At 42.1% G+C, this 72089-nt stretch overlaps 1 protein-coding gene and 1 pseudogene across 3 annotated transcripts; one reads left to right on the forward strand and one right to left on the reverse strand.

Annotated features, from left to right (window-relative positions):
- Positions 1–3204: 3204 nt before the first annotated feature.
- GNL3L (G protein nucleolar 3 like) lies at positions 3205–41010 on the forward strand. 3 transcript variants are annotated; one of them, XM_054565733.1, is made up of 16 exons: positions 3205–3308; positions 5381–5446; positions 14998–15038; positions 15995–16090; positions 16794–16910; positions 17716–17799; positions 24896–25031; positions 26153–26256; positions 27996–28140; positions 30437–30524; positions 31040–31214; positions 31301–31443; positions 31664–31800; positions 33600–33727; positions 38947–39157; positions 40699–41010. In XM_054565733.1, the coding sequence occupies exons 2-16, from the start codon at positions 5428–5430 to the stop codon at positions 40779–40781; spliced, it is 1707 nt and encodes a 568-aa protein (XP_054421708.1). In that variant the 5' UTR covers positions 3205–3308; positions 5381–5427; the 3' UTR covers positions 40782–41010. The 3 variants fall into 3 exon arrangements, with proteins under 3 accessions (XP_054421708.1, XP_054421707.1, XP_054421709.1); XM_054565732.1 differs by having other exon boundaries at positions 3205–3284; XM_054565734.1 differs by lacking the exons at positions 3205–3308; positions 5381–5446; positions 14998–15038 and adding an exon at positions 14852–14958.
- Positions 19252–24396, reverse strand: LOC129064568 (DNA (cytosine-5)-methyltransferase 3B-like; annotated as a pseudogene).
- Positions 41011–72089: the final 31079 nt, after the last annotated feature.

A 72089-nucleotide genomic window follows, 5' to 3' on the forward strand; every position in this document is an offset into this window, starting at 1 on the left:
CTGGAATTTATCCTACAGAAATATGTCTTGTATGAAATGTCTAATGCATCCAAGCATTCATCAATAGTGGACCTCAGTCATCAAATAAAATATTGTATATCCACATAATGTAACATTTTGAGGAAGTACTCCATCTACTTCCTTACAATGACTTTCTATATGTACTGGAAGCTCTCTAATGTTCTGATGTGCAAAGACCTCCAGGAAGTATTATTAAGTGAAAAAAACAACACATATAACAGTATGTGAAGTATGTCACCATTTGTGTAAAAACATGAGGGAAATAAAGAGTGAAAAGTAGCGTTGAAAGTGAATTTAACAAATAGAATAAAAGCTCCCTAAAGTTATAGATATTCATTCGATATGTGAAAACACAGAAAAGCACAATGAAAACAACCTTAAACTTACTGTCATTCTCATTTTGTCAGTAATTCTCAAAATGTGACACCTGGACTAGCAGCAGCAGCTTCATCACCGTCATCATCACTTGGGAATGTTAGAAATGCAAATTCCTGGGCCCTATACCAAGATTTACGTGTGGGGCCCAGCAAGTGGTATCTAAAATAAAAAAAAATTTTATCCTCACCTGAGGACATTTTTTCATTTCTTTTAGAGAGAGAAAAACATTGATGTGAGAGAGAACATCAATCAGTTGCTTCCCATGAGTGCCAGGACTAGGGATCACATGTTCCCAAATAGGGAATCAAACCCACAACCTTTCCATTGCAGGATGGTGCTCCAATCAAGCCACACCGCCAGGGCAAGCAACTGTTTTTTTTTGTTGTTGTTCTTTGTTTTTTTAAACAAGCCCTTCCAGTGATTCTGCTGCTGACCCAAGTTTGAGAACCAGTGATCTACATTTAGCCACCATTAATTTCGTTGTAGATCCTTGTAGTCTTCCTAAAAAAATCATAAAATCTTTTAGACATGCAAATACGTATACAGAATAACACATACCCATGTACCTACTACCCAGATAAATGATTAGACAAACAGTTCAAGTCCCCTCTGTATCTTTCTCTAATTCTCCTCCTTTGTTTTCTTCCCCAGAACTAATCACCATTCTTCCTTCGGTATTTGACACTTCCTTTGTTTTAAAAATGTTTATATATTCATATAATCTATAAACAAATTTGTGCAATTTTCTAGGCTTTAAAAATCTGAGTAAATGGTTTAATACTGCATGTATCCTTTTACAACTTGTATTTTATCTCAGTATTGTGATTTTTAAGTTTATCTGTATTGATACATGCAACTCTGGCTCATTTTTTTCACTGCTGCACAGTATTCCCTCATGGGGCTATACCACTATTTATTTATTCATTCTCCTATTGAACTTTTAGATTGTTCAGATTTTTTTCTCTATTACGAACAGTTCTGCAATTAATATTCTTGCACATGCTTCTTTGTGAATGTATATAAGAATTTCTCTAGGACTTAAAGTCTAGGGCATGGACACACACACACACACACACACACACACACACACACCCCCCCCACACCCCACACCCCCCCCCCACACACACCCCAGTAGAATCACTGGGTCCCAGGGCTATCTTCAGTTATTCTGGATACTTCTTGTTTTCCGAAGTAATAAAACCAATTCTCACTTCTATCAAAGATTTCATTACAATTTTTTTCCTGATATTTTGTGCATTTGAGTTTGTTTAAAAATCCATACCTGTCCTAGGTTACAGAAATATACTCAACCCTCTTATATGAAAATAAGTAGGGATCCAGTTTTATTTTTCTCCTTATGGTGAGCCAAGCTTCCCAATGCTATCCACCGAAATTTCCATTTTCCCATTGGTTTGTGGTGTACGCCTATAATTTCACCCATTTAACAAATATTTGCTTAAGTCTGCCTTGTACCAGTCTTGTGCTGGGTCTTGCTGAGGGTTCGAAGATACATAGCCCATAGTCTTAAGGATTTCACTCTGTTAAGATACAGCTATGTGAATGGTTCCAGTATTAAGTGATTAAGTGCGACAAAGTGCCTTGGCTTTCTAAGTCTGTTGGGAAAATTCTTATAAGTGACAAGGGTAAAGAAACAGAAGGATTTGTTATCGTAGGGGGAAAGGTGAAGGTGACCAGGGCTGGTTTGGGGTCCAGAGTTGTTTTTTATGTTTCTAGAGTGAGAGATTAGAAGTCTTCCATCGATGATGGGGCAGTAAATCCTATGTATATAAGGCATAGAACTAGGCAGAGGGTGTCATTTTCTGCCTGGATTTGGTGGAGGTGGAGGAACATACCCTCGGTGTAGAGTGGCTTGGCCCCACCCCGAAGTTTAGGCTAGGGGAAAAGGAGGAGCTGGAATTAAATGGTCAGAAAGACATTTTCACCATTATATTCAGTTTTTAGGGGGAGGCTTCATTTTCCAGCCAGGTGAGGAGCTCCTCGAGATAGTTTGTGAAGAAACCCGTACGTGCCCCTACTCCAGAGATATAAATTCATTCCTTTCTGCATGCACTGCTCCGGGGCCTGAGGGAAGAAGCGAGGAGGAGGGGAAGAGGGCAAACAGGTGGGAGAGGCTTCCAGGTGTTCGGCTCCAGGGCCTGGCCACGGATCTTAGACACTGCAGAAGAAACAGGGAGTGGCTGCCTCCTGGTTTGTCTGCGGCCCTACAAGCCGGGAGGGTTGCTGGGAACAGCTAACCAACTCACTTCAGGTGAGGAATACATGGCAAGACATGTGACTCAGGCGGCCATTTTCTTAGACCCTTGCCCGTCGCCATCTTCCAATGTAGACAAAGGCACTGACCCCCACTCTTGTCTGATGCGGTCATGGTTGTCGCCCGGTGTTGGAAACACGCATATTTAGGCCTAAGCAGAGGACTGAAGAGAAGATTTTGGCTTACGATAGATTATGCGGCCAAATCAGTTTAAACGCCTCTACCTCTCCCCACATCCCCACCTCTCTCCTCCCTCCTCGCCTATTTCCTTACCTTACGGGCCAGCCGGGAAGGCGGGGTTATCGCGGCTGCGGGGAAGGGACGGGCGAGCACAAGCTGTCAATCTGAAGCCCCACCTCCCGTAGCGCGAGGCGGGCGGAGCTGGAGCCTGGAGGCTGGGATCCGGAAGTCGGAACCCAGCGGCGCAAGCTCTGCTTCCGGGCCAAGTGTGGTGTCTCGCTGTTCTCTCCGCTCAGATCCCCGCCGGAAGTGGAGGTAAGAGACGACTTTTTTTTTTTTTTTTTTTCGGGTGAGCGCTCAGCTAGCCGGCCGCGCGGTGAGGGTCGTCCATTGAAGGCGAAACAAGAGGCGCACTCCACTCAGGAATAGAGAGGTAAAGAGCCAGCTCCCTTCCAAGGTAAAGGGCACATATGAAGGGCAGGGATCGTTGCGCACGTGGATGTGCGCCCAAATGCACTCTTGCGGGGTAGAGGGGCATGGCCCCCCCCATTTAGGCAGCTGTAAGACCCTGTACACACTGTAGAGTCAGAGACCGCGGTCGTGTGGAGAAGCGTCGGGTGACCTCCTCCCTTCATGATAGTGAGACTCCATTCCGCACTCTCCGGGTGTAGACAGGCGTCGTCCCCGTTCTCCCCGTCTGAATGTGTGGCGATGTTGACCCCACTCGTATAGAGATCTGGGCTCATCTTCAGAAGACGGACAGGCGCAGATATCTACGGGCGCTAAGGTGCGCACAAATCCGCCTTGATGCACCTCTTCTCTTAGGACAAGAGGCTTTGATGTATTTTCTCCCTCCGCAACCCACCGCCCCCTTTGCCGACCACCAGCATAGTGGAGCTCAATAATTTAATATACAGAGGGAGGAAACGGAAGATCCTTCCTTTATTGTCAAGATCTAGATACCTCCTAGCCTCGCTCCGGCGTAACTAATGGACGGAAGTCCCACCCCCGCTCCAGCAGAGATGGTTATCACCCCTCCCCCAGTGATTGGAGGCACGAGCCTCAGCCTGCCGAGAACCGTGCAGATTTACCCCTCCTCCTAGGCTAAGAGTGAGTACCCATTGTGGAAAATAAGACCACTCCTTAAGGACGTGCTGGTTTACTGAATTTGTAAGGGCTCGACCCCCAAAATACCCTACAGCAAATTGCAATAGACCAAAACCAACAACGAGACTGTCAGATCTGCCTTGTGGGACTCCCAGGGTAGAGGGATTTAGATTTGTTCTCCTCCTTTGACTTAGAGATCATCACCCCCTCTCCCACCCTCCGCAAGGATTTAGAATAATCAACTGTAGCAGAGACTCCAAGGGAAAAAGAGAGCTTCCTCTCTCCGCGGTGTTGAGAGGCAGTGACATAAGTGATCACCCACAGTTCAAGCATATGGGCTCCCTACTTACTCAGGGTAGGGAGCTTAGTTCTCTTTCTCAACATCTAGGGTAAAGACACAGGACCCCTCCCCCACCCTCAAGTGTAAGAACCAGTCTATTGAATTTATAGCTGGGTTGTGCCCCCCTCCACCCCCAATGCAGAGAAGCAGAGATCCTATTCCCTTCAGTGTTAGTACACTGTTGAGTTCAACTGGTGTAAAAGATAAATAGATCTTCCCCATCCCACCTCCCATGGAAGGATCTAGAATAGCCCACAGCAGGCAAGGTGCAGACCTTACTTACACAAAACTGTTAAGTCCTCCCTTTGTTAGTGTGGCACTGATGTTACCTTGTAGTAAAGACAGGCATATCAATTCCACCCCACAGACCGCCCCAGAGTAAAGGGTCCCCAGGACCATTTCTGTACAACCTAGAGAAGTACAGACCCACCCTTCTCCCTCATGCAGCAGAGATGCACACAACCACTGTACCAGTGTCCCCGTTCCTCTGCATCCCAGAGTAGAGGGACAGAAGGCATTCTGTACCCCTCCAGTCACCAAGGAACAGACTCAAACACACATGCAAGCACAGATTTTCTCCCCTCCCCCAAGATTTTGCACTGACCTCAGTCCACATAGACACAGAATAAAAACAAACCAACCTCATTCTGATGTCCCCTTTCCTGGGATTTGTCTTTACTCCCTTTTAGGGGAGATGAGACACAGAAGCCCCTACGTGGGAAAAGAAGTACTGTAGAAATAGATTGTCCTTGCATACTCCCTCCCCTCAGTGTAGAGAGGTTTAGTGCTATTCTCTTACCTACAGGGTGGAGAATTGAGGACCAAGGACCCTATATGATGTATGGTGGCATTGACTCCACCCAGGAAGAAAGGTTTAGACCTAGCCTCCCTTTGAGTAGTGTGACACTGCCTTCCCTGTGTACCCCAGCTTCAGTATAACTCCTCCCAGTTCCTCTAATTGTTAGGGCCTCCTGATCATGTTATTTAACATTTTATTTTGCCTTTTGGGGGTTTAGAGAAGGCTTATGTCATTGTGGTTCCCCACTCCTGTGTTTAAATTGGTGGTTTTTCCATTTCAACAGGAAGAAAACCTACAGATTTGAACCGGTATCCTTTTAAGCTGGTCATCATGATGAAACTTAGACACAGTGAGTTTCTTTGACCACCCTCTCCCAATTTTAAGCTTTAATGAATATTTATAGTATTTCACTGCAACTTTTAAAAATTGTCCATAATGTACCAGGTCCCTCTGTCTGTGTTCTATATATGGTATCATTGTTGTCTTCCCAATTTCTTGTGAGGTAATGCTCCCCGTTCCCCCCATTCTCACTTTACAAATGAGAAATTGAGGCTTAGCAAGGTTAAGTGACTCGATCTGAGGTGAATAGCAGTAAGTACTATATCACACTGCCTGGAACCCTGACACATCCTAACATTTTTCTTTTGGTACCTCAAATTGTACCAGTGGCTAAGAGAATGGACTCTGGAGCCAGAATGAGTTTGAATGTTAGGTCTTCCACTTACTAGCTGTGTGGTCTTGTGCAAGTTACTTAATTTCAGTCCTTTTATTTACAAAATGGGGTAATAATAGTACTTCTCTAATAGCATAATAGTATCTGCTTAATAGTGTTGTTATGAGGATTTAATGAGTTAAAATCGGTAAGATACTTAGAACAGTGCCTGACACTGTGGATGACACACTGGATAGACTGGATGGGAATTATACAACCCTAGTAGTCCTGTATTCTGTATGAATGGTGGCACTGCCTATGTAGGGCTTGATGAAAAAAAAATTCAATACATTTACTTTATATAATCATAAAAAATATCATCATGAATCAGACTTTGGTATGTTAATACCAAAAGCCAATAGTCATTTTTTTGGGGTAATGCAAGAAAAATTAACAAAATCAACTAGAAGAACATCTAATACCTGATGGTAATGAAATTATTGATAGTGATAAAGAAGACTATAATTAGTAGGTTAAATAGAGTATGTGCATACAAAAGAACCCTGGTAGTTTAAAATAATGAGGGAGTATTATGTGGGAATATTATATGGAAAGGCTGTACTGTATGGAAACACCATTAGATGGAAAGATCTCCTGAATTTGTTAAGTGAAAAAAACAAGTTGCTAATAGCAATACATAGAATGTTACCTTTAGCAGGAGAAAATAGGGGGAAATAAGAGTATATATTTGTATTTGCATAAAGAAACTGAATGATGCACGATAAATTAATAAGTGGTTTCTTTTTAAGAAATTTTATTTATTGATTTTAGAGAGAGAGAGAAACATCGATTTGTTGTTCCACTTATTTATGCATTAATTGATTAACTTTTGTAAGTGCCCTGACCAGGGATTGAACCTGCTGCAACCATGGCACATTGGATTGATGCTCCAACCAACTGAGCTACCCAGCCAGGGCATAAAGCGATTTCTTATTGTGGTGAGGGGACTACCATGGCTAGGGACAGTTTGGGAAGGGAGACTTTTTAAAGTACATCTTTTATTTTGGAACCCTATGACCTGTGATAGAGCCATCGTACATGTTTACATTAGTGGTGAAAATGGTGGCAAACGTTAAATTGAATAGAAAAACTTTACATGTGCACACAAAACAAAGGTTTTCACTGGTGAATTCCAACTAGATATGTAATGAGTAACTATAATGATTACAGTGGTAGATGGGGGCAATGCTGTGTGATACAACTAGAGATACCTTGGACCTACATGGTAATGATAGTGATTAAATCTGGGAATGTTCTTGAGGAGCCCTACAAAGAGTGTTCAAATGTAATTTCAACTGTTGTACATTTTTTTGTTTTTGTGTTTGTTTTATTTCTATTGTACATTTTTGAATGGCTAATAAAAACGAGGGTGTGTTTTATCACTTAAGAGATCGACACCCATCAGTGATTGGTGGCACAGGTAGTGGCAGACTGTGAATGTAAGCTGCGCAGGGAGGAAAGGGGATGGCTGGTGAATAAGGAACAGAATGGAGGCTTCAGTGTTTTGGAAGTTTCTAGGAGGTTAAACAAATGAGGGGTGTCTGAGATTGCTTTCGGAAGTACAAGGAGTTAGAGATGATGATCATAGATGGTCACCATAGCGGTGGGTGGGCAGGTGGCTGCATGGCGTAGGGGGTTCCTGGAGGTGATGATGTTGAGGAAGTGGGAAAGCGGAGTGTTGGGAGGGGCTCAGAGATCACTGTAGTTATCCAGGTTGATGGTGGCAGGAGTTGGGTTGAAAGTAACCCTCTGAGTTAGGTGCTTCCATAAATGAGGAAAAGCGACTCATAGGTGACAGGCACAGAAGTGGTCTCAAAAAGAGCGGGATTTTCCTCCCTCTTTATCTTTCTTTTTTTCTTTTATTTTTTAAATTATATTTTATTGTTTATGCTATTACAGTTGTCCCAGTTTTTTCCCCTTTACCATCCTCTACCAAGTCCCCCCCCCCCAAACTCCCTCAGGCAATCCCCATACTGTTGACGCATGGGTCATGCATATGTGTTCTCTGGCTACTCTGTTTCCTATACTGTACTTTATATCCCCATGACTATTCTGTAACTACCAATTTGTACTCCTTTTTTTTTGACTATAAAACTTGTTTGTTTTATTTGTTGCTATTTACTAAGTTTTGTCATTGCCTGGAACATGTAGGTTCTCTCTCTTTTTTAAAATAAATTAATTTATTTTTTCAAATACATTTGTCTCTGCCTTCCCCCCACCACTTTCCCTTGCCCCCTCCCTCCCTCCCTCCCTGCCTCAACTCTTCCCTTTTGGTTTTGTCCATGAGTCCTTGCTATATGTTCCTTGACTTTCCCCTTCCCTTCCTTTTCCCCCCGCCCCCCCCTTCCCTCTTGTCTCTGTTCGTTTCTTTTCCTTTCTTTCCCTTTCTTTTTTGCCCATCCCTCTGAGCCCCCTCACATCTGGCAGCCATCAGACATTCTCTATCTGTGATTCTCTTTGTGTTCTGCTTGTTTGTTTATTTTGTTTTTAGGTTCAGTTGTTGATATGTATTTGTTGCCATAATATGTTCATATTTTTGATCTTCTTAAAGAAGATCCTTTAACATTTCATATAATAATGGTTTGGTGGTGATGAACTCCTTTAGCTTTTTCTTGTCTGGGAAACTCTTTATCGGTGCTTCAATTCTAAATGATAGCTTCCCTCTCTCCCAATTTTAAGCTTTAATGAATATTCATAGTATTCATTAGATAAAAGGTAATCTTAGTTGTAGGTGCTTGCTTTTCATCACTTTGAATATTTCTTGCCAATTCCTTCTAGCCTGCAAAGTTTCTTCTGAGAAATCAGCTGACAGTCTTATGGGAGCTCCCTGGTAGGGAGGTAACTGCTTTTCTCATGCTGCTTTTAAGATTCTTTATCTTTAACCTCTGGCATTTTAATTATGATGTGTTTTGGTGTGGGCCTCTTTGGGTTCATTTTGATTGAGACTCTGCTTCCTGGACTTTTATGTCTATTTCCTTCACCAAATCAGGGAAGTTTTTTTTCATTTTTTTAAAAATAGATTTCCAATTTCTTGCTCTCTCTCCTTCTGGCATCCCCATGATGTGAATGTTGGTATGCTTGAAGGCGTCCCAGAGGCTCCTTACACAATCTTCACTTTTTGGATTCTTTTTTCTTCTTGCTGTACTGACTGGTTGTTGTTTGCTTCCTTCTATTCCAAATCACCTGTTTGATTCTTGGCTTCATCTACTCTGCTGCTGATTTTCTGTATTTCAATTAATGTATCCTTCATTTCTGACTGGTTCTTTTTTATGGTTTCCATGTTCTTTTTTTATGCTGTTGCTAAGTTCTCTGTGAGTTCACCTGCTTTTCCTCTAAGTTCTTTGAGTCGCCTTATAACCTGTTTTGAACTCTGCATCTAGTAGATTGCTTGTCTCCATTTTGTTTAGACCTTTTTCTGGAGTTGTATTCTGTCCTTTTCTTTGGGCCATGTTTCTTTGTCTCCTCATTTTGGCAGCCTCCCTGTGTTTGTTTCTACTTGTTAGGTAGAGCTGCTACCACCCTTTGGCTTAGTAGAGTGGCCTAATGTAGTAGGTGTCCTGTAGGGGCCAGTGGCACCTCCTCCACTATCACCCAAGCTGGGAATTCAAGATGCACCCACTGTGTGGGCTGTGTACACCCTCCTCTTGTAGTTGAACCTTGATTGCTGTTGGCAGGTCAGTGGGAGGGTTTTATCCTGGCCAATCAGCTGCTAGGACAGGCTATGACCAGTGACCACCAGCTTCTGACCATGGTGGAGGATCAGCTGTGCGGGGACCCACTCCACATAACAGCGCTTACCTCAGCAGGGCTCTAGTACCTGCTGAATCCATCCCTTGAGTGTGTTGCTTGTGGAGGTGGTTGGGTAGTGGTGCTCAACATGGTTGGTAGCTATCTACTGAGTGTGCAGGCTTGGGACTTGCTGGGAGGTGCAGGCCAAGGTCAGCCACCACTTGTGTTCTGTCCAGGGCCACCTGGCATAAGATACAAAGCGATCTGCAGATGGCTGCTACTTGTGCTGGACTTGGAGGTGCCCATGAGAGGCCAAGCTGTGAACCAAGGCTAGCTGCTGCTAGTGCCAGGCCTGGGGCTACTTAGCAAGAGGTATGGGGCTTCCTGAGGCCAGATGCTGCTTGTTTGAGAGGATTTAGGCAAATCTGAATCACGTTCCAATATAAGGCATTTGTATGGAAAAATTGCTGGTAACAGCTTGGGTGGGCCTGGGCCTCAGGGAATCACCAGGGTGGGGCAAACAGTGTGAGCCAGGTTGATAGAGTCTCAGATATGGCGCCTGCCTGCCTGCCTGCTGGGTCTGTGGGGTTAGGGGCTCAGAAAAGGAATAGCGGCCTTTGCCAGCTTTCTGTCTGGGAGAAAGTGGCCCTCAGCTCTCGCCCTGATGCCAGATACTTCAGTTCCTCTTTGTATACCTCTGGTGCCTTTCAAGCTGCTGCCCCCACCCTGGAGCTCAGAGAGAATGAGTCCAAGTAAGTCTGTGTGTGGATTCTTTAAGAAGAACTGCTTGGGAATCCAGCAGTTTCTGTTTTTCATAGCCTTATTTCCCACTAATTTTCACAGCCAGAAGTTATGGGGACTAACCTTCCTGGCACTGGAACCCTTGGCTGGGGGGCCTGGTGTGGGGCTGGGACTCCTTGCTCCTGAGATATCCCTCCCAATTTTCATCTGCCACATGTGGATGTGGGACCAGCCCGTTCTGCATCTCCGCCCCTCCTACCAGTCTCCATGTGGTTTTTCTTTAACTCCATAGTTGTAGGACTTTCATTCAGCTCGATTTCTGGCGGTTCTGAATAATGGTTTTCTGTAGTTTAATTGTAATTTTCATGTGGTTGTGTGAGGAGGTGAGCCGTGTTTACCTATGGTGCCATCTTGGCTTTCTCCTATTTTACTTTTTTAACAAGAGGGAGAAATAGTCTTGGTTTGACAATGGTGAATCAGAAGGTATAGTGGGAAATTTCAAGCAGAGGCAGAAGGAGGATGTTGGCGGTGGAGTCAGTTCCAGGCTGAGTGTACTGTGATGGGGCAAGAGTATGGGAGATGACAGGTGAATGGGGACCTGTGTCTTTGAGTATTGATTGATGTCAGAGTTGGTAGATGGAGACACTGAAACTCAGAGATTTGAGAAAATTCTTCCAGATCATATAGCTAGGCAGTTACTATGCTAGAATAGGAATCTAGGTGTGGCTTGCTACAAAATGGTAGCTGTTTTCTGTCTGAGCTGTTAAAAAATGCAGATTGCCCTGACTGCTTTGGCTCAGTTGGTTGGGCGTCATCCCACAAAGAGAAAGGTCGTGGGTTTGATTCCCGGTCAGGGCACGTGCCTGGGTTGTGGGTACAGTCCCTGGTCAGGGGCGCGTATGAGAGGCAACCAGGGAATCTTTTTCCTCTCACATTGATGTTTCTCTCCATCTTTTCTCCCTCCTTTCCCCTCTCTCTAAAAATAAATAAAATCTTTAAAAAACCCCACAAATTAACAGTGGCTCCTGGGTGCTGCAATGCTGTGAGTGAGGACTGCACCCTTCTCCTCTTTTCTTCTTCCCCTTCTCTCCCTACTCTTCTGAAGCAGATGTTTTCTTTATGTAATGTATTGGGTTGGTCAAAAAGTTTGTTACATCTGTATTAGTGCTTAGTTGTCTTTACCTTCATTCAAAACAATTTTGTTAGGTTGTATTGTGACAGCTGTCATATCAGTGTGCATTTAAAAAGAAACTTATCAAAATTGGTGAATTTTTGTGCAGTCATTTTAATATTGAAGATGGAAGAACATAAGCAACATTTGTTGGCATGTTATGCATTATTATTTCAAGAAAGGTGAAAATGCAACTGAAATGAAAAGAAAAGATTTGTGCAGTGTATGGAGAAGATGCTGTGACTGATCTAATGTATCACAAGTGGTTTGTGAAGTTTTTTGGTACTATTGACATTTATGCCAAAAAAGTCTTTGCTATGGGGATAATGGCAGTGGAAGATGTAGCAGCACCCCTGGCCTCTACCCACTAGAAGCCAATAGCAGGAGATAGCCAACATACTCAAAATATCCAAATCAATAAAGTTATTGATGAAAATGAAAAATGTATCTTTTGTTTTATGGAGAAAATGTAATGGACTTTTTGGCCAACTCATTATTTTCTTTCATTGTGTGTCTGTATCCAGCACAAGTTCTCAGTTTCTGCGGAAGTTAGGCAGATGGAAATTGTTGAGTAAAATGGCCAGACCTGGTTCATTCCAAACCTCACATTCTTTTCATTGCAACGTGAATACTTTGGAAGAAAGGGAGACTTGGTGGTCTTTTTTCTTTTTCTTTTTCTTTTTTTGTTACAGGGAAATTTGAACCACTCACTTTCATTATGATGTGTTTGGTCCAGTTTCTACCACCTTATTTTTTATATATTTTTTGTTTCTTCTTATTCCCTTATTTACTTTTAAAAAATTGATCAAGTTTTAAAAAATCCTCCACCAGTAATTACAGTTATGTTGGTTATTATTGCATTTATATTAATAGCAAACTTAATTAAGCTTAAATTTCTCTACCAATTTACCTAGTTAAATAATAATTATTTTTATCTTACTCTTTCAAAGTGAAACTTTTAGCATGCTTTTGTGCTTTGGCTTTTCCAACCCCTATTGTTTGATTCCTGGATTTTGTTGAAATAATTTGGCATTTTAGTTCTGAGCTATTTTCTTACACTATGCTTCCTGGATTTTAAAAATCCTTTCTTAATATGTATCATAGTTCTTAGTTACATTACTGGCATTTTTTAAAGATTTAATGATAAACTTTATAGATTTTCTCCCTACCATTATTTATTTCCTTTAGCTTGAGATGCTTTTTCTGATTTAATTTTTATTTTTGCTAGTATACTTCCTCAAGTAGTTTTACCACAAAGGGAATAGAGGTGGTAATCTTCACACATCTGAAAATGTCTTTTAAACTTCACTATTGGTCAGATGATCTATTGGTCAGGTATAGGAATTTAGCTTGGAACATAGTCTCTTGTCTCAGAACTTGTAATGGCTGTTCTTCTGTCTTCAGTGTTCCAGAGATGTAGATTTGAGAAGGCTGTTCACTTTTCTTGACTTTGCTGGAAATTTGTTCTGTTTGGAAGTTTATAAGTTTTTCTCTTTATCCTTGGAGTTCAGAAATTTAAATTAGGCTCTCTTCTGGAGCACGCCCATGCCTTTCTTCCTTCTCAGGCGTGCATCTTTACTTTTCTCTCCTTGCAATCAGGTGAGCAGCAGGCAGTGGTAGCTCGTCCTGGGCTTACCCCCAAAATTGTCTCAAAGGCCCCCTTTCCTCTGACTCTTCAGTAAGATGACGGCAGCCCTACCTTGGCTTACTTCTTTTGCTGTAACTTTTACTTCTCAGTGAGTCCATGGCAGCCCATCATGGCTCACTCCTTTCCTATAATGTTCCTAGAGATCCAAAGCAGAACACTTCCTAGGCTCTCTCCTGTTACTTTCTCTCTCCTAAACCCTTCCTTTTTTTCCCCACTGTCACCAGCTTTTAATAAATGTAGTCTCAAAATAAATAAAAAAAATTTCACCAGAATATGCCTAGGATATGTCTTTTGTGCTAATCTTGGTGCTACATGAGCATGGAACTTTTATCTATTATTTTTGAAAAATGCGTCTCCATTTGTACCTTTTTCTCTTTTAGGAATTTCTGTTATTTATATAACAGCTCTCCTGCGTCTCTTCTTCATTTTCAAAATTTACTCATAATATGCATTTTTTGGATATTTTTCTATTTTAAGCAAGCACTTCCCTTGGTTTTCCAGCTTATTAATTTTATTGTTAGTGGTGTTCTGTTTTTACTACATCTGTTGGATTTTTATTCAACACCAGGTTTTGGGAATCTTTTTCTCACGTAGTTTCTTTGCAGTATCTTGAATCTCCTTAAGAATTTACAATTCAGTAGTCCTCTCTTATCCGCGGTTTCTCTTTCTGCAGTTTCAGTTACTTGCAGTCAGCTGCAGTCTGAAAATAATAATGGAAAATTCCAGAAATAAACAATTCACAAGTTTTAAATTGCACACCATTCTGAGTAGCATGGTGAAATCTTGTGCCATCCTGTTTTGTCCCACCTGAGACATGAGTCATTCTTTTGTCCAGAGTATTCACACTGTAGACGCTCCCCTCCCATTTGTCACTTAGTAGCTGTCTCTGTTATCAGATAACTGTCCTGGTATCACACTGCTTGTGTTTAAGTAACCGTTATTTTACTTAATAATTACCCCAAAAGTGATTGCTTTAAGTGAAAAGGTATGTATATATAGGAAAAAACATAGTATAATATACAGGGTTTGGTACTATTTGTGGTACTATTTGTGGGGACTCTTGGAATGAATATCTTGCAGATAAGGGGGAGCTACTGTAGTATTTAAATTGCCTTGTTTCCTACATTAACTCTGGTGTGAACCACGCGATGTAACTGAGGAGCCTGTTCTGGCAATCTCAGGCTACTCCTGTATCTGTTTATACCCTGAACTTCCAGAATCTCCCCCTCTAGGAATTCCTTTAGCCCCCTTGCAAGTAGTTAGAATTCAGGAAAGCCATTCTTCCCTAGACGCCAACTGTGAAGGGGATGACAGATGGGACTTCTCATCGAAGGTGGAGAGGCCTCTTAAAGTTCTAGGCTTTGTTAAGGTGTGACTAGGGAAAGTGACTTCTCTCTTTCTTATATCCAAGGGAGGCCACAGTTTAGCTGAATGGGGCAAGTCCCTTTGGAGGCAATGGACTGAGTAGGGTTGGCAGGAAGGGGCAGTTTTCTCCCCGTCTGCTGAGGGCATCTAACCTGGTGTAGCCAGCTGGGATTCCACAGATCCCCTTCCCATGCTGCCAGCACCCCCCCCCCACCTCAGCCTGGTACTGAATTGTCAAGTTGCCTTTTGCCAGAAGTTGAGGGATAGAGAAGAGTCATAAGCAGATGTTTAGGTCACACTCATCACAGAATTACTTGAGAATTATTTCAGTTAGCATTGAAATGATGCCCCAAGCATTATAACTAGTATTTCCTCTAACAGTATTGGTGCTGTGTCCCTGCTGATCTTCTCCTGTGCCTAGAAGATACGGTGTCAGGTGTCCGTAGGCCCTAGTGTGGCCTGGCCTTGATTAAAGTGTCAACAAATGTTGGGTAGGTAAGTGATGGCTCACTGTTTTTTTTTTTTTTTTAATAGAAAATAAAAAGTCTGGTAAAGGTTCCAAAGGCTGCAAGAAGGTAAGTTGGCGTCACTTTCAGGTAAGGTGTGTCCATTGTTGGGGTAAGCCAGGAACACGTTGCCTGACCTAGAAGAGGTCCACAGGTGTTGGGTGACTCTAGACAGTATCACATGGGGCTCAGAGGATCTGGCTTTTCTTCCCTCTCTGGGTGACTGCAGCAGAGAATCAGCAGCATTTATTAAGTTTATACCACAAGCCACATACTACTTTGTGCTTGATTTACCTTAGTAGGGATTGTCACTGTCCCATGTGTTAGATGAAGAAACTGAGCTCTAATGAGACAGTTCCTAGGTTCAGCGTAGTGCAACTGGGACTTGAGTCTGTCTGATTAAGTCCCTGTCACTCGTGGAGAGGAGAAAGGCCAAAACATAATCTTTGGCCCTAGCTCCTGGATCTCCTGGTCCTGCTAGGAAAGGTATAGGCAAGTAAGACTGGAGCCAGAGCAGTGGTCCTCAAATTTTAGCATGGTTAAAGTTCGTACTTTAACCAGCCCTCCAGAATTACCTGGAGGGCTGGTTAAAACACAGATTGCTGGGCCCTACGTTTAGGTTTCTGATTTAGTGGGTTTGTTGTGGCATCCAAGAATTTGTATTTCCAACAAATTCCCAGGTGTTGCTGCTGGTTCTGGTCCAAGGACCACACTTTAAGAACTACTTAGCTTTTCCCTTGGTCTTTACTTGGGAAACCTTCCCCCTTGCACCTCCCTGCCGATTTCTTGGGATTCTTCAGTCAGTCCCTGCCTGGCTAGGGGAGGGATTGGTGTCTCTAGCCAGATAGGCATACCTCTGGGGCAGAGTCCTTCTTTTTACTTGCTCTTTTCCTTCCTTTCCCCCAACAACTACACTTCTGAGAAAGCTTTAACCTCCCCTGGGAAAGGTGATTTCCATGGGTTCATTAACTCTGTTTGATTTTTTTTTTTTTTTGCTATTGTGTGGTGACCATCCTGCAAAGCAGAATGGGAAGAAAACAGCCTCCAAGTTGGCCTCTGTTCCCCAGCTTGTTCACTCCAATGATCATGCCATCCGGGAGGCTGGATTAAAGAAGAAGAGGGTAAGCCCTTTACCATGGGAGAGAGAGAGGGCTTGGTTGACTGCCAGATCCACAGGAGGGATAAATGGAAGAGCAAAGGCCAGAATGGTTAGGATTGTAGGGGCTGTCGTGGAAGGGGGAAGGGAGGGTGCTTTGATACTGATTTAGTGTCTGCGTTTGCTCACGTCTCAGGCCGTTGCTGTCTGGCTTATGTTCCCATGGCTCCTCTGAAATGCCTCCCACGTCCAGTCTCGTCAGAACATTCTCTGCCATCAGACTTGTGGATAGTTTTCACCTCATCTGATCTGAATTCTCTGCATTTGAGATATGCTTTCCTTGAAACACTCTCACTTTGACTTCCTTGTCATCTCACTCTCCTAGATGACCTCCTTCCTCTTTTCCAGTCTCTCCATGCTCTCTAAATGGTGGGGCATCCCACAACTTTGCTATCTTTCCCCTCTGGTCTTTAGGGATTCCCTCTACCAGGAATACATTCTTGCTTAGCTTCCCATGCTCCTCTTTCCCTTCCTGCATCTCTTTGTCTTTTTCTTTTTCTGAAACCCTTTATCTCCTGCTGTCATATTTGTTTTGTCCCAGTATCCTTGCACCTCCCTCCTGTGCCATGTCACATTGTTTCCCCCTTCTGTCACCTGCTGTTACTCTCGGTTTCCCCACCCTCCCTTAGGCTGTAGACCTAGTCAGCTGCTGTGTGTTTGCTTGTTAGGTTGAAGAGATGAGGGAGAAGCAGCAGGCTGCGCGGGAGCAGGAGAGATACAGACGCAGGACCATTGAGAGCTACTGTCAAGATGTCCTGCGTCGCCAGGAGGAATTTGAGAGCAAGGTAAGAGAGCAGTCTTTGCCCCTAGGCAGGACTGGTATGGGTTTGCTCAAGATCATCTTTTGCCATTGCTCTGTGAAAAGGAAGGAGAAAGGGTGTGAGATGTTTGGAGGGGAAGTAGGGAATCAGTGCAGAGAGGATGGAAAACAGTGAGAACGGAGGGAGGAAGGGAGAATGAGAGGGAGGTAAAGGCCATTCTGAGCCTTTTTTGTGACTGAACAACCCTGGATAGGTCCTCTCTCCCAAGCTGGATCCCAAAGATGGGCGGGGAAGGGGGCATTTGCGAATGGGGGTTGGGAGATGTAGGACTAGGGGAAGGAGGAGAGAGGGACTGAGTATGACTGGAGGGTTGAGAGAGGAGTGTATACATGAGGGAGATGTCCTCTCTTTCTAGGGCAGCCTGTTGCCTTTTTGGCACACATTCTGGTCTCATAGAATATGCACTTTCCAACTCATAGTCCCTTTTCTAACATAAAGTACATATTTTTCCTTCCCCATTCCGTGTCCACCATAGCTTGTTTTTCTCACACCTTCCTCTCACATTCCCCCCAACACACCCATGTGAATACTCAAGCCTCTATCTGGTGCTGAAACACATACTTACGCATAGGCACCACGTGGGTCTGTTTCTTCTCCTAGTTCCCAGCTTCGTTGACTGGTTAAAGCTACTCTTCAGTAAGCTATGACTCACATGGCTCCCCCAGCCTCACTTGTTTCCAAAGCCCTGGTTCTCACTCTCTATTCCCACCCCCATCACCCCCTCACCCCCGACCCCCCGACCATTCTCTCTCTTTTTTTTCCCCTTTAGGAGCAAGTTTTGCAGGAATTAAATATGTTTCCTCAGCTGGATGATGAGTCCACAAGGAAGGCTTATTACAAGGAGTTCCGTAAGGTATGGGGACCCATTTTTTGGAAGAGAAATACTGATTTTAATTTGTTTAAAGATTTTATTTATTTATTTTTAGAGAGAGGGGAAGGGAGGGAGAAAGAGTGGGAGAGAAACATCAATGTGTGGTTGCCTCTTGCATGTCCCCTGCTGGGGACCTGGACCACAACCCAGGCATGTGCCCTGACTGGGAATCGAACCAGTGACCCTTTGGTTTGCAGGCCCGTGCTCAGTACACTGGACCACGCCAGCCAGGGCTGATTTTAATTTAACATAAAGTAAACTCTAGGCATCTTTCAGCCTAAAAATGAGGAAAACTATTGAAACAAGGCACAATTTTTCCCATTCTTGTTATGTGGCTCCAGTTACAAAAAAAAATTTTTTTTTTATGAAAACGGTAAAACAAAAATAGAAGTCAGATTTTTTTAAAAGTGTATTAAAAAATTCCCACAAGACCTGTCAAAACTGTGCTTTATTCTACAAAATAATACCAGTAAGACGGTCAAAAGGTATTAAAAACCATTACAATGGCATTTCTGAAATACAGCTTGTTTGACCTCCTGCTATCTGTAAAAACGATTTATCATGGAATTAAAAAAAAGACTTTAAAATCTCTGGAGGGAGGGTCAAGCTTTTATGGCTATTTCCCCCCTGCAATCTCCTAGATGAGGGGAAGGTGCGAGGAATATGCTTCTGCCCCTGGCTGTCACTGCTTCTGAGTTTAGAGGAAGGCTGAGGAAGTAGGGTCATACTTCTAATCTGGGGGACTGTGTCTGCAGAAGTTTGGAGGGTGCATTTGGTGAGAGGGTCCTTACCTAAAACCTCCCTTTGGTCCCCTCACATGGGGAAGAGATAGCAAGAAGCCATACCTGCATACATAATATATGTCAGCTTATAACCCAACCCATCCCCCTTCCTGAGCTTCCAGGAGGGTTCTTTTGCAGTCACTGGGAGAGATTTAGCTAAGGTTGGCCCTGCCTTTGGGTCTGTGGGAAGAAATAGCCCTGAATGTGAGGATAAGGTCATCCCTGCTGAAATCATCAATAGTGTGGAAAATATTCTCAATGGGCCCCCAACAGTGAATCCCAGCCCTTTATACTGGGGCCAGGAGAACATGCTGGGTAAAATTTAAGTACGACAGAGACATCATTTCCTCTTCTGCTCTAGATAAAAAGCATCCTGGCTCCTTAAAATGTCCCTTAGCTACATGTCTACCACTGCACACTCGTGGAAACAAGTTGCGACAGATGTTTAAAAAAAAAAAAAAAGTCTTCCAGTAACTGTCTTGGGTGACTTTCAGCCTTAACCTGAGCATTGGAGAGCTGTCTGCACTGTGGTTTTGGTATATTAGCCATCGTTACTGACCGGTAAACCCAGAAGTAGGGAAAAAACCATCTTTACTAACTACTTCAAGTTTAAACGTTTTAGAAGACAAAATAAGCACTGTGTTTGGCCATTTCAAGCAGCAAAGGTGTGCAAGAATTGTGCGCAAGAAGGTGGCAACTTGGGCTCCCCCTGCCACCCTGCCAGGAGGGTGTCAGGTGGTTCTGGTGAGGTACATGGTGTTACCCCACACAGCTGAGCTGAGGAACGGCAGAACCTGGGATGCATCTCCTGGCTTCTGGCTCTGCTCCACACACCCAGGTGCTCCACATTGCCTGCAGCACACTGTTCACAGGCAAAGTAGTCCTTTAGAGGGGTGAAGAGGTGTCAGATGACAGGCACACCCTGGGACCTCCGGAGCAGCTTCTGGCGGGCACCACGGCCCATGTTGGACATGTCTGTGTAGTGTACAGAGAAGCTAAAGATTCTTTCTAACTGTGCGCCACGGAACATCTTCTTTGCCATTCATGACAACGGGGAAAAGTTGTTTTTTCCCCTGTCTGATCGAGTTTGACTTGGTTATTGCCTGTACTTCCCTTAGCTTTGCTGTCCTATTGAACTCCAAGCGGTCCTGCAGCTTGAGTTTATCATTCTTGGATGCTATCATGGGCCTGTTCATCCCAGGCAGGTTGTCTCAGAAGTATCAGGCCCAGTGAGCAGCAGACACTTTGATGACATCAATCATCACTGGATTACACTCCAGGAACTGAGAGATGTCCCTCTTGTTGCCAGCCTTTATGGCTACCACATTCTCAAACATCCAGAAAAGGTGCCAGTCATCACCCTCCTTGGTGCATGAGTAATTCAGCAGGTGATAGAACTTGAAGAAAAGTCAGCCTGTGCCCTCATACAGGCCTTTCCTGGCAGGGTTCACATTTGAGAGATCATTACATAGGCTTCCACCAATCACCAAATCAAAGGGGCTCCATTCTTCAATATTTTTCTTTGTGATGTTCCTGACATCATTCACATATTTGATACTGCCCTTGTGCTTAACAGCGCCAATGGCGGACTCTTCACGCGTTTCAGAGCTTACGTACTTCTCTACTTTGATGCCCAGTTCTCTGAGCACTAAGTACCCGATGGCAGTTCCATCAGACAGGGACAAGATTCGAATGGGCTGCCTTCGGGCTGCATGAATCACAGGGTATAACTTGGGGCTTTGTATTTGAGACCTATGTTGCTGGTGAAGAAGGACTGCAGGTACACATTCCTGTCCTCCTAGCACTGCAAGACCCTGTGACAGCACTGAGGAGGGCACATGTAGCAACTCAGGGCTCCTGAAACTTAGCATCTGCTGCTGTGCCTGTGTCCCAGAGCACCTCCAGGCACTACAAACAGAAGCACTGGCAGCAGCTCAGGTTGCTCACAAAGGAGCAGCTTGCGGCCCTCACAACACAAAGTGCAGTAAGTACTACTGATAGCCAGTGTTGTCATACATGTAGAACAGCTCGAGGAACCAGTCCTGGCATGTCTGGCAGAGCCCACCCTGAAAGAGAGGATGGAAGGACACAGGAGTTTTTTGTTCTTTTTTTTTTTACCACAGGACAAACAACTGTCTTCCAGACTATTCTTATTGTTGGCAACATCCAAAGCCATTTGCTCTCAACTCTGGTCCTCCTTTCCTCGGTCTTTGCCATTCCTTTTTTAAAAAAATTGTGTTTATTCTATTACAATTGTCTGTTTTTCCCCCTTTGCCCTCCTCTACCCATCCCACCCCACCCCCCACTCCCACAGTCAATTTCCACTCTTTTGTCCATGTCCCTGGGTCATTCATACGTGTTGTTCGTCTAATCCCTTCTCCTTCCCACCATTGTCCTCCTTCCCCATCCCCTCTGGTCACTTTCAGTCTGCTCCATGCTTCAATGCCTGTGGTATTTTGTTCATTCGTTTATTTTGTTGAATAGATTCCACTTATAGGTGAGATCATATGGTATTTGTCTTTCATCAGCTGGCTTATTTCACTTAGCATAATATTCTCCAGTTCCATCCGTGTTGCCCCAAAAGGTAGGAGTTCTTCTTTCTTTCTTTTTTTTAAACACAGATTTTATTTATTTATGTATTTATTTTAAATGTCAAAACCCATTATAAAATGTTAAAAAATTTAAACCCATCATAAAGTCTCAGCAATTAAACCAACATGACACCAGCACAGAAATAATCAAGTAGATCAATGAAATAAAATGAGTATACTAGAAACAAACGTATATACCTCTCTAACAGTGTAATATATGATTAAATTGATATTTCAAATCAATGGGGAAAATAAGGCTTATTCAACAAATAAGGTGTATAAGCAATAGATGGACCACTATTACTTAAAACAAATATAGAGCCCTATTTCACACATTGTACAATATATTTTTTAAAAATATTTAAAAATATGTAAAATCTAAGGAGTTTTAGGAGAAAATACACAAAAATGTTTTTCTTACCCTGAAGTAAATATTCAAACCCAGAAGATATAAAATAAGATATTGACAATATGACTACATTAAACATTGGAGACTATACAGTAATATACTGATAAAGGACAAGTAATAGAATAGGAAAGTATTTGCAACACATCTGAAAAAGGGTTAATAGTTTGTTTTTTGTTTTGTTTTTTGGGAAAAGATTCTACAAACCTTTAATCAAAAAATGGATAAAGGGTACCAAAAAGTCATTTAAAGCTTTTTAAAAGTAGCATAAATAGGCAGGAAATGTACAAAAACAGGTTTAGTTTCAACAAATAAGTAACAATTAAAATAACATCATTGTCACAATCAGATTAATAAGTATTAAAAATATTGGTAATATCAACTGGTGACTGAAAGGAACTGGGTATTCATAGACTCTTTCTTCATCTTAGAGCAGTCCCTTTAGCATATCTTGCAGTGCTGGTTTGGGGGAGATGTACTCATTTAGCCTTCTTTTGTCTGGGAAACTCCTTATTTTGCCTTCCATTTTAATGGAGAGCCTTGCTGGGTAGAGCAGTCTTGGTTGCAGGCCTTTGCTTTTCATGACTTGGAATATTTCTTGCCACTCCCTTTTGGTTTGCAGTTTTCCTGTTGAGAAGTCAGCTGCTAGCCATATTGGGGCTCCCTTATAAGTTACTACCTCTTTCTTCCTTGCTGCCTTGAGGATTCTCTTTTTGTCTTTGATATTTGCCATTTTCATGATGATGTGTCTTGGAGTGGGCCTCCTTGGGTTCCTCTTGAGTGGGACCCTCTGTGCTTCCTGGACTGGTGTGACTTTTTCTCTCCTCCAATTAGGGAAGTTTTCCATCATTTTTCAAACAGGTTCTCTGTTCCTTCCTCATCCTCTTCTCCTTCTGGTATCCCTATTATATGGATATTATTAGGTTTCAGGTTGTCCTGCATTTCCCTCAACGCCTCTTCATTCTTTTTGAGTCTTTTTTCATTTTCTTGCTCTTTCTGGGGGCTTTTTTCTACCTTATCCTCCTGCGCGCTGATTCGACCCTCTGCTTCATCTAGCCTGCTTTTGATTCCTTCTACTGTGTTCTTCAATTTAGAAATTGTATTCATTTCTTCTTGTCTCTTATTGATAGTTTCTGTGTCCTTTTTCATGCTGATATAGTTTGCAGTAAGTTCCTCATAGTTTCCCTGTAGTTTTTTGTAATTCTCTCTGAACTCACTGAACTCATTGAGCTGCCTTAGAACCGTTGTTTGGAACTCAATATCTGATAGTTTACTTGCCTCTGTTTCATTTAGTTCTCTTTTTGGGGAGTCCTCCTTTCCCTTCGACTGGGGGATGTTTCTTTGTCTTCCCATTATTTGTGAGACTCTTCTTTTTTTGCTCCTGCTTCTTAAATTGATCTGTCCTGATTTCCTGATTTTGTGGTGTGAATGTCTATGGTATGAGACCGCTGTTTTTTCTTTCTGGATCTGCCTCTGATTATGTCAGATGTTGACCCAGTCTGACCTTAGGCAGTCTGTTCAAGACTTCCAGGAATCTACTGACTGTGGCTGTCTCCTTAAGCTGTTTACCTAGTCATGCTGCACTCAGCAGTCAGGCTTAGACAGCACAGGGTGGGGCAGAGTCCCTCCTGGGGTGGCATTATTGTGTCCTCAGGGGAGTGGTCTGCCTGAGCAAGATGGCTGCTCCCATATAGGAGAAGATTAAGCACATGGATCCCGCTGGCTACTCTCTGTTTTCTCCCCAAAGCCTCCGTCTCCAGTGTCTCAAGTGTCTCTAGTCTACTCTCTGCCGTCTTTAGCTAGGAATCTACTATCTGGCTGCGACTCTGCACTCAACAGTCCGACTGAACCAAAGTCTCTGGTGCTGTTTGGAAGGCTTTGCCAGCCCACACCCTGCCTTTCTGCAGATCCTTTAAGAGACCAGCTTGTTGAAGGTTGCCAGATTAAAGTGCTGGGTGAATTAAAGTGTCAAGGCCACCAGCTTATCTGCAGAGGCATTGGAGAACTTGCCATCACCAAACCTCTAGACGCACCACATGCCGGGCATGGCCTGGTGCTTGGAGGTGGCCTTTTGAGACACCACCATGGAAGACCACCAGGAGAAGTGCTTGATCTTTCCCCATACGAGGTCCCCTATTCCAAACTCCTTCCCATCCCAATACTTGGTACCATGTATATCTTTGCCCTCTGCATCCACCTGTGGGAAGTCCAAGTTCCCCTGCTGGCTGTCCTGGGCCAGGCAGGTGTAAGGGGTACTGCTGCTTTGGTGCAGTACACTGTGAGGTAGGGTCTGTCAGGGGATAGCCATGGTGTGCCTACTGAGGATGCTGCCTACCGCCTCAGGGACCTGGTAGCTGAGAATTCCGACAGGGACTCTGCCACGTGATGTGATTGCAGCCCTGCCAGCCTCTGATGGGATATAGGGAGGGCCTGTGCCTCCCTTGGCTAGAGGTACTGGTGTTACTTTGGGTAAAGTAGCTGGGCTTTCAGACTGAGTCCTGGTTTCACAGAAGAGTTTTGGTATCACTGGTGTGGTGCAACTGTCTCCATGTTCCCCTTCATCTCCATCAACCATTAGAGCCTGAGTATAACTTAGTAGGCTGGAGACCTCCCTCTTGGACAGCTGTGAACTTGATCTGTGGCCTCTCAACTCTGGGATGCTGAGAGCCTTCAGCATTGGGGGCGAGGGTGTGTCCTTGGAGTCAGAAGACTGGTCGCTGCAGCTGCCATTGGTGATGATGGAGTCCTCCCTTCTGCTGGCGTCCTCTCTGTTGAGTTGTCTGGTGTCTCCTCCCTTCATTATTTCCTGCTGAGAGAGCCTAACTTGGGCATGGCTCAGCAGAAGCCCTGGTTCTGACAGGCTGGCCCAGGCCAGTGGGAGGCTGTGCACAGCAGTTGGCTCCCGAATCTCCAGCAATCGGCCACTTAACCCCTGCACTGCTAGCTGGGCATGGCCGCTGTCTTGTCGGACCCCTGCGCTGCCAGCTGGGCATGGCCACTCTCTTGTCGGCCTACCAGTTATCCGGTGGCATAGGTCAGGGATGCTTGGAGCGTTGTCCATTTGGGCTGTGGTTGGCGGGTGGCGGGTTGGGGGCAGCTGGTGTAACGAAGCAGCCTGGGCCAGACAGTACAGAAGGAGAGGGGCAGGAACTCATTTCTTAAGGCCCTTTAGGGAGGCCACCAATCTAGTCTCTTCTCCATTTCTGTTTCTCCTGAGATGGATACCTTTTCTTTCACAGACGTGTGTGATTGCTGCCCAATCCTTTCTCTGCCTTCATCCCTTGTCCTCTGCCCTGCAGGTGGTGGAATACTCTGATGTGATTCTGGAAGTTCTGGATGCCAGGGACCCATTGGGTTGTCGCTGCTTCCAGATGGAGGAGGCTGTGCTGCGGGCAGAAGGCAGCAAGAAGCTGGTCCTGGTCTTGAACAAGATTGGTGGGTACTGAGAAGGATTGGGTAAGGCAGGGCAGGGGCCAGGCCTTGAAAGATTAGCTCAGACCAGATCCCAAGACCCAGCAACTCACTGGTATTTCTAACAGTTGTGCAAGGTTGAATTCTTGTTCCAGTTTTTAAAAAAAAAAAGATTTTATTTGCTTATTTTTAAAGAAAGGGGAAGGGAGGAAGAGAAACATAGATGTGCAAGAAAAACATGGATTGGTTGCCTCTCACACTCCCCCCAGCCCCCAGCTAGGGACCTGGCCCGCAACCCAGGCATGTGCCCTGACTGGGAATAGAACTGGTGACCCTTTGGTTCACAGGTTGGCACTCAATCCACTGAGTCACACCAGCTGGGGCTTGTTCCAGTTTTTAAAGCCAGGAATCTGGGAGGCAGAATCATTTGTCTAAAGACATGCAGAGTGTAGTAGAAATTGGGAATGGAGGCCAAGCCTTTGTGCCTTTGAGTCCCCCTTCTTGCCATTTTGAGCCATTTGACTGTCCAACCCTGGAGAGTTTCTGTCTTCTCTAAGCTGGAACCCAAGGATTAGGGCATGGGCTCAGGAGTTATTCAGGTCTGGGTCTCATCACAGTTGACCTATTTTGTCTGTGATCTTGGACAAGTCATATCACCTGAGAGCTTCCATTTCTGTAGCTGTAAAATGGGCTGTGATTGTCCTAACCTCACAAGGTTGTTGTGAAAATTAAAAATAAAGTGCTTGGTATATGTGCGGCCAGTACCTCACAAATGGTAGTCATTTTTGTCCATGTTATTCTTGCCATTTGGTCCATACTAGAATGATCCAGAGAGGGGATGGGAAGCACGATCTTTGGGAGGCCTCTGGCACCCTGGTTTGGAACGAAGGCATCTGGGACCAAACAACTAGTTTTCCCATACTCCTTGAGGGAATAGAGGTCCTGTCTAGAAGGGCCAGCTGGTCCCCTAGAATAGAATGTCCTTTCTAACTCTAACGTTGGGACTGGACAGGGAGTGTGAGGGCCAGGGAGATATCTGTTGTCAGGAGGTGGGCCTAGCCTTGGGTATGAGTAGATGTCTCTTTGGAGTGAGCCATCAAGGTCATGTTCTCCTTACCAGTTCTATCTGTTCCCATTTTCTCCAGACCTGGTCCCCAAGAAGATAGTAGAGAAGTGGCTGGATTACCTTCGGAATGAGCTGCCAACTGTGGCTTTCAAGGCTAGCACTCAGCATCAGGTCAAAAACCTGGTAAGCTGGGCCCAAGGGGCATCTAGATTCTTTCAGGGTAGTCTGGGGCCAGGGATGGGGAATCATGAGTTGGCCTGTGGTCTCCAGCTCTTTGGTAATTGAATTGGGCCTTCAACTTTGAGCTTTTTGCTTTACTGCATGACTTAATATTAGTTTCATTCCATTCCTTCCTATATTATTACTCTTTTTATTTTTATTTTTTAATTTTAATTTTAATTTTTTCTATGTTATTACTCTTGGGGGGCATTTTTTTTTTTGAGATGTAAGGCATACATCTCAAAAATTGGGCAATAAAAATTGGAAAATATAATTTTGTTATTTTTGTTAATTTTGTTAAATTTTAAAATATACGATTATTTGTTTTTCTCTTTAAAACATCACACTACTTTCTAATTGTATCATTAACACAAATACATTTTTATTGTAAAATATTAAAGTACACTGAAACATTGGTAGTTTCTAGGGAGAGAAACTGGGTGCTGGGGACATTTTTTCAATTTTGTACCAGGTGTAAAACTTACTGATTAAAAAATAAAGCAGAAAAAATAAAAACAATTATAGATAAAGCTTAAATACCCTTTCACCAGTACCCCTAACTTCAGTCTCCTTTATCCATATATAACCAGAAGTAACCATTATCAGTATGGAAGGATCCAGATATTTTTCTGTACTTTATATATACAGGGAAGTATATATAAAGGGAAAATAAAGTTTGTGGCTATCATATGTGTCATCCTGCAGCTTGCTTTTTATTTTTTTTCTTGGAGGTCTTTTTATAGAGATCTACCTTTTGATGCTCAATAAAATTAATTCCAGTTTTTTATTGTTATAACCAGTACTTCAACACACACCCTTGTACATGTTTGTATAGGTTAGGTCTTGAGAGGTAGAGAGCCTGGGTCATAGGTTTTATGCATTTTATATTTCCTTAACACAAACAAATTGCACCCCCCACAAATGGCTGTACCATTTATCTTCCTGCCAGTGGTGTAGATGAGTGTGAGAGAGGGCTTATTTCCCTCTATGCTTGCCAACATTTGATATCATTAAACATTTTAATCTTTGCTAATCTGGAAGGCACATGATATCTCATTAAAATTTTTTAGACTTTTTGGCAAAAATGTAAGAATCCTTTGCTATCAGGTTTCTTTTCGTAGTTTTCCACTTTAAAGACATATCTCATTAACCTGTTTCTTGTTGATGGATATATAGGTTAACTTGTATTTTGCAGTGGTATGGTGGGTAAGTAAGGAAGGAGAGAGATGGAAGGGCATTCTGGACAGAGGAGATGGCATCAGGAATAAAGAGATGGAGGCTGGAATGGCCTTTTGCCCTTTGCCGGCAGGGATGACAGCCATCCTTGCTGTGCAGACAAGGGCACCAAGGCCCTGAGAAGGGAAGGAGGATTTGCTGGGCACACACCTGTAAGAGGAAGAGTTGGAAGTTCAGTCTGGCCTGTCTTGAGGCTAGGATGCCATCCTGTCCCTGCTGAGGGAAGCAAGAGATGTGTGGAGACAGAGGCAGGGACAAAGAAAACAGTGGAAAAATAGAACTTACGGGTCTCTGAGGGTAGCAGAGAAATGGCAGGTGTCCAGAGCCTGGGTGAGAAGTCTTCCACTTTGGGCTGGGGATCTCGATGATCACAGGCAAACCCTGAAATTTTCTCTGAAAGTTGAATATCTAGGCTCAGACCACATTTCCCACCTGATGCCTTTTCTGTAATATCCCTCCTTTTCTAGAATCGTTGCAGTGTGCCAGTGGAGCAGGCCTCTGAGTCACTGCTGAAGAGCAAAGCCTGCTTTGGAGCTGAAAACCTCATGAGGGTTCTGGGGAACTATTGCCGCCTTGGTGAAGTGCGCACCCACATCCGTGTTGGTGTTGTGGGTAAGGCACCTGGGGGCAGGTCATAGGGCCTAGGCTCTTCCTTGGCAAGGTGCTTCATTGGGGGAAAGGATCCTGGGAGCTTCACGGCACCTTTTTTGGGGAAGAGAGAAGCAGTTCAGGAAGTATTTCATGATTTGTAATTTGAGTCGGGGTACAAGAACACTCAGAATTACTACTGTGCACTGAGTTTTAGAACCATGGACCAAGTGCACAGGGCTAGGCTTGGAGTTGACACCATCTTATCCTACCAGAGCTGTGGGAAGGAGTGGTGAACATTTCCCTTTTACAGATGAGAACATTATGGCCCATAAATGGGAAAGGGATTTGAAGGACTCAGCTCTGTGTGACAGTGCAGAGCTGAGCCTCAAACCTGGGCCTGTATGGATCCTAGGGCACTGAGGGAAGGATGGTAAGTTTGGAATAGGGGAATGGAGAGAGACAGAGGTAGATCATCAGGGAGAGGAAGTGAAGTCAAGAAAGAAAGCTAGACATTGAGAAAAGTATGCCTGGTGTGGCTCAGTGGATTGAGTGCCGGGCCGTGAACCAGAGTTGCTGGTTTGATTCCCAGTCAGGGCTCATGCCTGGGTTGCAGGCCAGGTACCCAGTAGGGGGAGCACAAGGGGCAACCACACATTGATGTTTCTCTCCCCCTCTTTCTTCCTCACTTCCCCTCTGTTTGAAAATAAATAAAATCTTTAAAAAAAAAGAAACGAAAAAGGTATATATATATATATACTTGAATAGGCACAGAGAAGGAATTGGGAAGCCAAGTGGTGGGGTTGGTGGCCAGTGGAAAGGGGAGACAGATTTAAATGACAGAGGCATGCAGAGAGACAGAGCAGAGAGGTATGATCAGAAAGAACTACCAAATGGATATACAGACAGATGTGCATGGAATCCTGCAAGGAGAGACAGAAGTGGGCTAAAGACACCCCATGTATATGGAGAGGCAGACACCTATACATACCCAAAGAAAGAATGAGAGACAAACATAGAGATAGACAGATTTAGAGACATACATAGAAGCAGGGACAAAGATGGACACATGGAAGAACACACAGGCCCATGCACACAAACAGATCCATAAACACAAGTGCACATGTGTAAAGACATGTATACAAGTAGACCCAGAGGAGGCACCTCTGGAGACAGACCCAGGGGCAAAACACATGGAAACCAGGCCCTTCCTAAACACTCACACTAACTCTGCTTCGTTCAAGCAAGTAAAACCAAAGAGAGACACACGTGCCCAGATATACTAGGCCCTCAGACACAGCCACACACCCAGATTCACAGAGACAAATATACAGACATGTCTATGATGAGATAGATAAATATGCATAGAGAAGAGAGGGTGAGAGGAGGTAAGTAGGGAGTGGGTTTGGGAGATACAGGGAGAGAGAAAGACAATGAAATAGGTACAGAAGAGCATACGGTGAAGAGAGACACTGAGAGAATAAACGTGAGCAGAGTTGACATAGAAGGAATTACAAAGAGAGGCAGAATTGGTGGGGTGGGGAGGAAAAGAGAAAGGACAATGGCTACAATGAGAGACAGTGAGACAAACCAGCAAAGAAAGATGCTTAGATACAGAGATATACAGAGTTGTGATAGAGAGAAAGACTGAGTAGAAAAGTAAAAAATTGGAAAAAGCAGATATTTAGGATGAGAACAAATAAGGTGCATGTGCACGTGCATGCACACATGGAGAGGGAGTGGGAGAGGGCAACGTGTATAGAGGCTTCCATACACACACATGTGTATGCAGGCACATCTGTGAAAGAGCAGTAGATGTGTAACTTCTAGGACACAGAATGAGGATTATGATAATGTGAGACCCAGGGAGGGAGAAACACAAAGACATCCACAGGCCCAGAGGCGCTCACAGATGCCCAAACAGGAAAACACCGCAAGCAGACAGCCCACCCCAGTTAATTACACACCAGTACAGACAGTTTTCTGTTTCATGGACAGTTCTCTATGTGCAACCTCTGTTGGATCATGTAACAAAGGCTTTGCATTGAGCACCTTTCCCAGACTTGTTATAAGTGGGACGGGAGTGTCACTTCTGGAGAGAGACACACATTGACCCAGTGTGTTTATAAATGGAGAGGAGGGGTAAAAAGGCCATGTAGGGAGTTGCTCAGGGCGGAGGGTGGGAAGGTAAGAGACCAGGCTCTGATTTTGGCTTCCTTGTGTCCTGGTCATCGCCCCTGCCTGGGCTTCCCACACACAGGCTGGCCCAGATGTTTCCAAGGGCCCTAACTGTGCTGAACCATCTGCCACTCTTTTGTAGGCCTTCCTAATGTTGGGAAGAGCAGCCTGATCAATAGTTTGAAACGTAGCCGTGCTTGCAGCGTGGGAGCCGTTCCTGGGGTCACCAAGTAAGCACCTACTTACTCCACCACTTCCACTGACTTTATCATGCCCCCTACTCTCATGCCTTCAGCCCTTGTCCCTTTCTTTATCTTGGAGCAGCGTCTGATTCTTCCCTGGGCATGGGAGCCTCATTAATAGCCCATATTTACCTGGTACACCCTAGCTGTGGTCTGCGCACCCAGCTGTGTGGCCCCCTCCCCTGTTATCTCCTTGAAGCCTCCTAATATAACAGTCACGCAAGAACGGGCTATGAATAAGCAGCTTCACTTCCTAGGTGAAGCAACTGAGGCTGAGTCAAAAGCTGACCCATGGTCCTCTAGTTCAGTCCCCAGTGCCAGGAGCTAAACTAGACTCAGTCTCAGATCTGTAGGAACCCGGAGGCTCTGGCCCCACTTCTCTCCACCTTTATTGTACGCCATCCGCTTCTCATACCTAGACCCTCTGGAGTCTAGAGGATGCCAGACACATCTGGACTCATCAGTGTCCTGCATCTTCTGTTAATCTCTTCTCTCTTGTCCAGGTTCATGCAGGAAGTCTACCTGGACAAGTTCATCAGGCTGCTGGATGCGCCAGGCATTGTCCCAGGACCCAACTCAGAGGTGGGCACCATTCTGCGCAACTGCATCCAGGTGCAGAAGCTGGCGGACCCTGTGACCCCGGTGGAGACCATCCTGCAACGTTGCAACCTGGAGGAGGTGCGCAGGGCTCTTGCTCATGCCCTACCCGACTCCAAGGGCCTTTTGTTCTCATTCATGATTTCTTTCCTTTCTCTCTCCACCAGATTTCCAACTATTATGGTGTCTCTGGGTTCCAGACCACTGAGCACTTTCTGACTGCGGTGGCCCAGCGCTTGGGGAAGAAGAAGAAAGGAGGCATATACAGCCAGGAGGAAGCAGCCAAAGCTGTCCTGGCTGATTGGGTGAGGTGAGGAGGGGGAGGGGGAGGGGTGAGACTCCACGAAGTGGACTGAGTTGTAGCACTGTGGGTCAGGGATTAACCAACAACTCAACTTCTTGTTCAGAAGCCACTGGCCAGGTTTGGTTCTTGTCCCTCACTGTTTCTGACTTGGGAACTCATTCTCTTTGATTGGTGATTTGCTCTTTTAATGACATCACTACCAATTTCCTCCCACCTCCCGATGCAGTGGGAAGATCAGCTTCTATACACTCCCACCAGCCACCCACACTCTGCCCACCCATCTTAGTGCTGAGATTGTTAAGGAGATGACTGAAGTCTTCGACATTGAGGATACAGAGCAGGCCAACGAAGACACCATGGAATGTAAGTGAGCGCGACTGGGCTGGCCTGTGCAGCACTTGGTCTTGCCCTAGTGGAGCCACATGTGCCTGACAACAAATTCCATATTTGACCTCCCCTTTCCCTGGCCCTACTCTGGCTTTGACAAAATTGTTTAACCAGCTCCAGGCTTAATGCTTTCACCCATAGGGTGGAGAATTCTTATTTGGGTCATGGGGGTGGTTGTGAGCTCTTGGTATATAGGGAAGAAAATGAACACAGTACTGTGTACAGAGTGAGTTGTCCAGGAAATGCAAGCTTCCTTTCCCTGTCTCTCGGGACCTGGAGTGGACTGAGAGTCTTCTCTCAAAAATCCCTTCTCATGCTGCCCTAGGCCTTGCCTTAGCCACTGCATGTCCATTCCTAGATTTTCATTCTCACCTCCATCTCCGGGTGAGGCATCTGAGTCACAGAAAGGTGATATTTACTGATTGGTGCATAGTCAGTGGCAGGCAGAGGTGACCTTCAAACCAGTTCTCCTGCCCTGTTGTCAAAGATTCTGCCAGCTCAGAGTAGCTCAGTGGTTAAAAGGAGGGACTGACTGGATTCAAATCTAAGTTTTGTTTCTTATTAGGTGTGTGATGCGTGATGCTACTACACAGGTTATTTTGCTTCATGTCTCAATGACATAATTTGTAAAATGGGGACAGTAACATCTACCCATTGTTTAATTAGTAAAAACACTTAGAACAGTGCCTGGCATATATATAGTACTTTCTTGGTAAATATTAGCTGTTACTGAGCCATGTGGCTTTCAAAAACTCTATAAGAAAGTTTGTTCTCTTCAGATACTACCATCTGCAGCCCTGGCTTATGGCTCCTCCTTCCTTCTCTACCCTACCCAAGAAAGGTACCCGGTGCTCTCTGGGCCTGTCTGTGGGCACTCTGGGGTAGTAGAGAAAGCTGTGGCTGGCCTGCCTTTTAGCTTCTCTGTTTTTCTTAAGGACGAGTGGTTTTTCTTCTCCGGGCTTGTTGGTGTCCTTGGATTACAAATGAGGATAAGAGGACTTGCCTTCTTTAGAGTTTATTTCCCAAGTGGCTTCTGGCAAGTCAGCCTCCCCTTTCTGAACTTTACTTTCCTCTTCTATTAAGGGGCTGTTGGGAGGAATTCCAGCTCCTATTCTTATAATGATTCTTGGCTCTGGCTGCATATGAGGGCAAGAGGGGCAGTGTCACTGAGAATGGACTTGGACAAAACATGGAAGTCTGGGAAATTGAGAAGAGAAGGAGGTTACCAGTGAGAGTTTCCTAAAGGAATTGGCCCTACTGTTGGATCTGGAAGAGTGACTAGGGATAAAAAACCCAGGGAAGGGAATGGAAAGGAAGTTTAGAAGCAGATGTGAGGGTGATGTGGGCCCAGACAGTGGACACATTTGCGGTTTGCAAGGGAGGCCAGCTTCAGGCAAGGTGCCAGAGGAAGGGAGAGAGTGGCCTGGTCCTGGAGAGGGCATACCAGTGGTTGTCATTTACAGAGCAGCGTGTCAGGTGAGCACATTGCAGGCAGTCCTCTGCTATGACTCGTAGCAGCCCTGTGTCATAGGGCTTGTGGCATTTTCATTTTCCAGATGAGGAAGCTTAGGCTCCAAAACCAGCTCCCAGCAGGCGGGTGACCTACTGTAAAACCAATGCATTTAATCCTTTGTCCTGTGGCTTCCCAGCAGGAATGAACCTTCCCCCTTGACTCCCCTGGGCAGTGTCCACATATCCTTTCCACTGAGGCCTGACCAGGACGCTGGCAGCAGGGAGGAGCCAGGGCCCTGACAGTGGTGTTGGTTGTGTTAAAGGTTTGGCCAATGGAGAATCTGATGAGCTATTGGGTGACATGGATCCGCTCGAAATGGAGATCAAGTGGCTCCATTCTCCGATGATGAAAATAGTAGATGCTTTGGAAAATAAAACCACCGTGTGTAAGGTACTTGTCCCTTTTCTTCATGGCTACCCTCTCCTCGATCTAGGGCTCTGGGAAGTGGTCCGTCCCTTCTCCCTGATTCTTAGGAGGTCTGCCTATAATGGTGGGGAGTTGAGGGTTGTTCACTTGTTCCCTGTGGGCTCCCTGGACACCTGGTGGTTTGCATGGTTTGCATCCTTGCTAAACAATGCAGGTCCGAGGAGGAGGCATGCTCTCTCAACCAGCTTCCGCAGCCTGCTTTTAGCCCAGAAAACTAATATGCCTGTCCAGCCACCTAGTGGTTCAAGTTGCAAAGCTGGGTATCCCTGATTTTTCCTTCCTTTCAACTAGTATCTGGGATCTCATACACAGTTGGTCACCAAGTCCCATAGCGTCTTCCTCTTAAATCTCTTGAGGCGCTGTCAGCTTCTGTCTGCCTCTACCATTCCTATAACCCAAGTCTAAACTTCCAGTCCTCTCTCACCTGGACATATGTCCCATGGTTTCTTATGGCCCAGTCTTACCATGTCATCTCCCTTTCCATGGCTCCCCCTCCCTGTTCATTGCTCCCCAGAACCTAGTGGACCAAGTCAGTATGCTGTGCTCTCATTCCTGGAGGCTTTTTCAGCCTTTTCTTCTGCTAGTGCCACATCTCCTTCCTTTGTGAGGTCACACTTTAGGGGGTTTCAGACACCCACGTCTTTACTGTGATGGGAGACACATAGGCTGGGGGTGGGAGCAGAGGTTGGGAGAACATGGATCTAAGGGCCCTAACCTCCACTACTTGTGGGTCAGGGAAGCCTCTTGAAGGCTGAGGAATTCTCTGGGGAAGGGCCAGGTGGCAGTCCATGGATAGGGGCTCAGCCTGTGCTCATGCCAAGGGCCAAAAGAGTGAGACTGGAGTGTTTGGGGAAATTGCTAGTGCTTTTGGGTGGAGGCAGGGAAGGATGAACCTGGAGTCAAATCACACAAGGCTTTGAGTTTGACTTTAAACCATGGGTAATAGGAAAACCCTGAAAGTTGGTTATTTTTTTTATGGGGCAAAGAGTTTTATTTTTTTTCCATTTTTCTTATTTAAAATATTTTTTCTTATTTATCCTTTGACTAGGTAATGCGTGTACATGGTGTAAAATTTAAAAGGTACTAAAGGGTGTAGAGTGAAAAGTAAGTCTCTCTCCTGCTTTTGTCTCCCGGTCACTCTGCCTCCTCCTTGGAGGCAGTCACAATTAGCAGACTTGAGTGTCGTTTCAGAACTATTTCATCTGTATACACACATGTATACACATAAGCAGATACAGAAACCTATTTTAATTCAAGTAGTAGCATAATATTCATATTGTTCTGCACTTTGCTTATTTCACTTACAAATTCATCTTGTAGATTGTCCCACATGATTATTTAAAGAGCTGTCCTTCATTTTTGATGGCTACATTACACCTGGAAGGATTTCTTAAGCAACAAGGTCAGGTGTGTTTGTTAGAACTATTACTCTGGAAACTGGGGTAAATATCAGGTAAGAAAGAAAGGGGTCAGGTGGAGGCAGGGAGTCCAAGAAGGAAACTAACCTGCACTTTCTAAGATGATGAAGTTTGACTTCGGTTAAGATGGTACCATAGGCAGACATGGCTCACCTCTTTGCACAACCACATCAAAATTACAACTAAAATACAGAATAACCATCACTCAGGAATGTCATAAATGAAGTTGAAGGGAAGCCTGACAACTGTGGAATTAAAGTAACCACATCCATCCGGACTGGTAGGAGATGCGTGAACGTGGAATAGGCTGGTCCCACACTCATGTGGATAAAAATTTGGGAGGGATACCTCAGGAGTGAGGAGTCCCAGGCCCACACCAGGCTCCCCAGCTGAGGGTTCCAGTGCAAGGAAGGTAAGTCCGCACAACTTCTGACTGCAAAAACCAGCAGGGATTGAGTTGGTGGAAGAAACTTTTGGCGCCCCAAGCATTTCCTCTTTTAAGAGCTCACACATGGACTCGCCTACTTAGACTCACTCCCTCTGAGCTCCAGCACTGGGGAAGCAGCTTGAAAGGCACCAGTGGTATACAGGGAGAAACTGAAGTGTTTGGCATCAAGGCAAGCAGGGCAATTGTCCCTTTTCTAAACCATCCCCTCACAGAGTCAGCAAGCTGGTACCGTATCTGAGACTCCATCAACCTGGTTAACACTGTTTGACCCACCTTGGAGATCCCCAGAGAGTCCATCCCAAGCAATTTATGGGTCCACTCAAGCTGTTTTTCCACAGGAATGAATGGTCTTGGCTCATGCTTCATGACTTCCTAAGTCCTATCAAACAAGCAACAGCTGGCTTCAGTGAACCTCAGGCCAGGCACTAGCAGCAGCCAGCCAAGATTCACAGCTTGGCTTCACCTGGGAATCTCCAACCTCAGCATATCTAGCGGCCATCTCAGATTGCTTTATAGCTCAGGGAGGGTGGCCCCAGGCAAAACACAGGTTAGGAATGACCTTGGCCTGCATCACCTGGGAACCCCCAGGGCCAGTGCACCCATTGGATAGCTACAGACCACATTGGAGCACCACCACCCTGCCCCTGCACAGCTGATCCTCCATGGAGGGTGGAGGTTGGTGGTCAGTGGCCACAACCAGTCCTTGCAGTGGACTGGCCTGAGTAAATCCCTCCCATTGATCTGCCATCAGCAGCCAGGGCTCAATTACAAATACGAAGGGCACCCCTCGAGTACCCAGCTTGGGTGATAGGGGAGGCTGTGCCACTGCACCCTACAGGGCACCTACTACATTAGGCCACACTACCAAGTCATGGAGTCATAGCAGCTCTACCTAATACATAGAAACAAACACGGAGGTTGCCAAAATGAGAGAAAGAAATAGGACCCAAATGAAAGAACAGATCAAAACTCCAGAAAAAGAACTAAACAAAATGGAGGTAAGCAATCTGTCAGGTGCACAGTTGAAAACACTGGTTATGAGGATACTTAATGAACTTGGTGAAGATCTCAACAGCATAAAAAAGATCCAGTCAGAAACGACGGATATGCTTACTGAAATAAAGAACAATTTACAGGGAAGCAACAGTAGAGTGGATGAAGCCAAGAATCAAATCAATGATTTGGAGCATAAGGCAGCAAAAAACAACTGATCGGAACAAGAAGAAAGAATCCTCTGGGACAACTTGAGGAAGTCCAACATTCACATCATAGGAGTGCCACAGGAAGAAGAGAAAGAGCCAGAAATTGGAACTCTATTTGAAAACATAATGAAAGAAAACTTCTGTAATTTGGTGAAGGAAATAGACATGCAAGTCCAGGAAGCACAGAGAGTCCCAAATAATATGAACCCAAAGCGGTCCACACCAAGGCACATCTTAATTAAAATGCCAGAGGTTAAAGATAAAGAGAGAATCTTAAAAGCAGCAAGAGAAAAGAAATTAGTTACTTACAGGGAATTCCCATAAGACTTCAGCTGATTTCTCAAAAGAAACTTTGCAGGCTAGAAGAGATTCGCAGGAAATGTTCAAAGTCATATAAAGCAGGGATCTACACCAAGACTGCTCTACCCAGCAAAGCTATCATTGAGAATTGAGTGGCAGGTAGCTTCCAAAGCAAGAAAAAACTAAAGGAGTTCATCATCACCAAACCATTATTATAGGAAATGTTAAAGGGACTTATTTAAGAAAAAGATCAAAATTATGAACAATAAAATGGCAAAAAAATACAAATCTATCTGATTGAATTTAAAAAACTAAGCAAACAACAGAGACATAGAATCATGGATACGGAGAGCATTTTTTTTAAAAGATTTTATTTATTTATTTTTAGAGAGGGGATGGGAGGGAGAAAGGGAGAAAAACATCAATGTGTGGTTGCCTCTTGCACACTCCTTATTGGGATCCTGGCCTGCATCCCAAGCATGTGCCCTGACTGGGAATCGAATCAGCAACGCTTTGGTTCTCAGACTGGTTCTCAATCCACTCAGCCACACAAGCCAGGGCCAGAAAGCATTATGATGGTTGCCTGATAGGAGTTGGGAGGGGGAGAGTGGGTGAAGAGAGGAGAGGATTAAGAAGTACAAAGACGTAGTTACAGAATAGCCATGGGGATGTAAAGTATAGTGTAGGAAATGGAGTAGCCAAAGAACTTACACATATGACCCATGGACATGAACAGTGGTGGGTGGTTGTCTGAGGGAATGGGGGGTGCTGGGTAGAGGGAAGCTAAGGGGCGGAAATGGGGACAATTGTAATAGTATAATCAATAAAATATAATAAAAAATAAAGGTGAGGTTTTAAAAAAAGATGATGAAGCCTACACTGGGGCCGTGGCAGGATTTTATGCCATTCCTATTGTCACTTAGTTTCAAAGGTTCTCTTGGTGCTTTTAGGAAGATTAGTGTAAAGTTGTGTGTTTAAGGACATCCCCTGATAATATTTCTCTCTGAGTCCATAAGCCCCAGTACAAGCAGTTTTTCCTCAGGGACCTCTAGTAGTTTCCTACTACTCTATACTAAAAATGAGGTAATATGTGTGTGTACATGTATACATATGCCTGTGTTTGTGTGTGTGTACATACACATGTGCTTAGAATGGTATGTGGCACGTAGTGAAATTTCTGTTATTAGCTTTTACTACACACATGTACCTTCAGTTCCAGCTGAAGAGACACCTTTTTGGGTGCCCAGGTATGCTCTGTGTTTTTCCAGTGTTCAGTCAGGAATGACTCTCCTATCAGTAGAAGTATGTTGACCACCACCATTCCCTCAACCTCTGTCACTTATGCTGTGTCTCTGGTTGGCTCTTTCATAATCTGACTTGTAGTATTGTTGGTTGTATCCTTTTTAGCCTGACTTCTTGAAGATGAGACTGCATCTGACTCATTTCTCCAGTATGTCCCTGCACAGAGCTGGGCACAAAATAGGTATCAGAAGATATTTGTTAAATTGACTAAGACCTTGAAGGGTCACTTGAACAAAGAATCATTATAGTATCAGTTGTCACTGATCAAGTAAATCCATTTTTTCATTTTCTTTATGTGGAAGCTATGTAAGCTCCCCATTATCCACCCCCATTTGACAGATGATCAGACTTTGGCTAAGGGGTTAACTAAGTACCTGCTAGTCTGTGGTGGAGCCAGAGTTGGAGCTTAGTTCTGCATGGCTCCAGTCTCCCTGTTCTTATCTAAACCTGTTCTGCCTCCTCTGCAGAAGTCTTTGGGGGCCCAGACCTCATTGCTCTCCTTTGTCTCACCAGATTGGAGATGGAGAGCTCACTGGGTATTGCACCAATTCGAACCGTCATCAGAAGGGGTGGGCTAAGCGCAATGTGGACGACTACCCTAGGAATGTCTGCCCAGTGGACCGCCGCCCAATGATACAGAGGATCATGGAGACAGACCCCCTGCAGCAGGGCCAGGCTCTGGCATTTGCCCTGAAGAATAAGAAGAAGATGCAGAAGCGTACAGGTGGGGGCACCAGACAACACCCCTGTGCTCCAAAAAGGGCCCACCTGGGACCTTGATTAAGGGTCCTGAGTGAGCACCTCCATGTATCCAGTCCCAGGCAGGGGTTAGGGGGCAGGGATGGGTTAGGAGGCTCATCTGTAGGCACAGTGGTTCTCAAACTTGAGCATGTATTAGAACTGCCAGAGGGCTTGGTAAAACAGAGATTTCTGGGACTCATCCCCAGAATTTCCAATTGAGTAGGTTGGCCATGGGGACTGAAAATTTGTGATTCTAACTGCTTCCTAGGTAATGCTTTTGTTACTCTTCTGGGGACCACACTTGGGGAGAACACTGGCCTAGTTTGTGGTAACTACCATTTATTAGCTGCTTTATATGTAATAGGAAGCTTATAGGCCATATATAATGTTTATTCTACCAGTAGGCAGTATACTCAAAATCTAAAACATATAAAATGATATATAATAAAATGTCTCTCTCCTTCTAATCCCTTAGTCATCCATGCTATCCTCCCAGAGGTGACCAGTTAATTCCTTGTATCTCATTCCTGAGATAAGTACACAGGCAAACATCTGTATATTCTTTATTCTCCTTTTCTGTACAATTGCTGGTCTACTGAACATACAGTTTCCCACATCATTTTCCATTCAGTATATATATTAGAGATATTTCCATGTGGATTCACATGGAAATTCCTCCTTCATTTTAGTGGTGGTCTGTTGTGTGGCTGGCCCATTTATGTCTTCATGCTGTACTAGTCTTCACCAACCCAGTGCAAAAGTCTTACCCACATTTGATAAGTGAGGAAACTGAGCCATAGAGACATTAAGTGACACACTCAGGGTAAGACAACTAGTATTTAATGGAGCCAAAATGAAAACCCAGAACTGATGGGCCCCATAAGTTCTGTTCTTTGAACTAGGTTGTGTTTCTAACCATTCACTCTTGGCCTGGTTCCACACTGAGGCCTAGGAATCCTCAGATTAATTACCCTGGAACTCCTGGTCTTATTGGGGAATGGAAAGGAAAACAAGAAAACAGACATTGACAAAACAGTGATCATGAAGATACCAAAAGCACAATGAAGGAACCTAACCCAGTCTGCAGATGGTAGTGGGGTAGCTGTGAGTAGGGAAGGCTTTCCTGAGGAACAGTAGGGTATGGCTGGAGGATGGGAGGTGATAATTCAAGCTCAAAGCTCCTCTGTCCCTTTGCTCTGAGAGCCTTGAAGGTAATGACAGTGCTAGTAAGTTCAGCACAGTAAAAAGAAATTGATGTTTTGATACTAGGAAGGGATAGAAATACTTGGAGCCCAGTGAGTCTGACATTCTAAGATAGAATCTGTGTTGGGGTGATCATTTCACACATAAGACAAATGGGATCTGCCTGAGAGGTTGAGCAGTGGCTGCTTAGCAGCAGCCCACCAGTTGTTTTGTTTAATGTTGGGGGGTAAATGAGCCAGTGTGGGAGTTTGGTGCAGGTTCCTCAGGCCTCCTGTTGGCAAGCCAGCCACCAAGTGACTGCCTGTGTTTCTCCATCTGCAGATAAACTCGCCAGTAAGCTGTCTGATTCCATGATGTCTGCCCTTGACCTCTCTGGCAATGCTGATGACAGTGCTGGTGACTGATTGACTGATCCCCTCTCCAAGTGCCAGCTCCAGTAGGATGGGGGGAATACAGATGAAATAAAGTGGTTTGTTTCTCCCTGAAGCACCTGTATATTAAAAGAACCACACCTTCCCTGATACTTTTCACCATTCTTCAGGGGAAAGAAAGAGTCCCAAGTAGCTGGAACTGGCCAACCCAATATCCTTTATTTAATCCCCACTGTTTTCCAAGACAAATAAAAGCAATTATGATAACAGATCTGATGCTAACAGTTTATCCCCAACCCTGTAGGTTGGGCTGGTTGGAGGGGGGCGTCTAACTCCTCACCAAATCCTCTTGGACACCTACATATGTAGCTAGAGGCTAGGCTGCTGGTAGACCTGGTGGTCCCTGGGAGGGTGATTATTTCTTTACCAGTCCACAATAGGTCTTAATGGCAAGACATTTCTGCAGTGGGCTGCAGGTCATGTATCTTTCACCCAAGTCCACAGATCCTTACTTGAGTGGCAGTAGGGGCAGTAGGGCGAACAGTAATAACCTTTCTGTATCTGGAAGGCTCTGGGGATGGGATAGAGGGAAGGTGAGAGCACACAAGCCTGGTTGGTGCTGAAGTGTAAGCACTGCCTTGTTCACATGAAGGGAAAACGAGGTACCGATAACTTCCGGCCAAGATGGAGGCATAGGTAGATACATTTTACCTCCTCACACAACCAAAAGAAGGACAACAAATTTAAAAACAAATAACCAGGCTGCCAGAAAATCAAACTGTAGGGAAGTCCGATAACCAAGGAGTTAAAGAAGAAACATTCATCCAGACAGGTAAGGCTGGAGACCAGCAGCGGGGGCAGAGAGGATGAGTGGCAAGGCAGCAGCTGGAGGACCAGGTGGGTGAGGTGGTGGCTGGTGGTCTGGGGGGTCCCACATTGGCATGTGGATAAACCTGGAGGAACAGCTGTGGAGTGAGGCAGATGGCACAATCCAGGGTTTTAGTGTGGGAAAAGAGCCTCAAAACCTCTGGCTATAAAAATCTGTGGGGGTTGTGATGGCGGGAGAAACTCCAGCCTCACAGGAGAGTGCTGGAGAGGCCCACAGGGTCCTAGAATGTACACAAACCCACCCACCCAGGAATCAGCACTAGAAGGGCTCAATTTGCTTGTGGAGTAGCGGGGGAGGTGACTGAAAGGTGGCCAGGAGCCAAACAAGGGGCATTGTTTTCTCTTGGACCCCTCCCCCATATACAGGGTTACAATGCAGCGACCTGGGTTGCCCTGCCCTGCTGAATACCTAAGGCTCCACCCTTTCTGACATAACAGGCGTGTTGAGAAAGAAATATGGCCTAAGTGAAAGAACAGATCAAAGCTCCAAAAATAGAACTAAGCAATGAACAGATAGCAAACCTATCAGATGCACAGTTCAAAACACTGGTAATCAGGATGCTCACTGAATTGGTTGAGTATGGTTGCAAGATGGAGGCAAAAGTGAAGGCTAAGCAAAGTGAAATAAAAATTTATAGGGGCCGAAGAGTAAAGGAAAGGAAACGGATTCAAATCAACAATTGGGAGCCGAAGGAAGAGATAAACATTCAACCAGAACAGAATGAAGAAACAAAAATTCAAAAAAAATGAGAGGCTTAGAAACCTCTGGGACAACTTTAAACATTCCAGCATCCGAATCATGAGGGTGCTGGAAGAAGAGGAAGAGTGAGAAACTGAAAACTTACTTGAAAAAATAATGAAGGAAAGCTTCCTTCATCTGACACAGGAAATAGTGCAATAATCACCATTTATATTCAGAACTCATCTGGCAGAACTGAAATTATATAGTAAACATTAAATAACTCTCCCACCCCCAGCTCCTGGCAGCCATCATTCTCTATAATTTTGACTACTCTTGGTTCCTCATATAAGTGGAATAATAACATTATTTGTCCTTTTGTGCCTGGTTTATTTCATTTAGCATAATGTCCAACATGCATCAGAGTTTCATTCCTTTTTGAGGCCGAATAATATTTCATTGTAGTAGATACCATATTCTGTTTACCCATTTATTCGTTGATGGACACTTGGCCGCTTCCACCTTTTCGCTATTGTGAATAATGCTGCTTTCAGCACAGCTGTACATAAGAGTCCCTGATTTCAATTCTTTTCAGTCTATACCCACAAGCGGGATAGCGGGATTGCTGGATCATATGGTAGTTCTATTTTTACTTTTTTCTTGAGGAGCCACTATACTATTTTTTGTAGCAGTTGCACCATTTTACATTCCCACCAACAGTGCACCAGGGTTCCAGCCTCTCCCTTGCCAACACTTTTTTCTATTTTTTTAAATAGTAATCATCCTAATTGTGAAGTGACATTTCATTGTGTGTGTGTTTTTTAAGGTTTTATTTATTTACTTTTAGAGAAGGGAAGGGAAGGGAAGAAACATCAATGTGTGGTTACTTCTCACGTGCCCCCTGCTGGAGACTTGGCCTGCAACCCAGGCATGTGCCCTACACTCGGAATTGAACTGGTGACCCTTTGGCTCACAGGCCAGCGCTCAATCCACTGAGCCACACCAGCTAGGGTTCATTGCGATTTTGATTTGCACTTCCCTAATCATTAGTTATGTTGAGCATCTTTTCATGCGCTTATTGCTTGTCTGTATATCTTCTTCGAGTAATTTATTTTTGCCCATTTTTAAGTTGGGTTATTTGTTTTTTGTTGTTTAGTTGTAGAAGTCCTTCATATATTCTGCATGTTGACCTCTTATCAGATATATGATTTGTAAATATTCTCTCCCAATTTGTGAGTTGCTTTTTTAAAAATTTTGTTGATTGTCCTTTAATGCACATTTTAAAATTTTGATGTAGTACAATTTTTTCTTTTGTTGCCAGTGCTTTTACTGTCATAATCAAGAAATCATTGCCAAACCGAATATAATGAAGCTTTCCCCCTATGCTTTCTTCTAACAGTTTTATAGTTTTAGCTTTTATTTTAGGCCTGTGATCTACTTTTTTTTAAACTTTATCCATTTTTAGAGAGGGAAAGGGACAGAGACAGAGAGGGAGAGAAACGTCGATGTGAGAGAGAAAACATCCATTGTTTGCCTTTTGTATGCGACTAGAATAAACCCCACAACCCAGGTTATGTGCCCTGACCAGTATTTGAACCAGTGACCTTTTGCTTTGTGGGATGATGCCCAACCAGCTGAGTCACACTTGTCAGGGTGGTCTGTGATCTATTTTGAGATAATTTTTGAATATGGATATCCAGTTTTCACTACACTATTTTTCGATCACTGTCTCCTGAAGAGAAAAAAAAGTTTTGATAAAGTTTAATTTATCATCTTATTCTTTTATCAGTCATGCTTTTGATGTCATATATAATGGATCTTTACCTATCATAAGATTACAAAAGTTTTCCGCATTCATTTTATGAGTTTTATAGATCATACATTTAGGTCTATGACCCATTTGGGGTTGATTTTTTTGTATATTGCACAAGGTATGGATCAATGTTCATTTCTTTTAGCATATAGTTACCTAGTTGTTTTAGAAGTATGAGTTGTGAAGGCTTTTCTTTCTCTAATTCATTGCCATTGTGCTTTTGTCAAAAATCAATTGTATATATAGTCATGGGTTTATTTCCGGAACCTCTGTTCTGTTCCATTGATGTATTTGTCCTTATGCCAGTACCACAATTTTTAAAATATTTTATTTTACAATTACAGTTTATATTCAATATTATTTTGTATTAGATTCAGGTGTACAGTATTGTTTAGAAAAACATATACTTCATAAAATGTTCTCCCCAACATTTCCAGTACCGACCTGGCAATATACAAAGTTATTACAATAGTATTGACTATATTCCCTATGCTATACTTTCCTTGTCCATGACTATATATCACAATATTTTGATTATTGTAGCTTTGTAATAATTTTTGATATCAGATAGTCTTAGTCCTTCAACTTTTTTTTTTTCAGAATTGTTTCACCTCTTTGGGGGGTCTTTTGCATTTCTATGTGAATTGTAGAATCAGCTTGTCTATTTCTACAATAAACCCTGATCGGATTTTGACTGGATTGCATTGAATTTACAGATCAACGAGGGGGAGAATTGACACCTTAACAATATTGACTCTTTGACTCATGAACAAGATATATTTGTCCATTTATTTAGGCTTTCTTTAATTTTCACAGCAATATTTTATACAGGTTTTTAACATTTTCATGTTTATCTCTAAATATTTTACATTTTGAATGCTATTATAAATGGTATTAAAAAATTTTCAATTTCTAATTATTCACTGCTATTATATAAAAATACAATTCATTTCTGTATATGGATATTATAACCTGAAACTTTGATAAACTTAGTTCTGTTAATATTTTTGTAGTTTTTAAATTATATTTTATTATTTATGCTATTACAGGTGTTCCAATTCTCCCCTATGCCCCTCTCCACGAACACACCCCAACTCCCTCAGGCAATCCCCACACCATTGTCCATGTCCATGGGTCATGCATGTATGTTCTTTGGCTACACTATTCCCTATGTTGTACTTTACATCCCTATGACTATTCTTTTTTTGTTTATTTTTTTTTACTGTTCAAATACATTTGTCTCCATTTTCCTACCACCACTTTCCCCTGCCACCCCCACCCCCCCGCCCTCAATCCTTCCCCACTTTGGCTTTGTCCATGGGTGCTTTATATATGTTCTTTGATTCGACCCTTTCCCTCCTTTTTCCCGTTACCCCCTCCCTCCTTCCCTCACGTTACTGTTGGTTTGTTTTTTCTTTCAATGTTGCTGGTTATTATTTTATTGCTTGTTTGTTTTGTTGATCAGGTTATAGGTGAGATCATATGGTATTTGTCTTTCGCTGCCCCCCACATCTTATTTTGCTTAGCATAAGGCTCTCCAGTTCTATCCATGCTGTTGTGAAGGGTAGTAGATCTTTTTCTTCCTCCCTCCCTTCCTTCCTTCCTTCCTTCCTTCCTTCCTTCCTTCCTTCCTTCCTTCCTTCCTTCCTTCCTCCCTCCCTCCCTCCCTCCCTCCCTCCCTCCCTCCCTCCTTTCCTTTCTTTTTCTGCATAGTGTTCCATTGTGTAAATGTACCATAGCTTTCTGACCCACTCATTTACTGATGGGCACTTAGTTGCTTCCAGCACTTGGCTATTGTAAATTGTGCTGCTATGAACATTGGAATGCATAGGTTCATTTGAACTGGTGTTTTGGAATTTGTAGGGTATAATCCCAGCAGTGGAATTGCTGGATCAAAAGACAGTTCCATTTTTAGCCTTTTGAGGAAATTCCAAACTGTTTTCCCCAGTGGCTGCACCAGTCTGCATTCCCACTAACAGTGTACTAGGGTTCCCTTTTCTCCACACCCTTGCCAGCACCTGTTTGTTCATTTGTTTATGAGGGACATTCTGACTGGTTTGAAGTGGTATCTCATTGTGGTTTTAATTTCCATTTCTCTGATGGCTAGTGATGCTGAGCATCTTTTCATATGTCTCTGGGCCTTGTGTATGTCCTTCTTGGAGAAGTGTCTGTTCAGGTCCTTTGCCCATTTTTTAATTGGATTGTTTTTCTTCCTGGAGTGGATACATGTGAGTTCTTTATATATTTTGGAGATCAAACCCTTCTCTGAGGCATCGTTGGCAAATATATTTTCCCATACGGTTGGTTCCCTTTTCATTTTGCTGATGTTTTCTTTAGCCATGCAGAAGCTTCTTATTTTGATGAAGTCCCATTTGTTTATTCTTTCCTTTATGTCCCTTGTTCTAGGGGACATATCGGTGAAAATTTTGCTGTGTTGAATATCTGAGAGTTTCCTGCCTATGTTCTCCTTTAGGACTTTTATGGTGTCATGACTTATATTTAAGTCTTTTATCCATCTTGAGTTTATTTTTGTGTATGCTGTAAGTTTGTGGTTGAATTTCAATTTTTCGCATGTAGCTGTCCCAGTTTCCCAACACCATTTGTTGAATAAACTGTTTTATACTCCATTTTCAGCTTCGGCCCCGTTTGTCAAATATTAATTGACCATAGACACTTGGGTTTATTTCTGGGCTCTGTATTCTGTTCCTTTGCTCTATGTGCCCATGATTATTCTATAACTACCAATTTTTACATCTTTTAATTTTCCTTTTTTAAGATTTTTAAAATTTATTTATTTTTAGAGGGGAAGCAAGGGAGAAAGAGGAGGAGAAACATCAATGTGTGGTTGCCTCTTGTGTGCCCCGTATTGGGGACCTGGCCCACAACCCAGGAACTCACCCTGACTTGGAATAGAACCAGCAATCCTTTGATTTGCAGGCTGGCACTCAATCCCCTGAGCCACACCAGCCAGGGCCAATTTGTACTTCTTAATGCCTTCACTGTTTTTGCTAATCCCCCGAGTACCTCCTCATCTGGCAACCATCAAAACGTTCTCTGTGTCTATGATTCTGTTTCTGTTATGCTTGTTTATTTTGTTCCTATATTCAATTGTTGATAGGTATGTATTGCCATTTTATTGTTCATATATTTATTTTCTTCTTCTTAAAGAAGACCCTTTAACATTTCATACAATAATGGTTTGGTGGTGATGCATTCCTTTAACTTTTTCTTGTCTGGGAAGCTCTTTATCTTTTGATTCTAAATGATAGCTTTGCTAGGTAATCTTAGTTGTAGGTGCTTGCTTTTCCTCACTTTGGATATTTTTTGCCAATCCCTTCTAGCCTGCAAAGTTTCTTTTGAGAAATCAGCTGACAGTCTTATGGGAGTTCCCTTGTAGGTAAATAACTGCTTTTCTCTTGCTGCTTTTAAGATTCTCTCTTTGTATTTAACTTTTGGCATTTTAATTATGATGTGTCTTGGTGTGGGCCTCTTTGGGTTCATCTTGTTTGGGACTGTGTGCTTCATGGACTTGCATGTCTATTTCCTTCAGCAAATCAGGGAAGTTTTCTTTCATTATTTTTTCAAATAGTTTCCAGTTTCTTGCTCTCTTTTTTCTCCTTCTGGCACCCCTATCATGCAAATGTTGGTATGGTTGAAGCTGTCCCAGAGGCTCCTTGCACTATCCTCATTTTTTGGGTTCTTTTTCTTTCTTTCTTTCTTTTTTTTTTTGCTGTTCTGATTGGTTGTTTTTTGCTTTCTTATATTCCAATTTGCTGATTTGATTCTTGGCTTCATCCACTCTACTGTTGATTTTCTGTAAATTATTCTTTATTTCAATAAGTGTATCCTTTGTTTCTGCCTGGACTTTTCAATGCTGTTGAGGTCCTCACTATGTCCTTTGAGCATCCTTATAACCCATGTTTTGAACTTTGCACCTAGTATATTGCCTGTCTTCATTTTGTTAATTCTTTTTCTGGAGTTTTGTTCTGTTCTTTCCTTTGGGCCATGTTTCTTTGTCTCCTCATTTTGGAAGCCTCCCTGAGTTTGCTTTTATATGTTACATAGAGCTGCTATGACTCCATGCCTTGGTAAAGTGGCCTAATGTACTAGGTATCCTGTAGGGTTCAGTGGCACCTCTTACCCTATCACTCAAGCTGGGTACTCCAGGTGAATCCACCATGTGGGCTGTATACTCTCCTCTTGTAGTTGAGCCTTCATCACTGTTGGCATGTCCAAGGTCAGCCACTGACTATGTTCTGTCCAGGGTCACATAAGCTGTGTACTCAAGGTGCACCCACCCTGTGGGCTGTGTATACCCTCCTCTTATAGTTGAGCCTTGATTGCTGTTGGCACATCCTAGGTCAGCCACCAACTATGTTCTATCCAGGGTCACACAGCGTAAACTACAAAGCGATCTGCAGATGGCTGCTGCCTGTGCTAGGCTTGGAGGTGCTCAGTTGAGGCCAAGCTGTGAACCAAGGCCAGCTGCTGCTAGTGCCCGGGTTGGGGCAACTTAGTGAGAGGTACAGGGTTTGCTGAAGTGAGATGCTACTTGTTTGAGAGGATTTAGGAAAATCTGAATCACGTGTGAATATAAGCCGTTTGTATGGAAAAACTGCTGGTAACAGCTTGGGTGGGCCTGGGCCTCAGGGAATTACCAGGGTGGGGCAAACAGTGTGAGCCAAGTTGATGGAGTTTCAGATATAGTGCCCACCTGCTGGCTCTGTGACTCTGTTGGGGGAGGTCTCTGAAAAGAAACAGTGGTCTCTGCCAGCAGTTCCGTCCAGGAGAAATCTACCCCCTCAGGTCTCCGCTTGATGCTGGGCAATTCAGTTCCTCCCTGTGTGTCTCTGGTGCCTTTCAATCTGCTGCTGCCATGCTGGAGCTCAGAGGGAGTGAGTCCAAGTCTGTACATGGGCCCTTTAAGAAGAGTTGCTTTGGACTCCAGAAGTTTCTGTCTTTCACAGCCTCAATCCCCACTGGTTTTTACAGCCAGAAGTTATGGAGACTTATATTCCTGGCACTGGAAGCCTGGGCTGGGGGGCTGGGTGTGGCCCTGGGACCCCTTGCTCTTGAGGTATCCCGCCTCATTTTTATTGGCCACATGTGAGTGTGGAACCAGCTTGTTCTGCATCTCCGCCCCTCCTACCAGTCTTGATGTGGTTTCTTTTTCAACACTGTAGTTGTAGGACTTTGTTTCAGCTTGATTTCTGATGGTTCTGAATGATGGTTGTTCTACAGTTTAGTTATAATTTCGATGAGGTCGTGTGAGGTGTGAGCCTTGTTTACCTACGCCATCATCTTCACATTCTGTCTTTAACTATTAAGTATATTAGCTGTAGAATTTTTTGTATTCCTCTTTACCAGCATTAAGCACCAAGGTTTTTTCAGGAATGTATGTTGGATTTTCTCAGCCTTTTTTCTACATCTGTTGAGACAAGTATGATTGGTTAAGTTAGTTTTTGTTGTGAATTATATTGATTGATTATCTTTTAAAATTTTAAAAATATATCTATCTATTGGGACGAAATTGGTTAACAAGACTATATAGGTTTCAAAATATGATTCTATATTACATCTTCTATATATTGCATTGTGTTCACCAGACAGTTGTCTCTGTTCTCTCCATTCTCTTTGTTCTCTCTATTTTCTCTGTTTCCTTGTTCTCCCTTTGTTTTCTTATGTCTACCTGATTTAGTTTGTAACTTAAGGGTGAATCCTTGTCTGTCTGGATGATCTATCCATTGATATAAGTGAGGTATTAAAGTCCTCTACTATTATTGCATAATATTAAATTCTCCTTTAGGTCTGTTAATAATTGCTTTATATATTTTTGTACTCCCAGTTTAAATGTCATGTCTTCTTGATATATTGTCCCCTTTATCATTATAAGATGTCCATCTTTGGCTCTTGTTACCTTTGTCTTGAAATCTTTTTTATCTGATATAGGTACAGTTGCACTTGCTTTTCTTTGAATGACAGTTACTTGGAATAGCATCTTCCACCCCTTCACTTTGAGCCTATGTTTGTCTTTGGAGCTGAGATTGTCTCCTGAAGGCAGCATATAGTCAGGTCTTGATTTTTAATCTATTCCACTACTCTGTGCCTTTTGGTTGGTGAGTTCAGTCAATTTACATTTAGGGTGATTGTTGATATATGAGGACTCACTATAGCCATTTTATCTTTTGTTTTCTGGTTGCTCTGTATCCCCATTGTTTCTTTTCCCTTGAGTTTCTGTCTGGTAGTTTAGATTGGTGGTTTTCTATGTTTTTTTCTTCATTTCTGCTTTTTATTTTCTGAGTCTCAGTTCTGGATGTTTATTTGTCATTACCATGAGTTTTATATAAAATATCACATGGTTAAAATAGTCCTTTTTCTTCTGATTTCATCTTATCTTTATTCACCTACATACATTCAGTCTTTATCTCCTCCCTTTTTATGTTTTCTTGGTCACAAGTTACCTCTTTTTATGTTGTAGTATTGTTATAAAATTGCAGTAATTACAGTTATTTTGAAACTTTCCCTTTTAATCTCTATGTTAAAATTAAGAGGTTAATAACCTGTTCTGAATAAGAGTTGCAATTTTTATCGCTTTTGACTGTATGTTACCTTACTCAAAATTTTATATACTTTCATCTTTTTGTTTCCTTTCAACATTTTTTGTAATACAGATATTGTGGTGGTAAATTCCCTGAGCTTTTCTTTGGGAAAGCTACTATTTCTTTTATTTTGATAAAGATTTTATTTTTTAGAGAGAGAGGAAAGGAGGGAGAAAGATAGAGAGAGAGAAATATCAACGTGCAAGAGAGAGATCAATGAGCTGTCTGCAACCCAGGCATGTGCCCTGGCTGGGAATTGAATCCATGACCCTTTGGTTCACAGGCCAGTGCTCAACCCGCTTAGCCACAGCAGAAATGGTAGAATGCTAGTATTTCTGCTTCACATCTAAAAGATAACTTTGTTGTATATATTATAATTAGCTGGTGGTTTCTCTCTTTCAATAATTTTTAATATATCATTCCACTTTCTCCTGGCTTGTAGAATTTTTACTGAGACATCTGATGATAATCATATGGAGTTTCCTTTGTAGTTTACTGTCTTTTTTTCCCCCCTGGATGCCTTGAGAATTGTTGTTTATCGTAAAAATTGACATACAGTGTCCAGCAAAAGTAATGCCTGCTTGAGTGTGGTTGGTAGGGTGATGATATGGGTATAATAATTTATAGTTTTAACTTGAACGTTTCATCTAAAATGTTATATAGTGTGCTTGAGTATGATATTGTAATGTTACTGAATTACATGCTTATTATTTTTAATAAAAGATTTTGTAATAAAAAAGGGGAGTTATTTGTGCCAAACCCTGTATGTAATATAATATAATGTGTTTTGGAGAAGGTCTTTATGCATTGAGATAATTAGGTGTTCTGTTAGCTTAATGTATTTGAATGTCCAACTCCTTCCCTGGGTTTGGGGAGTTCTCATCAATTATTTGTACGAATAGACACTCTGTTTCCTTCTCTCTCTTTTTTCCTTCTGGGATACCCATTATCCTTATATTACTTTTTGTAATAGAGTCAGATAGTTCCCATCGCATTCTTTTATTAAAAAAAAAAAAACCCACTTAGTTCTCTCTGTTCTTTCATCTGAATCATTTCTAGGTTTATATCTTTGAGCTTAGTAATTCACTCTTCCATCTGGTCTGCTCTATTTCCAATGCTCTATAATATATCCTTTATTTTATTTATTGAGTTCTTCAGCTCCAGAATTTGTGTTTGGTTCTTTTTTAACAGTTTCAGTCTCTCATAAGGTATTCCTTTTGTTCATTAATTTTATTCCTGAGCTCATTGACCTGTCTTTCTGAATTTTTTATATCATGTTGTGTTTCTTTATAACTCAAATTTTGAATTCACTGTTATTTAAATCACTGTCTTCCATGACTTTGAGTTTGGTTTCTGGGGTCTTTTAATTTATGGGTTACTAATTACCTTGGTTATGCATGGAAATTGATGGACTTGTTTTTTGCCTGTGCATTTGAGGTATTGAACGCTTTCCTCATTTAGAAAATTTTGCTCTTAAAAATCAGCAGGTTGATAAATAGTGGTCTTCTTTTGTTTTCCAGTAGATGGTGCTATAGTGCAAGTTTTTATTTTCTCTTACCAGGGCTACTTGCACCTGTGGGGTCCTGGTGGTGGGGGTGTTGTTTTGGTTTTAGAAGTTGCCACATACCCAGGTGTGGTGAGTGTCCTTGCTGTTTCTGGTTTTCCTTTCTCTTTTGTTACCACCATCATGGTAAGGGGATATGGTAGGTGGGGGAATCAGTTTTGTGAACCTGTAGCACCACCTCCTTGTTACTAATGGCTGCTGGTGCTTTTGTGCTTTTTTCTGCAGCTATGCTACTACTACAAGGTTCTGCAGCAATTAGGTGGGGGAAGGGAACCAGCCTGTTAGTCACAGAAGCTGTTTTTGCACTTCCCTTCTTACCTTCCACCAGGCCAGAGTGTGAAGGCAACAGCCTGACTCCTCCAACTGCTACTGTGTTAGCTTGGGCTGCAGCAGACACTGAAATGCATCTGTGGGCACCATCCCTTTCCTTCTCCCCATCCTTCCTCTTCTCCGTATTCAGATTCCCCCACCTTCAGATGTACCAATGCATGCATCTCTCATGCATGTTTACTATGTGTTGAACAGAGAAATCTTGGATTATCTTTATCCGACTTGTAAATTTAAAGGGTGATACAAAGAGAGGTCTTCTCAATCTACCATGATGCTGATGTCATCTACATTTTATTTTTAAAATTAAGTTATCCCATATAGAAATCCTCAATGAAGCATTAGTAAATCATATCCAACAATGTATATAAAGAATTATACACCATGATTAAATGGGAATTATCTCAGTCATACAAAGCTGTTTCAACACATGAAAATCAATAAATGAAACCCATTACATCAACTAACTAAAAAGGAAATATCAAATGATCATATCAATAGATGTAGAAAAAACATTTGACAAAATTCAAAACTGACTCATGATATAAATTCTCACTAAACCAGGAATATGCTATAGGGGAACTTTCCGAACTAATAAAGACTATCTATGAAACATCTACAGCTAACATTGTAGTTAAGGGTGAGAATCTTGAAACTTTCCCACTCAGAAGGCAAAAATGTCCTTTCTTACCATTCTTTTTAAACATAATAAACATTTATGTTATTTAAACAAATATTAGCAAGGACTGAAAGTTCTTGGTAATGCAATAAGACAAGAAAAGGAAAAAATGTACACAGATTGGGAAGGAAGAAATAAAACTGCTTTTGTTCACAGATGACATGATTGCCTATGTAGAAAATCTTAAAGAATTAACAAAAAACTGAAACTAATAAGTGACTATAGAAGGTTGCATGATACAATGCTAATATAGTCATTTGCTTTCCTGTATACCAGATACCAACAAGTGGAATTTGAAATTAAAAACACAATACTACTTATATAAGCGGAACCTAACCAACAAAACAAAGATGCAAAGGAAATAAGATCAGCAACACTGAAAGAAAAAAGAAACCAACAGAGACAAGAGGGAAGGAGGGAGGGGTGGGCGGGGAAAAAGGAAGGGAAGGGGCAAGTCAAGGAACATATAGCAAGGACTCATGGACAAAGCTGAAGTGGGGAAGGATTGAGGGAGGGAGGGGGGAGGGGGTCAGGGGAAAGTGGTGGGGAGAAGATGGAGACAAATGTATTTGAAAAAATAATAAAAAAATACTACTTATATTATCACACCCAAAATTAAATATTTAGATATAAATCTAACAAAATATATACAAGATCTAAATGGTGAAAACTATAAAACTCTGATGAATGAAATCAAAGGAGAACAAAATGATGGAGAGCTAGTCCATGTTCATGGACAGGAAGATTCAAAATTGTCAAGATGTCAGTTCTTCCCAAATTGATCTATAGATTTAATGCAATCCCAGTCAAAATTCCAGCAAGTTACTTTGTGGCTATCAACAAAGTAATTTAGAAATTGATATGAGGAACTAAGACATTATCGAACAAGATGACCAAAACTGGAGGATTGATATTACCTGACTTGAATACCTACTATACAGCTGCAGTACTCAAGGCAATGAGGTATTAGAGAAAGAATAGACAAATAGATCAATGGAACAGAATAGAGATCCCAAAATAGATCTTGATAAATATAATCAATTGATCTTTGACACAGTGGAACAAAGATAGTCTCTTCAACAAATGGTGCTGAAAGAACTGGACATCTACCTACAAAAAATGAATCTAAACACAGACCTTACACCCTTCTAAAAATCAACTCAATATTGATTATAAACCTAAATGTATTATATTAAATGAAAACTTTTAGAAGATAACATAATGGAAAACGTTGATGACATTGAGGATGGCAATAACTTTTTAGATACAACACCAAAGGAACCTAAAAGCAAAATAATAAGCTGGACCTCATTAAAATTAAAATCTTCTGGTCTGTGAAAGATAATATTAAGAGAATTAGAAGACAAGCCACAGACTGGGAGAAAATATTTACAAAAACCACATCTAATAAAAGACTGTTATCCAAAATATACAATGAATTCTTAAAACTCACCAATAAGAAAACATACTACCTGATTAAAAAATAGCCCAAAGACTGTAACAGACATCTCACCAAAGAAGGTGAATAAATGGCAATAAAAATATGAAATGATGCTCCCTATTACATGTTATCAAGGGAATGCAAATTAAAACAACAGTGAGAAACCACTTCATACCTATTAGGATGACCAAAATCTTGATCAACAAAAACATCAAATACTAGTGATGATTTGAGCAGAAACTCTCGTTCATTGCTAGAAGAAATATGAAATGGCACAGCCACTTTGGAAGAAGATTTGGTGGTTTCTTACAAAACTAAACACATTCTTACCATATGATCCAGTAATCACACTCCTTGATATTTATCCAAAGGAGTTGAAAGTCTATGTTCACGCAAAAACTTGCACATGGATGTTCATAGCAGCTTTATTAATAATTACCAAAATTTGGAAACAACTAGAGTGCCATTTAGTAGGTGAATGGATAAATAACCTGTACTACATCCAGATAATGAAAGATTATTTAATGATAAAAATGAGATATCAAGCCATATAAAGGCACAAAAAACTTAAATATGTATTGCTAAGTGAATAAAACCAATCTGAAAATGCCACACACTGTATGATTACCATTATGTAACATTCTGGAAAATGCAAAACTAAAGGGATACTAAAAAGATCAGTGGTTGCCAGGGCTTGGGGTGGAGTGAGGGATGATTGGTGAGGCATAGAGGAGCTTTAGGAAAGTGAAAATATTCTTTATGATATTATAATGGCAGATATATGTTATTATACATTTGTTCAAACCCACATAATGTACAACACCAACAATGACCTATAAGGTAAACTATGGACTTTGGATGAAAATGGTGTGTCAATGTAGCTTTATCAATTTTGAAAAATGTATCACTTTGGTGAGTGATGATGATAATGGGGAGGCTTGCATGTGCGAGGGGAGGGGCTATATATAATATCTTTGTACCTTCTTAATTTTACCGTGAACCTAAAACTGCTCAAAAATAACAAAGTCTTCAAATAATTAGCTTGTTGACAATCTCTTGAGGCCTTCTGGTCAAGATAGCAGCATAGGTAAATATGGTTTGCCTCCTTGCACAACCACATCAAAATTACAACTAAAATATAGAACAACCATCACTCAGAACCATCAGAAATTGGGTTGAATGGAAGTCTGACAATTATGCTATTAAAGAAACTGCATCCAACCAGACTGGTAGGAGGGGCAGAGATGTGGGACAGGCTGGTCCCACATCCATGTGTGGTAGATAAAATTGCAGAAGGGATATCTCGGGAGCAAGGAGTGCCAGCCCCATACCAGGCCCCCGAGCCCAGGGTTCCAGTGCTGGAAAGATAAGTCCCTATAACTTCTGGCTGCATAACCCAGGGGATTGAGTCAGGGATTGAGTCAGTGAAGAAACTTCTGCAGTCCCAAGCAGTTCCCGTTTTTAACATTTTATTTTTTAAATTTATTTTTAGGGAGAGGGGAAAGGGAAGGAGAAAGAGGGAGAGAAACATCATTGTGTGGTTGTCTCTTGAGAGCCCTCTACCAGGGACCTGGGCCACAATCCAGGCATATACCCTGTCTGGGAATCGAACCTATGACCCTTTGGTTCACACACCAGCACTCAATCCACTGAGCCACACCAGCCTGTGTGTAAAGGACTTACACACAGACTTACTCAGACTCCCTCAGAGCTCCAGTCCCAGGGTAGCAGCTTGAAAGGCACCCATGGCAAAAAGGGAGGAAATGAAGTGTCTGGCATCCAGGTGAGAGCTGGGGGACCGTTTCCTCTCAGACAAAAAGTGGACAGAGGCCATTGTCCCTTTTCTGAGCCCTCCCCTCACAGAGCCACACAGCCAGCAGGCAGTTGCCATATCTGAGACTGGCTAACACTGTTTGCCCTGCCCTGGAGATCCCCTGAGGCTCCATCCCACCCAACTTACAGGTGTTAACAGTGGCTTTTTCATATGAATGGCTGATCTTGGCTCATGCTTCTCGGCTTCTTAAATCCTCCCAAACAAGCAACAGCTAGCCTCAGTGAGTCTCCAGGCCCTGTACCTCTTGCTAAGTAGCCCCAGGCCTGGCACTAGCAGCTTCCAGTCTAGATTCACAGCTTGGCTTCACCTGGGAATCTCCAAGCCCAGCACAAGTAGGATCCATCTCAGGTTGCAGATTGCTTTATAACTCAGGCAGGGTGGCCCCGAGCAAAACACAGTTGGGGGCTGACTTGGCCTGCACCACCTGGGAAACCCCAGAGCCTGTACACCCAGTGGACAGCTACAGACCACATCAGAGCACCCCCACCCTGCTCCTGCACAGCTGATCCTCTAGAGAGGGTGGAGGTTGGTGGTCAGCGGTCACTTCCAAATCCTGCAGCTGACTGGCCTGGATAAATCCCTCCCATTGAGCTGCCAACAGCAACCAAGGTTCATCATCACCAAACAATTGTTAATGGAACTTATTTAAGAAAAAGAAGATCGAAACTATGAACAATAAAACAGCAAAAATACACATCTATAGACAATTTAATCTAAAGCAAGCAAGAAGAACAGAGACAGGATTATGGATACTGAGAGCATTTTAATGGTGGTTGGATGGGAGGGGGTAGTGGGAGAATGGGTAAAGAGGTGAGGGGATTAAGAAGTACAAAGAGGTAGTTACAGAGTAGCTATGGGGATGTAAAGTACAGCATAGGAAATGAAGTAGCCAAAGAACATATACACTTGACCATGGACATGAACAATGGTGTAAAGATTGTCTGAGGGAGTCGGGGGTGCTAAGTGGAGGGGACAAAGGGGGAAAAATTGGGAGAAGTGTAATAACATAATCAATAAAATATAATATAAAATTAAAAAATTAGCTTGTCATAAATATACTTTGAATTTATTTTAGATTCATGTGTCATATAAATTTTAACATGTATAGACTGGTTAAAAACAAGTGCAGTCAGGATACAGGACAGTATTACTCCCCAAACTGCCTTCTGCTATCTTTTCATTTCACATGCTTCCCTCATTCCTAAATCCTTACAACCACCGATCTGTTCTCAAATGTACAACCTAACTTCACACCTCAAGGCATTAGAAAAAGAAGAAAAAACTAAGCCCAAATTTAGCAAAAGGGAGAAAATAACAAAGACCATAAAGAAAATAAATGGAATAGAGACTAAAAAGACAGTAGGAAAGATTAATGAAAGTAAGAGCTACTGTTTTCAAATGATAAACAAAATTGAAAAACCATTGGCTAGACTTACCAAAGAAAAAAGAGAGAAGGCTCAAGTGAATAAAATCCAAAATGAGAGAGGAGACATTACTATCCATTACTACAGAAATACAAAGGATCCTGTGACTTTACTATGAAAAATTTTATGCTAACAAATTCGACAACCTAGAATAAATGGATAAATTCCTAGAAACATGCAACTTACTACAACCAAATCAGGAGGAAACAGAAAATATGAGCAGTGCAATTACTAGTAAGGAGATTAAATTGGTAACAGAAAACTCCTAACAAAGAAAAGTCCAGCAGCAGATAGCTTCTCAAATGAATTTTATAAAACATTTAAAGAATTAATACCATCTTTTCTCAAACTCTTCCAAAATATAGAAATGGAGGGAATGTTTCTAAACTCATACTCATTTGATAAAGACAGCATTACCTTAGTATTAAAGCTAGACAAAGACATTACAAGAAAAGAGAACTACAGGTCAATCACCCTGATGAACATAGATTCAAAAATCCTCAACAATATATTAGCAAACCGAATTCAGAAACACATTAAAAGGATCATACACCATGACCAAGTTGGATTCATTTCAGGGATGCAAGGATAGTTCAGCATATGCAAGTCAATAAATGTGATACAACATATTAATGCAACAAAGGAAAAAATAACGTGATCTCAATAGATGCAGAAAAAGCATTTGACCTAATAATTTGACCTATAAATGTGATCTAATATATATCACATTTTGTCCTTTACATGGTTAGTCATGTTGTATGAACCTTATATAATGACTTGAGAGAGAGACTTCAGAGCTACCAAGAGGCTATCTTGGTGTTTCTAAAGCCCATCTGAATGAGTAGATTGAATATCCAGCTTTTCCCCATCTAATTATTTTTGAGTATAAAGTGGTTATTTAGTGCATGAAGACATCTTTCATTATTTCCTTAGGAATCATCTTAAAGAAGTTTTCTCCTTCAAGGTAGAATGAATAATCTTGCCAGGGGTCTAGGGCCTTGATGTGGGACCCAGGGTCATAGTCCAAGGCTTGGAAATCACTAGTTTCTTGGGTGGCTTAGAAACAGGCTGCTAATTTAGCATTTTTATCAACAAATTTAATTCCCCAGTCCTCATCTGAATTTTTTTGTGATTTGTCATTCATTTTAAACTATAATGATATGCTAGAGTAATAACAATGTCTTTAGAAGTTCTGCTATTTGGAGTCCATTTTCGACTGGAGTACCAGCTGCTGCCATGAATCTTCTCTGTTTCTGTACATACCATAATCATGTACTACCCCCAAAGGCATAGTGTCTATCAGTATAAATGTTAGCCTTCTTTCCCTCTGCTCTTATGCAAGCAAGTCCCAGTAAGAACAATTAACTTGGTTACCCGGACTGGTATAATATCCGGCAGAGTTTGGTATTCTAGAGTTTTATATTGATTAGTTACATCATATCCATCCTGGAAGGCCCCATTCTCCTTCTGGAGGTAGGAACCATCAATATAAAAAGTGAGCTTAACCAGGGGGAGAGGTTTTCTGATAAACCTAGCCTAAGACATGAGAATTATTTAGCATTAATGACACAGTTGTGGGAAGTTCTGTCAATGGGTAAAGGTGGTAGGGTTAAGGTTTTGATGATGAGATATGATATATGATGATGCAAGAGGGAGACAGTAGTATCATGAGGTAAGTCAAGACATAAAAAAAATGCTATGTTTTCATTAAGCAATAGGGTCTGCATAGCCTGAGGATTATATGTTAAGCAGATGACCTAATACTAAATCAGAAGTAGCTTAGACACACACTAGCTGTGTGGTTCAGTGGACTGACTGTTGGCCTGCAAACTAAAGGGTTGCTGGTTCTGTTCCCAGTGTAGGACACATGCCTGGGTTGCAGGCCTGGTCCCCAGCAAGGGGGCATGGGAAATGCAACCGCACATTGATGTTTCTCTCCCTCTCTCTCTCCTTCGTTTCCCCTCTCTAAAAATAAATTTAAAAAATCTTTTTAAAAAGCTATATATTAAAAATCAGTAGCATAGACAAGTTTGGCATTTACAGCAACAGTTCACAGGCAAGGGGAATGCCTACCGGGTCTAAGGCCCAATTATAATATCCCAAAGGTCTTTGGTGTCCATTATGCTTCTGAGATAATACTCCTGAGAGGACATTATCCCCTCATTCATGCACAAACAAGGAACAAGGTCGGGAGGATTTCGGATGTCCAAGTGTGGGAAATAAAAGTAGAGAACCCTTAGATAATCAAAAGCGTCTTTGGATGGGGGCCCCAGACTACTGTGTTTGGGCATGTTTCCCTAGTCATGGCATAAAGGGGTGAAGTAATCATAGAGAAGTTAGGTATTCATATCCTACAACAACCCACAAGATTCTGAAACCTCTCAGTTGTTTTGTTTCAGGGAGAGAAAAATGTTAATAGTAAAGTCTGAGTCAGTGGAGATAGTTTTACCTGCAGCTGAAATATCATGACTTAGATATCAGACACACCAGGGGCATAGTTGAATTTTCTCTCTAGCCACCTTGTGGCCCTTTTCTGCTAATGCTTTAAGATGGTATTCAGTGTCCAAGTTGTCTTTATTGTCAGAATATAGAAGTAAGTCATCTACATATTAGATCAAAGTGGAGTCTCCTGGGAATTTTAACTCACTCATATTGACATTTGGGGTATACAACAAATAGCTAGGTGCGTCAGTAAATCCTTGGGGCATAACAGTCTAGGTATATCGTTGGTTATCTTAGGTGTAGGCAAATAAGTATTGAGAATCTCTATTAAGGGGAATACTAAAAAAAGGTGAATACAAATACATGCCTGTGAAATATTGGATGTTGGAGGAGATACCATACAGAATAGCTTTAGGATTAGGTACCAAGAGAAATCTAGATTTGGCTATTTTATTGGATATTGGTCTAACCAATTTCATTTCCTGTTTGTTTTTGTTTTTGTTTTTTTTCAGATGGACAAAATGGGAATCTTGCATGGACTAGAAGTGAGCCTAGTAGTTTTTGTTTTATAAAATTTGAATTATTTAGCAGACCCCCCTCAAGTCTTTATGGCTTTAAATGATATTGAGAGATCCTGGGGAAGATTATGGAAGTATCTATTTTTACCTTAATGGGTTCTACATCTCATATGCTTTCAACATCAGTGGAGTTTTTTGCCTATAAAGAAGAGGAAATTCTGTGTAATAGTTGATTTAAATCTTCAGTGAAATAGATATTGGGTTGAAGCAAGTAAAGGAACTCAGGGAAGTCGGGCAAAGTTGTTAGTGGACATAGATGTGAAAGGGAAGAGTCAGAGGCCTGTAGAAGGAGTCTTTCAGAGGTACAGTGAATTTTAATCCCCCGATTCAGGAGAAGATTCCTTCCTAACAGGTTTACAAGAGTGGTAAAACTGAGGAGGAAGTTGTCTTGTGCTTTAAGAAGTCCCAAAGAATTTTAAGGAGCTGTGGTAGAGGCAAATCATGAAGCAAATTACCAAAACCCACCACTGGTAGTTTGGTGACTCCAAGGAAGTTTAGCAGGAAACAAAGTATTAAGAATAGAATGTGTTGCCCTGTTATGATAAGAAATGTGCTGGGTACCCTTCAATTCATAGGGTTATTTCCTCTTGCAAGTTTAATGGCAGTTTAGGGGATTGGACATTTACTTCTCCAGAGAACAGTCTGGTGAGGAGGAGGCTTGGGCTTTTTTCCACCTCTGAAGGTCCAGACACTCCCAGACCCAGTGTCATTTTTCTTACAATTTTAGCAAGGGTCCCAATCAATGGGAGAACCTGATTTTGGAGTTTGCCATAGATTAAAATGTTTAGGTCTTTCTAGCTGTTTTTTTTTTAAATTAAATTTATTTGGGGTGGCATTGATTGATAAGATTATATAAGTTTCAAGTGTACATTTATATGATACATGATCTGTATATTACATTGTGTGCTCACTACCCAAAGGCAAATTATCTTCTGTCAGCATATATTTGACCAATTTCTAGCTGTTTTGATTGTAATACCATAAGCTTGTATTGTATATTTTTTGAAGTACTATCTTCATAATGCTGGGCTAATGTCTGGAGTTCACACATGTTTACATTTTGACAATTAGTACTATTACTCTGTAATGTGTCATGGAGTTCCAATCTGAGACTATTTACAAAGCTCGTGGCCAGGTCAGAAGCAGTTTGGGAAGTTAGTTCCAGCCCTGAGTGTTCTTTCCGTGTTGTCTTTTTAAAAAATTGAATTTATTGGGGGTTTACATTGGTTAATAAAATTATATAGGTTTGAGGTGTACAATTCTATAACACATCATCTTTATATTGTATTGTGTGTTCACCACCCCGAGTCAAGTCTCTTCTCATCACCATTTATCCCCCTATAGTCTCTACTACCTCCCTTAACCCTCCTCATGTTGTCTTAAGTAGATGGTGATAGTTAGCCAGTTTCATCCCTTTGTTGATTACAACTTGGAATACACGATCAATCAGTTTTGGTAGGATAGACCGGAGGATGACTCCTAGTATTTTTTTCTTTTCTTTTTCTTTCTTTTTTTTTCAATAAGAAGGATTTTTTTGGTTTATTTTTTTTTAAAAAGATTTTATTTATTTATTTATTTATTTATTTATTTTTTAGAGCAAGGGGAAAGGAGTGAAGAAAGACAGGGAGAGAAATATCAATGTGTGGTTGCCTTTTATATACCCCCAACTGGAGACCAGGCCTGCAACCCAGGCATGTGCCCTGACTGGGAATGGAACTAGCAACCCTTTTGTTCACAGGCCAGCACTCAATCCACTGAGCCACACCAGCCAGAGCAAGTATTTTTTTTCTTACTTTCCTCAGTCTCTAATAGGAGTCAGGAGGTAGTTTGAGACCCTTGAAGGCCTTCAGAAGTGGTGCTTCATTTGGCCTTTTCAAACCAAAGGGAGACAAGCCCAGGGCCAACCAATGGGTGGATGAATTGATATGAATCAAGGAATCCTGGAGAATATGCTCCCCAAACAATTCTAAATTCAACAAGTCTTTTTCTTTCTTTCTGGGGCCAGGAAAGTCCTTGATGATGGCATGTAATTTGAACTTATCAAGACTTAAATATTATCTCTTCTGTTGGCCTCACTTGAGAATGAGTACTGGCTGCACCCTGGGCTTCATCTACAAGAGATGCAGGCCCAGTGAACCTTTCAGTTACAGGGAGTTGAGGGGGTGGAGGTGCCTTTGGTAGAGGGCAATCTAGGAGAAGAAGATCTAAAAGAAAGCTAGGAGGGGAATTAGGATGCTGTGGAGGATGCTAGGTAGTTTACTGGGTCATAAATTTTTTTTCTGAAGACACTGTTTAAGAACCTCAATAGCTTGAGGTTTTTCATAACGAGAAAAAGCAGACTATTGTGCATCTGAGATTCTTGTTCCTTTTTGCTGCAGCGCTCTCCATAGGTGGATTAATTTGGGCATATCCCAAGATCCCCAGAAGGGCCAGGGTAGCTTATGTGAGTTTTTAGTTGTTTTCCCAGTGAGAATGACAGTATTAGGGCCTTAATGGTGAAGTATATAGTCAGTGATTGAGGAGCTCCCATGTTATTGATTAATGGCACCTTTACACTTATGAACAGAGAATCCTGAGATTCTAACTCAGATTCTGTTCCTTACAAGACTAGCCTCTTACAAATAAAAAAGCTTGGGACTCTAACCCAGCTAGTTAGAAACAACTTCTTGTCTGGCATTTTAACCCAGCTTGTTACAAATAGAGAGACTTAGGACTCTAACTGGCCTCTGCTTGTCAAGGACTGTAACCTGGCTTTTAGAGTCTATGCAGAATCTTAAGAATCAAAGTCTATCTTCATTGTGCTTCAATGGACATTTATCTGGAGTACTGGTTTTTGGTTGGAGTCAGACTCATCACTGGACACTGAAACAAGCAAGCAGACTGGAGACAAAAGATCTCGGTGTGGAGCCAGGAGGCCTGGTTGTCCCATCTGAGGGTCTAATGGTGGTTATGATCCAGATCGGAGTTGTGGCAATAAAAACTGTGAAAGACAACTAGAGCCAGACAGAAGTTAAAGCAGTGAGCATAGATTTTATTCAATAAATTATTGCAATATGGGAAGAGAGACTCCAGTATAGAACTTGGCTCAACTCTAAATACAACCAGAACAAGAGGGGATTTAAGGAGGAAGTTGTAGGGTGCATTAGTGGATGGAAAATTATTAAGAGGAAACATCAAGTCTGGGAGGATTCTAGCTGAAATGACCCTAACAGGATTCTTGTTGAAAGCAGGCCAGGGTGCTCAGATATCACCTGTGGGATAGTGGGGAGCTGGTCAGATATCAGGGGTGGGGAATTAACACTAAAGTGACCCATCAAGATTCTTGCTAAAACTGGATTCTACAAGGAATTACATTGATGGGCCTTGTTGTGGCGGGGATTCAGGAAGGCTGACTGAAGTTTAGTGGGGCAAGGAATATTTGTCAGTAGACATGAGTTTTCAACTCTTTTGGGTTAATACCAAGGAATGTGATTGCTAGATCATATGGTAGGAGTATGTTAGGTTTTGTAAGAAACAGCCAAGCTGTCTTCCAAAGTGGCTGTCCATTTTTGCTTCCCTACAAGCAATGACAGAATTCCTGTTGTTCCACATCCATGCCAGTAGTTTAGGTCACTTCACAATATTTTAAAATATTGTTTGGCCTTTGCATTCCTAAAGTCTGGGGATGGAATGTTTTGCAATTCACTCATTTTGTTTGAGATGGCCTTTTTCTCTGTTTTGGCAAACTCTTACATACCTTTCAGGTTTTACGTCCTCCTGAAACCCCGCCTGATACATTCCTCTGAACTCCTATAGCCTTCTTTTGCCTGTGTTTTTGTCTCCTTCATCACAGTGGGGGTGGGTCTTATTATATGAGGCCACAAACATTTAGTGACAAGATCCTTGGTGTCAGAACCTGCTCTGGACTGGAAATACAGGGTTAATTAGACACAGTCGCATTGCTGCAGAAATAAATGAATACAAAGTTCTTAGCATAGTGTCTGGGACAGTGTGAGTGCTTAATAAGTATTAGCTATCATCATCACCGTCCTCAGTATCTTTCCTCTTCAGTTTATAAAGATATAGCCTATTTTTAACTGATAAAATTACCCTTCTCATGATGCTTTCAATTTTTCATTACTGCAAATTAACGTCTTATACTTGTTCATACATGTTTCTTTCTTACATTTCCCCTGCCTCTAGATCAAAGGTTCTTGAAGAGTGCCTTCTCCCAACCAGTTAGCGTTAGCATCAGCATTACCCTAAATTTGTTAGATATGCAAATTCTCAGGCCCCATTCTACTGAATGAGAAACTGTGCATGGGGTGTAACAACCTGCTTTTTAACAAGCCCTCTAGGAGTCCTGGGTGTTTATATAGAATTGAGACGGCTGAGCCAATGGGATATACGCATTTTTTAATTTTGATAGACACCTTCAACCAGTACTCCAAAAAGGGCACAAACTTCTACTTATCTGTTAGGGTCTCACTTTGACTAGCGTTACTAAGTGGGCTGGAATATTCTTCCCCAATCCCAGAACAGCATCTCATCCAACATGCCCTGCCCGGCTGGCTAGATTGCATCAGCTTTCCGCTGGCCCAGCCCGGGTATCTGTAGAAAAAGGGCGGGATTCCAATTTTCATGCTTGGAGACGTGAAGCGGGGAGAGTAGGAAAAGGACATCTATCTCAGGAGTAGGTGGGACAAAGGCGGAGCCGTGGGGGTCGCAGCTTTTCTTGGATTTTGCTGTTTTAGAACCACCAGTGTGCTTGCATCCCTCTCGTAAGAGTAGGGTGTTGCCACTTGTTACATTAGAAAAGGGAAGAAAGAACTCCCGGGACCCGAAGCTCCGCCCCACTTGCGGTAGGGGCGCTCCAATTGGCCAGTTGTGATAGCGCATGCGAACCAGTGAGAATGACATAATCTTGCAGATTCGAGCGTGAAGGACGCTTTGAGGGAGGGAGGAGATATGGTGAGAGTAGCGATATGGGATAAATCTGGGCCCAATCTAGTCTGAAGCGCAGACTGAGAGAGGGAGAGCCACAGAAGATAAGAGAGGGAGGAGTCTTGGATGCGCTGAGAATTTAGTCTGGGTTTAGGCCCCCAAGCAGGGAAGCCGTTGCCTAGGAGGAGGTTAGCGCCACCCAAGGGCAGGTAATCAGGTGGCCGCCAGGGGGTGACCCTGCCTGCCCTCGTCCTCAAGTGGACCTACAGGGACTGGCCCATATATTTTCTTATCTCTTTCTTCTTTTGCCCTAATGTACAAGAGGAAGACGACTGTGGGTGATTCACCTTCGAATCTCCAGCACCTAACGAAAAGCCTGGTACAAAAAGGGCACATAATTAAGACAGTTGACTGACGGAAAAGAAAAAAAAAAAGCAAGGAAAAAAAAATAAAGCTCAGAGATGCCCATAGTTTACATAAAGGAAGTTAAGGTTTTTTTTTTTCATACATAAGACACTTTAAATGTCCACTAGCAGACCCTGAGCCCACACAGTTTTTACGTTGTTGCAATTGGAATGTACACATAACCCTGTTTCCTTAGTTACAGCATAATAAAATTTCCCTGTTGCTATAGAATCTCCACAGCCACCATCCCTCAGTAATGGTTGTAGAATGTTCCACCAGACACTGTGCCACGATTCACTTAACCCTTCCCTCTTTTTGGATATTAAGACGGCTTCCCTGTGTTTGACCATCAGAAAATAGTCCTGCAAATAATATTTTTGTGCTTAGAGCTTTTCCTGTTTGGAAGGGTGGGTGAGTGTTGATTTAGGAGCAGAAATGTTGGGGAAATGGCGTGAACATATTTTAGGCTCCTGTCAACCCGTTTTCCTGAAAGGGATTGTACCACTGACACCAGAGGCTAAATCCGAAACCAAGCCTAATGAACTCCAGGTCTTGTCTGTCTCCATCCTGCAGCAATCCTGGAGTTTATTATTAGTTCTGACCTTTGGGGCAAGACAAACACACAGTAAAGGTTCAGGGACAACTTTAGCAACTGCAACAGCTGACATTGTGAGGGGGTGCAGCTCAGGTTTCATGGTTGGGCAACTGGAGTGGATGAACTTGCCTCACTGAGACAAGGAATCAGAGAAGAGGAACAGGTTTGGAATGGGACAGATGAGATCAGTTTTAAATATGTTCAGTTGGAGGTGCCGTTGGGACATCTAAAGGGAGGTATCCAGGAGACAGGCATACATATGAATAAACAATAGTCTTTGCCCTACTCTGAACTCTCAGATCTCCATATCTTTGGATATCTCATAATTCAGTCTGTCTTTTCTCTTGCACAACCCTGGGAGATCCTTGAGGCCAGGATAAGGGCATGATTCATTTGTGTATCCTTCCTGTCAGTGCCCAGCACAGTGCTTCATACCTAGGAGGCCTTAGAAGTCTGTCCTGAATGAAGGAATTTCATTGATTTCTTAATTGGATGATTCCTGAAGTACAGATTCTGTTCTGGGGGAAAAGTTTGGGAAGCTTGAGAGTTATGGGAAGGCTTCCTGTAAGAGGTGGCATAATGTTACAGTTAATAATCATGACCATTTGCTTAAAATCTACTCTGTACTAATCACTCTGTCACATGCATGTATCAGAAATGCCACTTCTTGCCAGCCATCCTTACACACCTTCTCAGATAATATGTTCTACTTACAGCTCCTGCCGAGTGGTCAAGTGAGGCCTAACTATGTAATACATTCTCCTCTCCCTTAGGGTACAGCCAATCGCACCTGATCCAAGACCAGCCCCACAACCTGTGAGTTTTATGACCTGCTTGAAAAGATGGGGTGGGCCAGTCATATTGCTCTTTTGGGAGTGTGAAATAAAAACTTCAGAGAGGAGTTGCTAGTTAGTTGTAGGGAGTTGAGTCAACAGGTTCAGCATATCAGGACGCTGGTGAGGAATGGGCACTATGGACCAGGACAGGGGCAAGCTGAAATTCTTAGTTGAGTGACGAGCATGGGGAAACTGTGCAGAGAGAAGCAGACATGTAGTGTAGATGAGTCATGTTAATGGCAAAGCTCTAGAGCAGAGGGACATGCCTCATTCAGAATTTTCTTGTAGCTCCAGGCTTAATCAGCTCTTATTGTACTTGACTTCCTGCCCTTGCATTTCTTATTTTTGATCTAGCTTGACTAAGTTTCTGTTCCTTACATCCAAAAGAGCTCTAAACAAAACAATCCTTTACATAGGTTTGTACTTTGGCCCTCTGAGGTGAGTATACTTTTCCTCGTCTTACAAAGGAAGAAACTGAGAGTTAGTGAGATTAACTTGACTAAGCTAACACAGACAATAGGTGATGGAGCTAGTCTATCTAATTCTCCTACTCTCTTTTAAGACATTAATATGTTACTGTTATTTTTAAAAATTTCCATAAACTTGTTGTTAAAAAGATAAAAGAAAAGTAAATCAACATAGAATGATGTATTTGACCCTCAGTCAGCTGTTCCTACTCTCCTCTACACTTACTAAGCTCCAGCTACACTGGCCTCTGTTGTTAGAACACACAAAGGTTGTTCTTGACCTTGGGCCTTTTCACTGAGTGTTACTTTTGTTTGAGATACTTTTCTTCTTGATTTTCTCATTTCTGGCTCCATATTGTCATTTCGGTCTCAGCTAAATTACCATATCCTCAGAGAGACCCTGCCCAATCATGCAATGTACAATAGCACACCCAACTCTTCCCCTGTACCTTTCTGTCACATCACCTCATGTTATTTTTTCTGCATAGAACTTGTGTGGAAATTGTGCTGTTTGTTTATGTAATTGTTTATTGTCTGGCTCTCCTTCTACATTGAGAGCAGAGTCCTCATCCATATTCCCAGGATCTAAAACAGTGCTGCCACATAATATACAGGGAACCAACAATGAAGGGAAGGAAACCAGGACTCAAATCAATGATTTGGAACAAAAGGAAGAAATGAACATTCAACCAGGACAGAATGAAGAAACAAGAATTTTGAAAAATGAGGAGAGGCTTAGTAATCTCTAGGATAACTTTAAATGTTCCAACATCCAAATCATAGGGGTACTAGAAAGAGAAGAGGAAGAGTGAGAAATTGAAACCTTATTTGAAAAAATAAAGAAGAAAAACTTCCCCAATCTGGTGAAGGAAATAGACTTCCAGGAAGTCCAGGAAGCTCAGAGAGTCACAAAGAAATTGGGACCAAGGAGGAACACACCAAGGCACATCACAATTACATCACCCAAGATTAAAGATAAGGAGAGAATCTTAGAAGCAGCAAGAAAAAACAAGAGAGTTACCTACAAAGGAGTTCCCATAAGACTATCAGCTGATTTCTCAAAGGAAACTTATAAGAAAGAATGGTCTGGAAAGAAGTATTTATAGTCATGTAAGGCAAAGATCTACATCCAAGATTACTGTATCCAGCAAGGCTATTATTTAGAATGGAAGGGCCGATGAAGTGCTTCCCAGATAAGGAAAAGCTTAAAGGACTTCATCATCACCAAGCCCTTATTATATGAAATGTTCAAGGGACTTAGGTAAGAAAAAGAAGATCAAAACTATGAACAGTAAAATGACAACAAACTCACAAATGTCAATAATTGAACCTAAAACACAAAAACAAACTAAGCAAACAAGTAGAACAGGAACAGAAACACAGAAATGGAGATCACATGGAGGGTTATCAGCAAGGAGAGGGAAGGGGGAGAATGGAGGAAAAGGTACAAGGAATAAGAAGCATAAATAGTAGGTACAAAATAGACAGGAGGAGGCTAAGAATAGTATAGGAAATGGAGAAGCCAAGGAACTTACATGTATGGCCCATGGACATGAACTAATGGGGGAAATGCTGGTGGGATGGGGGTGCAGAGAGGAGGGGAATTAAGGGGAGAAAAAATATGGGTCAGCTGTAATAGCATAATCAATAAAATATACTTAAGAAAACAAATCCATAGCATTGCATTTTATGGATGTATCAGAATTAATTAGCCCCATCTTATGGGTATTATTTTTTCCCAATTTTTTGTTATAAGAAGTAATGTTGAAATAAATGAATAAATATTTTACATATATTTGCACAAATGTTCCTCATACCCATTTGTTGTATTTTGACTTTTCTTATGGGATATGAAAAGAGGAATTTGGTTTAAAATTATGTTGTCAAGTTTATTAATTATTTTCTTTATTGCTTCTCTGTTTTATTTTATGCCTTACAAATGCCTTTCCCACTCCAAAATTTTATATTGAAAATGATTCATCCATGTTTTTTGTTAGTCCATTCATGGTTTCAGTTTTACAATGAAACCTTTGATTAGTCTGTAATTTATTTTGAGGTAGGGTTTGAGGTAGGGATCTAGCTTTTTTACCCCTTTGAAATGGCAAGTCAGTTTTCTCAATACCATATATTGAATAATAATTTTTGGCCCAGTAATTTGCAGTGTCACATTTTTCATACATGAGGTTTTCATACATGCTTGGGTTTTTTTCTGCACTTTCTATTCTGTTCTATTGATATGAATGTTTATGCCTACACCAGTGCCATCCTTTTTAATTGATGTAATTTTATAATATACTTTCATATCTTGTGTGGCCAGGCTTCTCATTATCTTTTTCAGAAAATTTCCACTTATTCTACTTATTGCAGGTGAACTTTATCATTATTTTGTCAAGGGAGAAATAGCCTAGTGATTAAAAGGATTCATATGATTATGATTTTATAATCACAAGGATTATATTGAATTTATACATTAATTTAGAGAAAATTGTTTTTATAATACTGAGTCTTCTTACTGTAGAACAATGTGTGGGTTTATTTATTCAAGTCTTCTATGTTGCTTAGTAGAGTTTTAAAGTTTTAAAAAATACTCCATATATTCTGTGTTCTATATATGCTGTCTTAGGTTATTCTTTTTTTAAAAAAGTATTTTGTGTACTTATTTTTAGAGAGATAGGAAGGGACAGAGAAAGAGACGGTGAGAAACATTGATATGCAAGAGATACATTGACCCCGACTAGGGACTTGGCCTCTAACCCATGCACCTTCTCTGACTTAGGAATCGAACCAGTGAGCTTTTGGTTCATAGGCCGGCACTCAATCCACTGAGCCACACCAACCAGGGCTGTCTTGGGTTATTCTTATTTTTGGTTGAAGGGGATTTTTTCCCCTTTATCTTTTCAAATTGGTTCTTGTGGGAAAGCAATCACCAGTACTTCAGTAAATCCTGTTATTGTTTCTAATGGGTTTTCCATAGAATCCCTTGGGTTTTCAAGTCATATAGCTATGACATTAACAATTAGAGATTATTTTGCTCCTAGCTGTCCAAAGTTTATGACTCACTTAATTCTCTTGTGTAACTGTAGTATGTAGTATTTTAGAGAACAATTTAGTGGTGATAATGGAGATGTGTACTTTTTTGCTAACTTTAATAGAAATTATCATATTTCATCACTCAGCGTGACACTGGCTTTTGGTTAGAAACACATATTATAAAAATTGTCAAAGAAGTATCTATTCCTAGAAATGAAGTCAGGAATACATGTTCAATTTTGTTGAATTCATCTTTTGGACACCTGTTGAGATGATCATGTTGGTTTTTTCAATTTGCCTGTTAATATAGTGAAGTACATATTGTTCCTAATATTGAATAATTCTTGCACTCTTAGAATGGACCCCACTTTTTTAGTCTTTCTATTTACTACTGGATTCTGTTTCTTAACATTTTAGTTATTTTGCACCAATATATATTTTTTATAATCCTCACCTGAGGGTACATATTTATTGATTTTAGAGAGAGTGGAAGAGAGAGAGAGAGAACATTGGTAGGTTTCCTCCCATACATGATATGTGTCCAGACCGGGGATCAAACCTGCAATCTAGGTATGCACCCTGACCAGGAATTGAACTCACAACCTTTTGGTGCAAGGGCAAGGCTCCAACCAACTGAGCCACTCAGCCAGGTCATATTTTGCACCAATATTTATAAGTGAGATTGGTTTGTGGTTTTCTTAGACATGAGCTTTGTTGGGAGCCCATGCATTTTTGAAATGGTTTTATGAAGTCCCTGACTATTCGGTACTGAAGATGCTCTAATATTAGAAGAGGACTCCAGTTAGTGCCAACCGCC

The sequence above is a fragment of the Pteronotus mesoamericanus genome, unplaced genomic scaffold, assembly GCF_021234165.1.
Source record: "Pteronotus mesoamericanus isolate MK-2021 breed Mesoamerican mustached bat unplaced genomic scaffold, CSHL_Meso_final contig_166, whole genome shotgun sequence".
NCBI classification, from domain to species: Eukaryota; Metazoa; Chordata; class Mammalia; order Chiroptera; family Mormoopidae; genus Pteronotus; species Pteronotus mesoamericanus.

Bases quoted from the DNA above. Each gene is read 5' to 3' on its own strand.
- GNL3L (XM_054565733.1), top strand. The intron at 31,215-31,300 runs GTGCGCAGGGCT...TCTCTCCACCAG, and splicing joins AACGTTGCAACCTGGAGGAG to ATTTCCAACTATTATGGTGT. The intron at 31,801-33,599 runs GTAAGTGAGCGC...GTTGTGTTAAAG, and splicing joins CAACGAAGACACCATGGAAT to GTTTGGCCAATGGAGAATCT.